The sequence below is a fragment of the Magnolia sinica genome, chromosome 1 (genome assembly GCF_029962835.1).
Source record: "Magnolia sinica isolate HGM2019 chromosome 1, MsV1, whole genome shotgun sequence".
NCBI classification, from domain to species: Eukaryota; Viridiplantae; Streptophyta; class Magnoliopsida; order Magnoliales; family Magnoliaceae; genus Magnolia; species Magnolia sinica.
In genome coordinates, this window is record NC_080573.1 from 127,744,138 (window position 1) to 127,815,052 (window position 70,915).

At 39.2% G+C, this 70,915-nt stretch overlaps 4 protein-coding genes across 4 annotated transcripts; all 4 read right to left on the reverse strand.

The window, feature by feature from the left end:
• Positions 1–450: 450 nt before the first annotated feature.
• LOC131249317 (uncharacterized) lies at positions 451–1,068 on the reverse strand. Its single transcript, XM_058250001.1, has one exon. It carries the CDS (start codon positions 982–984, stop codon positions 451–453), a length of 534 nt encoding a protein of 177 aa, XP_058105984.1. The 5' UTR covers positions 985–1,068.
• Positions 1,069–9,323: 8,255 nt separating this feature from the next.
• Positions 9,324–10,537, reverse strand: LOC131219092 (uncharacterized). Its single transcript, XM_058214118.1, has one exon. The coding sequence runs from the start codon at positions 10,444–10,446 to the stop codon at positions 9,877–9,879; it is 570 nt and encodes a 189-aa protein (XP_058070101.1). The 5' UTR covers positions 10,447–10,537; the 3' UTR covers positions 9,324–9,876.
• Positions 10,538–19,656: 9,119 nt separating this feature from the next.
• On the reverse strand, positions 19,657–20,335 carry LOC131258078 (lachrymatory-factor synthase). The gene has a single exon (XM_058259132.1). It carries the CDS (start codon positions 20,299–20,301, stop codon positions 19,807–19,809), a length of 495 nt encoding a protein of 164 aa, XP_058115115.1. The 5' UTR covers positions 20,302–20,335; the 3' UTR covers positions 19,657–19,806.
• A 9,620-nt stretch (positions 20,336–29,955) lies between these two features.
• LOC131249325 (uncharacterized) lies at positions 29,956–60,455 on the reverse strand. The gene is made up of 2 exons (XM_058250011.1): positions 60,294–60,455; positions 29,956–31,050 (listed from the first exon to the last, which is right to left on the reverse strand). The coding sequence occupies exons 1-2, from the start codon at positions 60,453–60,455 to the stop codon at positions 29,956–29,958; spliced, it is 1,257 nt and encodes a 418-aa protein (XP_058105994.1).
• Positions 60,456–70,915: the final 10,460 nt, after the last annotated feature.

Genomic DNA, 70,915 nt, shown 5'->3' on the forward strand with positions numbered 1-70,915 from the left:
CAATTCTATTGTTAGGCGCATGCAAATACATGGTGGAAAGGAAATGCCCCAATAAGCTACATTCAATAGAGGAAAGACCAAAGATTTGATGGCAAAGAAATTTGGGCTTAATAGATTTTTTGGTTATGATACATCCATGTGGGGCCCATTAGATCAATAGCTTGGATAAACCCAAAAGGGGCTTACACGTGGGGCCCATAAGATCAATAGTTTCTGTTTGCAAACAGGAAACTCTGAGGCAGCCTCTGTGAAGATTTGTACTACTTTGATTCATGCAATAGCATGCATATAATATAATATCATATTGGACATGGGATGAGTGTACGAGAGAGAGAGAGAGAGAGAGAGAGAGAGAGAGAGAGAGAGAGAGAGAGAGAGAGAAGAATAATAAATATAACTTGAGAGAGAGAGAGGAAGAAGAAGAAGGATAAATATAACTTGATCACAAAGTCAGTATTTTCGTGCTTCCACATGATCGTTACTGCCCGGCCTGTTGATCTGAAAGTTGATCCTTGGATTGCAGCTGTTGGTTCTAGCAATCTTTGATGTGGTCAGGCTCTTAGAATTCCTATATTGGGAACTTCTCCTTGCAATCTCCCTCATTGCACCAGCCAAGGAGAGATTTGGGTTGAGTCTTGCAGTTCTGTTGAACTTCTTACAAAAGTTCATGTGAGAATCCACAGCTTCTTCCATGGCTATCTTTGGAACTCTATTCATATGTTCTTTCACAGCTTCTGAGCATAGTCCACAAACCCATTTACCATAGTACAAGTCCTTGATTTGGCCAATGTAGGCAGGAGTGCAATCCTCAGAGAGCCCACAACACTCACATTCAGCCTTCTCAACATCATTAATTTGGACACTGAGGTTCATATTCTTAGTAATCTTCTCCACTTCAGGTGTGATGTCGGATATGGCCTGTCTCAGCCCTTGATCATTCTGTCCAACAATACAACAAAAGAAAAAATAAAAAATAAAAATCATTAGCTTACTAAGTAGACTAATGAGTATATTAAGCAAAGACAATAATACTACAATTAGCAATAACAACAACGATGACACCTATGACCCGCCAGACTTCCGGGCATCGCATTGGACGTGGAAAGAGTCAGGCGGCGCACACCAATCTGAAAATGTACAGTCCTCGATCATGCATTTCAAAACGGAGGGTGACCACATTCCCAGAATCCTTAAGAGGGTGGGAGATTGGTGTTCACCAACTCTCAAGTCTAAAATAAGATGTGTATGCACAATTTTAATAAGAACAACAACGAGGGTGCAACTTCAATGCGCATTGTGCACAAGAAGAATTCCGATCGTATCGCCCGCCCATTTACAGATATGGTTAGTGGAAATCTAGCAAGCACTTCAAAATGAGAATTTTCAAAATCCCATTTTGAAATGTGTGTTAAGATTCTAAACTCCATTATTGGATATTGGAAAATATCGTGCACACCAATTCGTCAAGCATACTGTTCGCATACAACCATTTTACTATAATAATAAAAATTAGGAGAAGAAGAAATACCATTGGTGGCAGGAAACTGGGTTGTCCTTCTCCGTACATTGGTTTGGATATTATGGTCATGGTCTATTTCTATGAAGTTTTCTTCATAAGAGGGTGGATTGTATGCTCTTTTATAGAGATTTCTGCAGCTACAGCTAAGAGGAGTTTAGGGTTTGAGGATGAGGAACCATTGGGCTGCTGAGGTTCTCCAAGAAATTCGTACGTTGAACGGAAGAAAGATAAGGTGTCTAGGGTTTGACTAGGCTTTTTCTGAGATGTTGACACTCTAGAGGCCCTTTTACAAAGCAAAATTTTAAAAAAAGGTCTATATATTTTGTTAGATAGAGCTGCTTGTGATTAGCTATTAAGATGTGCAAATTGCATCAATGGGCCCACCCAGTTGTCGTAACACAAGTATAGTGCTCAGGATGTGTGTGTGCTAAGATAAGGGTAAGATCATGTGTGTGATCTGCCTGGTTCATGGAACGAAGTCTATCCTACATGCTGTCTAGAAGTCATAGAATGTTATACCCGTCAATTTAATTTGCTCGTGACTTGCTCACGAGGGACAATAGGATAATCTAAGATTACTAGGGTTTGAACTGTTAGAGTAGATTAGGATAGTAAATTAAGATAATCTAAGATTTAGGACCTTAGACTATGATAGGATGATCCAAGATTAGGATCTTAGATGATGATAATCATAGATTAGCATCTTGGTGAGTTATGTATACTACTTTACATACTATTGTTGCTAATTCAATCAAATTGGACCACTCGTATGATCGATGGTATAGATTGAATTTTCATGTGTGGGTAAAATGTGCAAGTATGCCAGAGTCTACTTGACTCAAAGTTTGACTGAACCGCTGGTGTCCCCTTGCATTAAGTTGAATAGGTTGAAAACTAAGATCAAATTTCTAGGGCCCTTTCAACCACTAATGTTTGTGCTTTTATTTAGATGATTTGTGAAAGGGTAGGGGTTAGCTCTATTGAACGAGTTCATTTTACCTTGTGATAATACATGTAAGTATACGGACTTAAGAATTTGTTCTTTCACCAATACTTTAAGGTCAATGCATTTCTTAAAGGAATAAGGGTACACATACATATTAAAGAAGACAAAAAATTATTGATTTTATTAATATTTGAAAATGGTGCTCACTATAATAAAAAAGTTATTAGACAATCAAATGAATAAACGAAAGGAAAAAGATAAATACATAATACATCTATCAAAACAGACAATCGAGCCAAGTGTGATTAATTAAATAGAAACTTAGATGATCACAATCATACACTTAAAGTTGCAGAAACTTACTTATATTCCTAAGGTACTATAGCAGGAGCTGCTATGCAATAGCTATGTGAAACTAAGCTAAACTAGGATATACTAAGAAAGATAATTTAAAGAATATGTTGATATATTTGGCATAGAGTCCCGACCCTTTCTTTGATTGTTCATTTTATAAATTAATCAGGTGGTGAAACCCTTGCTGAGGTTTCCTTGTTGTTCCTGGATCCTTCGCTCTTATATTGCAGTTTAGGATATGAGAATCTCATTATAATAAAGAAGTGTATCTAAAGTTTTATATGATCATCATGTACCCATGTTATTAAAAGGAAAATTTTACGGGATAATTATATATAAAACTAGACATGCTTTATGGGATAGAGTGTACGGCAATTAAGAAACACGTTCAATATGGGATGTAAGATGCTAAAATGAGGATGATAAGATGGACAAGTGGCAAGACATAGAAGAATATAATTAGAAATAAATGCCCTTGAGGGTCATCACCATAAGAATAACGTGAGAGTAACATAATTATCTGGTTCGAGTGTGCTTCCGTTGAGTTGGTGCTCATGCGATCGAACACTGAATACACTACTATTAATACGCATGCATCTACATGTATGTGTATATATATACATGTATGATTATGTATTATTATACATCGATCAATGGACATGTGTGAGCTGCACTCATATGTAAACAAATCCATAGGTACACGTAAAATCCACACATACTCGTTTGCATCATGTATTTTGTACGTCTTCTGCATTCCTCAATGTCTAAAGATGTAACATGATTAGAGCATGGATGGCTGAATCAATGCATGGGCCATTTGAAATCTATATACGGGTTTTTGAAGTGAGTCACCTATCACAAAACCCCCCACCATATAGAATTAGGAGCAACCTCACCAAACCCAAAACTTCTAGCCAGAGCAGGACCTAAACATAAACAGCAGAAGTACTTCTGCATACATCAACGACAGTTGGAGAGGCTACCTTCAACTACCTTCCGGTCTAATGGTTGTGATCTAAGGATTCTAACATTGATGGTTCATATGCTGCAAGACCCAACACTCTATGGTCCGGATCACTCAACCATTATGGGTCCCACTTGTACAAACTGAGTCCTATCCTCGGGATGACATCTCCAAAACAAACACAAGCAATGGAGAGAGGATAGAAAGTGTTCAAGACGAATATGGAGCATCATACTTCTTTTTTTCCTATTGAAGTGAGGTTGCATATGAGTCGGATTTTGGCATTGAACTATACTTGGCTAGTTTCGTGGATTAGGTGTTAGCCTTACAGTGGGGCCAATATTAATGATGTGTTGTATATCCACGCCGTCCATCCGTTTTTCCATCCCATATTAGGAGGTTGTCCAAAAAATTATGAATATAAAAATCTCAAGTGGACCACACCACAGGAAACAGTGTTGATTGAAAGCATACCATTAAAAACTTTCTATGGTCCATGCTAATGTTTATTTTTCATCCACCCCGTTGATAAGGTCAACCGTACCTGTATGAAGGGAAAATATAAAGATCAGATTGATTTGAAAGCTTTTATGGGTAACAAAAAACTTTTATTGGTCATTCACCACTCTTTCCAATGGTGTGGCCCACCTGAGATTTATATCTTCTTAAATTTTTGGATCAAGTTTTAAAATGAGATGTAAAAACGGATGGACAGTATAGATATACAAAAAATCATCAAGGTGGGCCCCACGCGTTAAGGGTAACAACCACTAAGGTGTTACTCTAATCCGCTCCACTTGTTGTAGCTATAGTTGCCATAAATGGCAAAATGGGATGTGAGAGAGAGAGAGAGAGAGAGAGAGAGAGAGAGAGAGAGATAAAAACTTGAAAAAGTAAAAAAGAAAAACACATGCCATCCGTGTGAAGGGAAGAGAAGAAATGGAGGGACCACCACAACATGACCCAAAATGGTCCCCCATCTATTCCTTTTGATGGTAGAGATTACCCTATTCTTTCCTTAATTGGATGGTAGAAAAGTAGCCTTCCTCGTGATTTTTGAACAATATCCAAAGGAAGAAGAAGAAGATCTACGTTCCTAACAATTCAAAATCCACGTGAGCTAAGCATTCCAAAATCCGCAGCCTTCAATGTAGAGAAACCGGTCCAAGAAAATCTCATCAAGTGGACAGCTGTAACCCTTCAATGAATGACCCACAACCGATGGTTAAGATAAGAAACAAGGAAACGGTCCACATTAAACTGAAATAAGACCAAACACTGGATGACCAGGACACAGTCCAGAGAATTGTACGGTTGGGATCTCCCATCTGGGATACTTTTTGGCCCATGGGCCATCCACACAATCGTTCATAATATCAAGGGTTTGGATAGTTAAAACCATAGACACCAATGGTGCCAGCCCAAAACGTGAGCATCCCGAGTAAATTTTTAGTGAAAGCTAGGTTTTCAATTCGTCCAAGTTGGAGGATAGTTAAATGATTCAGACCATTGAAATGAAGGGTCTCATATGTTGGGGATCTATGGAAGCACACAGAGATGAATCAAGTAAAGTATTTCAATGATACAATCAAATCTAATCACAAACACTCTATATTTAATATAGAAAAACTCTTGTGGAAAAAATCACGGCACAAAGCCATAATAATGCAAGAGATAGATATTACTTAATTCGAACAAGTGTCGAATCTCCTCAAGCTATGCAGTTAAAACCCTTAGGAATGAATTTAAAAACAACCTAGAACACTTCTCTATATCTTCAAATTTCAATTACACACACACACACACACACACATATATATATATATAACCTCTATAGAGTCACAATCAAAATTGAAAACAAATCTCGCACTTACACAATTCTATGCATGCGCTTGATGACACCTTCGATGGTATCAACATGTTTATCAATAACATCGAGACATCACCGAAACATTCCAACAAGAAATCACCAAAACATTTCAACAAGAAATCATAATTTTTCGAATCTTTTCGATGGCATCGAGCACTTGTTTGATGGCATCGAGCAGTCTGTCAAAGATACGGACAAACTCTATTATACTCACAAATTTAAAACATCAACAACACAATATAAATGACCCATGCACCAAAAATACTATGGATTAAAATATTATTTGATTCAACGTGAACCGTTGGTGCATTTTATTGGGTCATTGGCTAGGGTGTTTGGAAATCACGCACGTTGGTTAATATTCCATGCATCGTAGTAATTGTAAACGTTGCATGCATGCATGGTTATGGAGCCCACTGTCTATACGATCATTATGTCCGTGTGATTTTGGTGCAATCTAGGCCCTCCAAATAGACAGCCAGGATGATATATATGATCATGCAGCTAGTTGGCCCCATCATGAAACCCTCAACTGCAAGAAAGGCAAAATCACATCAACGACAAAGATCATTCATACCAATGGGTCGATGGGGGTTCCATATCTGTCCCAATTATCAGTGTGGAAAGCCCATTTTTTAATACTTGGTTCGGGTACAGGGGTTGGGTCCATGTCAAATAAGCCAGATATCTGGTCGGGTCTATATGTGGAGATAGGATGAATTTGGGCCAGTCTACACCAAGAGGATCAGGAACTGACAGATGGATCGATACATATGGTTTCAATCATGGATTGATGACTCGGACAAGCTGGATGCTTGTTTGGTTGGACCGGATCTGGTTTTATGTCAAAGCTGCCTGAGCCCGACTTGCAATCCATTATCCTGTGGCCTGATCTAATCCGACCCATTTATTTGTAATCGGGTCAGACCGGACCAACCCCACCTGACCCGGTGCCACGGTACTCGGGTTTAAGAATTGAATATGGACTTCAAGGGCTAAGGTATGATCAAACCATCTATCAGATGCATCACTTCATGAAACCCTTGGGACTAAAAAATCAGCCTCATCAAAAACTTAGGCGGACCACAAAAAGAAGGGAACAATGTGGGAGGGTATGCCCAACCATGCTCTTCACCGGAGTCCACCTGAATTGCGAGACAGCCTGATTTTTTTTGCATGACCCTTCATCGAAACAAGATGAAGGGTCAGAATGGTCTGGATTGTACTAAAAAAAAAAAAAAACACGGTGGTTCCTAATCAAATCAAGGGTGGACGTTCCTTTGGTGTGGCCCACTTGTATCATGGATGGATCTTATTTTTGAGCCCTTGGCGTTTAATGAGGTAATACATGTGATGGACGGATTGGATGACGGTCACACATCACGTGAAAAATGTTCTGACAGGTTGGATAGGTGAATACCCATGACCTGTCCATCTATTATTGGGCCTGAATTCAAACCCAGGCGGCCCATAGCTTCCAAAAAGGGGCTGCTCTTAGTCGGTGACGTTATGATCTTGTTTGTGGCCCATCTATATTATTTTGTGGGCCTAAAAGTCATCTCAAAGCCCATCCAATCCTAGCTTTTGGCTGAGTTAAGTTGGAGCTGGACCAACCAGTAGAAGTCACTGTCAGACCCGTTCATGATATAAGAAGGTTATCAAGACAGTGGATTGTAGATACATGTATTGAACTGGCATTGGTTTTGAACTAGTGGTGCCGGGCCAGTTGAAAATTTTCCATTTAGCTCAGCTCGGGTCCAGTCCATTGAAGCATGCGGATTGGGTACTACCTCCACATGTTACTGGCTCTGCACAGACAGGGGTTCTGATGAGCCAACATGATGTATGGTTTTTATCCACACCGTCCATCCATTTTTCCATATCATTTTAGAGTATAGGATCAAACATGAGGTAGATCCTAGGCTCAAGTGAACCACGCAGTTGGGATTAAACGTTTACCGTTGAATACTTCTTGGGGGGCCACAGAAGTTTTGGATCAAGCTGATATTTGTGTTTTCCCTTCATCCAGACCTATGTGACCTTATGAACAGGTTGGATGGAAAATAAACATCACGGTGGGTCATAAGAAGGTTTACATGGTGGGCGTCATTATCAGCGCTGCTTCCTGTGGTGTGGTCCACTTGAAGCCTGATCTGTTTCATTTTTAGTATTATACCCTAAAATGATATGGAAAAATGGATGGAAAGTGTGGATAAAACCCATACATCACAGTGGGGCCCTCAGAGCCCCTGCCCGTGTCGAGCTCGGTACACTCCATTGACAGATCTAGTGGGTATCCAGCCCCCATCAAAATGGGTCCATGTGGCTATGGTAAGATGATCTGGACTCTGACAGCTCTGCCTATACTGGCAGGAACCATGCAATTAACACATTCAACTGTAGGAACTTTGTGAAAGATCCAAGTCGTTCAACATGGGAGCCTTGTTCTTAATATCCACTAGCCCAAAGATCAAGCTAGCAATGGCAGCTTAGAAGAAATAAATGGCAAAGCAAAGTAGATGAGGAACCACAAAACTTACATGGTTCGTCACCGTTTTTCTTTACTATGCAGAAAAGAAACAAGCACAAAGGAAGCCCACTTGCATGCAACGTGACGATATACCATTGAATAGAGCTTCATATTCCGTGTATATGGGACATAAACATCATGATATTGTAGCCTTGAACTCTAAGGGCACGTAAGTAACAACCAAAGTTGGGTTTCGATGAACTAATTTAGATAGATTTATTGGAATATGTCTATCTAAACACATTTATTATATATATATATATGTGTGTGTGTGTGTGTGTGTGTGGGAAAAGGTACTATGCGCTCGAGCTGATGGGAACGTCCCATGAGATCGAGCTGTGTGGGTCCCACCGTGATGCGTTTCGAACATCTACCCCATCAGTCAGATGCAACATTCCATCGTGGGCCTAGGTCTCAAAAATCAAGTCAATCCGTGATTTGTGTGGGCCACACCACGTACAGAAGTGGAGAGGGGCCGTGCACCATTAAAACATTCATAATAATTTTTTGGGCCTATCGAGATGTGGTTTGCAAATCGAGCCCATCCATTATGTGTGTCCCACTTGGATGAGGGTTCAGACCAAGTTTCAGCAGCATTCAAAACTCAGGTAGGCCCCACCAGCTTTTATATGTTTTTGGCATGTGTTCACATGATTTTAGATGGCATGGCCTACCTGAGTTCCGTATATGACTGATTTTTGGCATATCCCATAATTTAAAGGGGACCCATCAAATGTACGGTGTTGATGGTCGACACACATCACGGTGGGGCCCACACAGCTCGACCTCACGGGAGCTTATCGTGAGGTCGAGCGCATAGTACCTTTTCCACACACACACACACACACACACACACACATATATATATATATATATATATATATATATAATTTTATTATTTAATTTTATTATTTTGACAGTAGATACCACATCGTGTGTGAATATACTCTTCTATTATCTTGGTTGCTGATATTGGTGAGGATTAATGGACGATCATGGGCCACATCTATATTTGAAGTGGTACATTTATATAATTAGATGGCTTACTTGAAAATGCAAGGTGGTACATTTGGCATGTGTGTGGCATTTGGCGGTGTATTGGGGCATGATTTTGGACAATATTATCAATAAACACAATAATTGAAAATAGTCATTCATATTATATCATTCGAATTACATTATTCGGGAAATTAAAGTCCTTACAAATTACAAATAGGAAGTTGGTTAGGATCCAATAATGGGTTGGTGGGGGCCATTGTGATTGGTCTTCATAACCTCTGACAAGTAGCCCTCGTTACATTCATTTCCGTAGTCATTGTACGTCAAAGTGGAGCAAGGTCATAGTGATACCTGAGAGAGAGAGAGAGAGAGAGAGAGAGAGAAGATGAGTACGAGTCCTATAAGAGAGATAACCCTAACCCTAATGACAGCGCCACCCAAAAAAAAACCCAACAGGGAAAAAAAGGTATTGATTGCCAGGATAGTTAGTCATCCAACTAAAATACCCGTTGGAAAGGAGGAGAAATATGATTCTCCAAAAACCCTAATGGGCAAAATGTAGGAATGTTGATAACTCAACAAAAAATGACCCACAAGAGAAAGGGAGCAAATAAAGACCATTTCACCAAAATGACCCATGCACACCACCCTCCTAACAAGCACGTTCACACACACAGCCCTATGATCAGGCCAATCAACCAAGCGAAATCCGATCGCTCATTTCCCTCGTGATCGCCGGAATGCAACTCGAGCTCCTCGCAATCCCTCCCTTCATTGAACTCCCCCTATGATCTTTAGGGCTATTGGACTTAGCCCTAAATCCTCTCCCCTCCATCTGACTACTCTTCTTAAGTATCTTCCTCATAGCTTCAGCTTGATTCAAAACCGGGTAAGCCCTACCTATTCTATTAAACCTCACACATGCACTTATATGTGTACTCAAAGCTTCCTCTTCTACCCCACCATTCTTCTCTACCTCTTCCTTCACTGCCTCAGCACACAACCCACATATCCACTTCCCACGGAACTTGTCACGCACTCGCCGTATGTACTCTGGCGTGCACTCCTCGCACATGCCACAGCACTCACACTTAGCATCTTCCACCTCGGAGATGGGCGTGAGCTTCGTGTCCATCGCTTCTTTGCTCAGCTCATAGGAGAGGTCTGACACTGCTCTCTGGAGTCCTTGCATTGAGAGACCTGGAGGCTTGCGGAAGTCATTCCTAGTATAGGAATTAACAAGGGTTTCTCCGTTGGGCGCCATGAAACTTGGGAGATTGAAAGTGTTTGGAGTGTTTGGAGAGTAGAAAAACCTAATTGAAGGAGTTTAAGAACTTGTATATCTTTGTTAGTTAGTTAAGTTCCCTAGAGCTGAATTTATAGAAAATTTCTCACCTTCATGAGAACCCTTGATGCATATGTGTGTGGCCCACGGAAAGACCCGTGCCTACAATCAATGGTTGAAAAGAGAAGTCATGAATGCACTAGATTTTTCATGAAGTGGTTGAACCTGCTATCGATTTTGACATTATCATAAATAAATATTTAGCCATATTATTTTTATTTTTATAAATGGCACTTATTTAATTTCCACTCTCTTGCAACTGTCTGCATGCGCGCATACATGCACGTTCCTACAGTGGCCTCACATAATCTTGTGCCCCATGTGATCTTGGTGTGATTTTGTACGGTATATGCAGAAATTGTATAATATTGTTATTTCCGTTTTATCAACCTTCTACATACAACCCTTGTACATGTATTTAGAAGCGTGCATGGACTATACAAGCTGTGAATCTACTGTACAAGATCATTTCACGGGGCCCAAGATTACGTGGGGTCTAAATTATCTTCTCGGTATCTGCGTTCACGCACAGAAGCTTTAGGAGATCATATCGTGCATGGAATGCTTAGACATCAAATAGGAGGCTGGATCCACCACAAAACGTTGTGGCTTGGGCGTGATGTGTGGAGCCGGACGACATCTAATCTGTCTATCATTAGGCCAATCCAAAACTTAGTTGGACCACACCATGTAAAACTATAGCTAAAACCTCTAAAACCATATGGTGTGGCCCACCCATATGTTTTTTGAATGGCCTATTTTTTTTCCGTCCATTTGTCTTGGTGGGGCCGATCTTCTAAACGGAATTGATGGCATGCATAAACATGGCGGGTCCCACAAAATTTGAAAGTTTTTTAATGGTGGACGTCCCTTTTTGACTGTTCCATGTGGTGTGACCAACCTGAGGTTTAGATCAGCTTGATTTTTGGGCTCCAATTAGAACATGAGGGGGCGCGCATGATAGATGGATTAGATTCCATGCACACATCAAGCTGTTGGTTAAGGTCACTTACAAATGCCATTCCAAGAACTCAATAGTGTCTAAGATGGGTAACAATAGAGAACACTCTAGAAGTTTCTAGTGTATTTTCTTGTGTACTTCTACACATGCCAGCATCATGCATGCATGTGTATGTAAAATTGAAAAAATAAATAAAAGATTACAAGTAAGAAATGAGAAGAAAATTGCAGCCGCATGATATAGTAACCTTTTTTCAAAGAAATGATAGAATCACGGAGTTCTTCTACCAGCCTTGGAAAAACACGGGTCATCTTGATAAACAACAAACGAAAATTAGAGAAGAATGGAAAATACTCTCAAATTCGTGACCTATAATGTTCTAGGCTTCAATGAAACTTATAAAAAATGTTAAAGAGTTTATTGCAATCTAAACCCTAAACCATGAACACTTGAAAATATGAACCCTTGGTTCATTAAGTGGGCTGAGCTTGTATGTTGAATCAGACTAGTCCATTGGTTCTAATGGTGTGGCCCACCTGATGAGCAGACTAGCTTGGTTTTGTGCCAGGCGATGCTTATGGTGGGTCCCACCGTTTGCATGATATGGTTGGGATGTTAGTGGCAAGGATAGGCCTGCATGATAAGTTCTAATAAAGCTGGCTATCCGTGATTAGTTCTCGTAAGATGATAGTGTTTGGATGACTGGTGGGTGACTGGTCTTCTGGATAGATGCTCAAGTGCTCTCATGGCACAATAAGTTAGAGTGCTCCTAGTTGCATTTAGACATTTAGATAGTCCAATCAATAAATTCAGACCGTTCATTAGGTCCAACGCATATTTCATGGGCTATAATTCAAAATCACACTGATCTGACAAATATAAACCATTTGATAGATGGTATTTAATATGGACGGCTAAGAACACTTACACAAAATATGTTCAATCAATAATTTGATTCATCGATTCATTAAGATCCATCATGAATTGCTTCACAATCTAAAGAATCACTTCTGTCAGGCAATTGTAACCATCCCATCCATGGCTTAGAAAATGGATGGCTGCAAAAAATAAGGCCAAACCAAAGATGGATTGGATGATCCGATTAGCATGATTTTTATATGGTATCCTATGAAATGCATTCTGGATTTAATGGAAAGCCCAGATCAACTTATTGAGCTGTCCAACTGAACTGACACAACTAAAAGCACTATAACTTAAACAGATATGAGCAGTGGAGCATTTCTAAAATAAATAAATAAATAAATAAAAGTTAGTTTTATTCCTGAAAGGTTACAAAAGTGAAAATTCACAGGCAGGGCCATTCCATCCATGTTTGTCTAGCTTGTCAAAGCTTCTTTTCACGTACAAAGCTACTTTTCATGTCCATTGACATATTAGAGAAGGATGGCCAGATATTGACATGAAAGAAAAGGAGAGCCAGATACAAGTATCATGCTCCTCGACCACACAAGCGAGAAAAGGACACACGCAACTCCATCAACCGACGATAGAAAACATAGACGTGTGAGTGTATGTGGAGGTCTCCCGTGCAACTAGTTGGATGATAAATTGCATATATTCCAAGTCAAAATGCGTGATATGATGATCTAAACCATCCAACAGCTTGGCACCACCACGAAGAACACTCCACGAAAGAATCAGGTGGATCTGCTCGACATGTGGGCCACACCATATAAAACAAAGAAAAACGGTCAATCTAGTCCCTAAAAGGATCTCACAAAATGGATGAACCATTTGGATAGCACATACATCATGGTGGGGCCCATATAGATGATAGGGCCTACATAGCTTAACTTGATGATGTCAACACACCACCCAGGTTGCATACCACGCAACCGCTTCTCCAGAATTAACGGGACTTATCATGTATCAATTTGCAACTAGCAGTATGTATCCTAACAAATAAATACACCTTTTCTCTTTAACTAATGGTGAGATAAGAATGCAACTTGTATTGTCATAATACCAAAGCGGAAAAGAGGTGACTGTATTTTTTTTAAGTTTGAGTCGGTTTTAATAGGCGGTATGCAAAAAGCATCACAATGACAGCCAATTATTTTTGTGGCTATTTTTTTTATAATATAAATAATGAAAACGCATCTTTTTTAAAAATTAATTTTATTTTCAGAATTTTGCAGTTACCCAACTAATTTTTAACCATAAGTCGTGGTGGTGGTTTGGGTTTCATGATCTGATTTCCACCATCCAGTCTGAGTGTGTCAAGAAAGGATCGCCGTTGGTCAATAGCTTACATAAAAATGTAAGTCCAATTAACAATCTGAACCGTCCATTTAGTGTCCCACAAAGAACTACTTTGGATCACATTATCCCAACTCCCAAGGTTTGGAAAAAAAAAAAGGCTAACATTCGGATGGATGGATTCAACTGAACAGTGTGATTCTTTCTGGGCCGTCAATGTAGTGTAGGTGGACCCAAATGGACCAGATGGACTGACTCGAGGGTTCAAGAAATGGTCTTTTTCAAGGGAGGTTTGCCTTTTCTCACGGCAAGAGGCGTTACTTTAAAAAAGGTAAAGATTGTAGGCATGATTCAAGAGAAGAACAAAAGGCTTCTAACCTTTCCTTTTTTCTTTTTTCTTTTTTTTTTTAATTTTAATTTTTTTATTTTTACAATGACGTTTGGATCACGGGATATGATTCGCCAGAGCATCTCTACAGTCTATACATTGCACATTGATGGTGACAATGACAATCGGGGCTGTCCATCTAATGGGCCACATCATGCATGGCTTATGTTTGGAAAATAATACTTATTGGAAGATCCAACCTATTCGTCTTTCTTGACTTTTAGTTGTTGAATGTTTGAACACTAACCAGTTTTGTTTTCCAATGTTCATTGCCCAGTCATCAGATGACTTGAATCATCTGATCTAGGAGTGATTTTTTTATTATAAAAAAAACCATCTTGAGGAGGGAACCACGATGGCCGTCCCAAATGATAATTTACTCTGGCACTTGTGATATGAGAGGCTCTAACAGATTCTGGTTCTTGCGGATCTACGTCACGTGTGAATGCCATTCCTATCCATTCCTTCCAACATATGCATCCCATCATGTTTGAGTTGAATGCCAGACGCCAGCCTGAACAATAACTGATGTGGGCCACACCAAATGGAAAAATAGGAAACAATGGGGGGGAGACGACGCACATTATATAGACGTACTGTTGGGTTCATCATATTGTTCACATATCATCCAAGTACCCATTCATCAGGGACTCGGATACGGTACCCCTCCAGTACCCAGCTCGGTGCTGTTACTACTCGATAAAGCTCTGTGGGCCCCACCATGATGTGTGCGTTTTATCAACGCCCTCCATTCATTTTTTTCAGATCATTTCAGGGCATGAGCTAAAAAAATGAGGTGGATCCAAATCTCAGGTGGACCACACTATAAGAAAAAGTGCTGATTGAATGATAATTATTACGAGCTTCTGGTGGCCAGAACAGTTTGGATCAACTCCAGCCATCCAGGTCTGTGTAACCTAATCGACATGTTGGATGGCAAATAAATATTGACGTGGGCCTTAGAAATTTTTTAACGTAGGCGTTCAATTACCGTTGTTTCTTGTTGTGTGGTCCACCCGAGATTTGAATCTACCTCGTTATTGGGGCCTCCCTAAAATGAGCTGGCAAAATGGATGGACACCATGAATAAACACATACATCATGGTGGGGCCCACAGAGCTCTTCATGTACTGGAGGGGTCACCACCAAAGCGAGTCCATTTATTAGGTGCAACCCTCCAGCAGGATGGATGCAGATTGCATGGGGAGCCCAACACCACGGAGCTACTAGTGCAAGGACTATGTGGGGCCTATTGTAATGTATGGGTTTCATCCACACCATCCGTTGGTTTTACTAGCTCATTTTAAGGCATGAACCCAATTGAAGCATATCCAAAGCTCAAGTAAATGACACTACAGAAACAATAGGGATCATGATATCCACCATTGAAACCTGATGTAGAGCGGGTCCCAGACACTTTCATGTATAAGATGGACCAGAGAAGGTCTGATAGAGGTAGAAATCATCAAGACCGTCGGAACATTAAAACAGACATATCTCATAAACTGGAATAAGTTACTCGACATACCACATATGATTTTGGAGTAGTACGAGCTACTTTAGCCAACCAACCCGACTAGGCCTGCTTTCCCATGCCGAATTTCTGAGATTCCATTATATCGACGGTAGAATTCCATGTTTAGTTTCGTTTTTATTAAAACTAGTAAGTTTTAGTTTGATTATAACTCTTCATTCGTTAGGCTATAAGAGTTGTTTCCAACATGAAAAGTGCTTAGAATAATTAGAAGGGAGTTTTATTTATAGTTTGCTTTTGATTTATCTCTCATTGCTTGTATCCCTATTTAAAGGTTGTGAACTCATTTATTTCAGTCATCAATTAAATTTCGAATTTATTAGAATTTATTTCTGTTTTCTTGCTTTCTTTCCTCATGGATTCGAGAAATCTCTGTGAGAAGTCCAGAGAAGCTCTATAGATTCGGAGTAGTCATACTTGAGGAAGACGGTGATCGACCTCATCACGTTCATCCCTGCATCAAAACCTTCCCATGGTCCACAATTATGTTTGTTTGTCATCCAACCTATTAATCAGACAGATGTGGATGAAGGGAAAATGTAGCCCCAAAGAAGTTTGCAACAGTAAGTGTTCAAACCCCACAATTTCTTGTAGTATGGTCCACTTGAGCTTTAAGCATGCTTCAATTTGAGCTCATGCCCTAAACAAATCTGCAAAATGGATGGACGGTGCGGATAAAACACGTCAGGGTGAACCTACAAAGTCCATACACTACTAGCTCCACTATGCTGGGTTCACCATGCAATCCACGTTCCTTCCCACTCAACTCAAACATATGGTAATTACAATACAGGCTTGATTTTCCAAATTACACCATATTATTACTCACCCATGTGGAATTGTTGGCCCAAAAAATCATACGAATCTTGTAAATTTCATGTGTTTTAAATGCTCAAAATTTGTAAGCCCACCATAATGAATATGTAATATCTATCATGATCATCCATTCCACGAGCTCATTTTAGGCCATGAGTCCAAAAATAGATGAGTTTCGAGTTCAACTGTTGAAAGCTAATACCTTCTTAGGCTCACAATAATGCTTATTTGTTATCCAACCTGTTCATAAGGTCATACAGAAATAGATTAAGGGAAAAATATAAAAATGGGCTTGATCTAAAACTTCAGTAGCCGCAAAAAGTTATCAACGGCAGGTGTTTAATTCCCACTGTTTAGTGTGGTGTGGTTCACTTGAGAATTGGATCTACCTCATTTTTTGGGCTCATGCTTTAGAATGAGCCAGCGGAACCTAATGAACAGCATAGATATGACATTGCATCATGGTGGGCCCACAGTTTTTTCGCCCAAAATATTTTCCAACCCCCCACAGCATAGGTATTCCGGCCGAAGCCCAACCCAAACAAGCGCGTTTGACTGTAATTGGATTAGGCTCGACTGATCAAACCAAATTCCACGGCTGCTAAGGCAGTAAACGGGCCGGGCCTGGGGTAGGTCTCGGCCCGAATTTTGAACTGTTTCGGGCTGGGCTTTTGCGCCAGCTTTATTCAAAATTCTAATTTTTCAGGCCCGCCCGGCCCATTGACATTGGTTTCTGCATACGGAGAACTAGGACACTTGGGTAGGACCCAAATCAGGTAGATGCAAATCCTTGATTGGACCACTGTGTAATGTCAATTTCAGGTGAACTCCATCCATTTTTCATATGCGAGTATCCCACGTTATGAACGAACTTGAATGGTTTTGACACAGAGCATGTTCATAGCGGGCCCCACCCAATGAATGGCCGAGATCTCATGCCGAACTGAAGCGGTACATCAGCATGTGAAGGTAGGATGGTATGGCCATTCTGGCGAGCAGGTATAGTTGGTAGGCGTGGGCCCGCATGGCAATGGGTTGGCTTTAGGGCTGTCAACAGGCTGGGTCTGCGGTAATTCTCGGCCCGGATTTTGAACTGGTTCGGGCCGGGCTGTTGGTCCAGCTAATTTAAATCCTATTTTTTAGGCCCGAGCCCAGACCATTGACAACCTTAGTTGGCCTGGGCCGGGCCAGGGTAGGCCTTGACATGGGCCTAAAACTTAGGACCCTAGGCCAGTGCTTGGCCTGACCCAACATCAACCTAAAACAGCTAGGGCTGAAAGTCAGGCAGGTTCAACCAGACCGAACCGTGACCGACCTGATGGTTGGGCTCGGGCAGAATGTATTGGGTTGGGTCTCTGGCTTGGGCTATACAAACACCAACCTGATAAAACTTGGGTCGGCCCCAGGTTGCCCAACCCAACCTGAACTTGAACCCAAAACCGATCAATATATAGGTTATAAATTATAATTGAGTGTGGATCATCTGTGTGGAAGGCACATGAAATTCCAGTGCCGTCGGATCTCATTGGTCCACATCATTTCCAATGACTCGAGCTAACAAGATACGTGAGACTTCTCTCTCCCAAATAGATTGGGTGCTACACAACACGAATTTTAAAGGATTATTTGTCCTATATTTTAGCTTGTTTGTTTATAAAAAAAATGAACTTCTTTATGATAAATAACTACCATATATAATTAATAAAATCATAGGTACAAAAAATAAGATGTGTATTAAAATATAATAGATTAATGTAATAATGAAAATATTAGCATATATCCACCCGACCAACTTGACCGAGCCTGCTTGGGTTGAGCTTGGGTCGAGAATTCCTAACCCGAGGTTGGGTTGGGTTGGGTTGGGGTATAGGAACCTTGGGTTGGGCAATGGTTGAGCACCAACCCGACCCAACCATACCCTCCCAACCTTCAGCCCTAAAAACAGAACACCCAAGCCCAACTAAATACTTGGTTGGGCCGAGCTTGGCCGGAAAATTGATAAAATATCTAATTTTCACTTGAATGTTCATCGTCTACCTGTTAATCAAGCAGGCCACATGCATAAAGAAATAGACATTTCAGAGAAATGAATCCAATGGTCTACGTCCAAGATCTATGGGTTGCCCGGCCAAGGATTGAAATGGCATATTGGGAGGATGTAACACATGTTCATGTAAAGTCAGGCCGGGGCTAGCTCCGGCTAAAGTGATTCAAACCCCAAAATCAACCCAAAGGCAGGTAGGACTTGTCAGGCTGGGGCCCAGCCCAGACCATTGCCACCCTTATGAGGAAGGCAAGGGCAAGCTAAATGGGAAGTGAGTCGGGCTCACTTGGAAAATGTGGTGGGTTGGGCTCCGATTGAACCCTGGTTCGACTTGGCCAAGCCAAAATAAATTAACAAAATAAGTATAAATACATAGATATCTGTATGTTTGTATGGGTCACTAATTTTAGGGAACGCAGTCAGTCATACCTTTAGCCCCAGTTACAAAGTTGAGTTGTGGCCATGCCATGTTTATCGAGCCGAGCCCGCCGGGTTGGTTGGGCCTTGGCTTGTTGTTTTTTTAGTGGATCATGTTGGATCATAGGTAAATGAGCCGTGGATCTGGTTAGGTTAGAAGTTGCGTGTCTATTTATGGGGCGAGCCTGACCAAAACCAGACCCATCGACAACCTTAATACAGAGGTGACCAGGCACACATTCATCTTGCAAACACCACAAGTGCGCATCCGTGGGACCTACAACTATTTCACTACAACCCAGTAAGGGATTCTCTATAGAATAACTGCATTATAAAATATCTAAATAATTGATTATAATTTGAAATTATCTTAACCGTAGGAGATGGTCTCTGTCAATGGGCCAGGCCTGGGCAGGTCTCCGTCCTTATTTTGAACTGTTTCAGGCCGGACCAATTCAAAATCCCAAATATCCTACTGTGAGATCCTCCGTGCCTCTGTCAATGGGCCAGGCCTGGGTAGGTCTCGGTCCGGATTTTGAACTGTTGAAGGCCGGACCAATTCAAAATTCTGATTTTTTAGCTCGAGCCCGACCCTGACCCCGACTCCGACACAGTGACACCCCTACTACCCATCCCGGCTGCCTTTCAGCATCAACTCGAAGTCTCGAACCACAAAAATCATGGGCTTAATAATGACGGGTCATAGCACAAAAATAGCAAAGACAAACCAATCCCAACCGTACGATCAGTGGTCAACAAATGACCGTTGAATTCTAGATAGATTGTCGCATATGAAAATAAAGAGGGATTTTAGATCACATACATCTAAAAAGATAAGCATGAAAAAAAAAAAAAGGAAGAAAAGAAAAGAAAAAAAGAGGGGAGGGTCCGCACGAAAATCATACGCTAGTTTGAAGAGCATCTTCCATTCTCTGAGCTATGGCTTTCAGAGATTCCTCGACGTAGGTAACAAGGCCTTCTAGACTCCATCCCTGCATCGGATCCGCGATGAAGGACCACTCGATCGTACACCCTTCTCCACCGTCCGATTCTGTGGACACCTTGAAAGTCCCCACGTACCATCCAAACCCAACGTTGTTATCTATGACCTCGTAGCTTAAAGTCCGTCCGATTGGATCTATGCTGAGCAACTTCTCATTGGCCCAACTGACGGTCTCACCACCACCGTCCGATGGGACCGATGTGCCAGCGCAGTACCTTACACATCCAGGTTGCCCTGCTACACCGTCCACGATGCGACACGTGTCGATGCTAGGGAGCCATTTGTGTAAGCTAGAGAAGTCCTCTAAAAAGGGCCATACCTGATCAGCTGTTGCGCTTCTGACCTTCGCCCTCGCCTTCCCTTCCCACTTCGGCTCTTGATTGGGCTCCATGTGACGGACGGACGGCTGAGAGAGAGAGAGAGAAAGAAAGAAAGAGGGAGATGTGGTGTCTGTATTACCTTAAATACCCTCTTGTTACTTTCCTCAAGCACCCATGTCTTATTGAAATGACTGAATTACCCTTTTCATTGTGGTGTTCGAACCTATGGTCGCTACGTTGGAATCTCCCAATGGGCCGGGGTGGGTCAGCCAGACCCCTGCCGTTTACAAAATGGACTATGATTTCTGGCTCAAACCCAACCCGTAATACATTAGAATCTCCCGGTCTGACCCATTTAAATCCATCCGGCCTAAACATTGTAACTGGGTCAGGTTCGGTAGACCTGGACCAACCCGACATGATGGAACTCAAATTTTATGATTGACATGTGGGGCTAAAGGTATGCCCACCCCTGTCCAAGTATTAGATTAGGTTGGGCTGAGCTTTGGTTGCAAATCCAGGTTGGGTTGCATTGGGTGGCTTTGGTTGGGTCAAGGGTTCGACCCAACACACCCAAGTTGCACACTTAAGAACATTTTAGTCCTTTGCTAAGTTGACTATGTCATTTAAAAATTCAGAAATTCCAGAGCAATCTGGCTGTTGTTTTAATGCTTCTTTTTTATTTTTTTAAAAAGCATTATCTTTGATTCAACTAAGATTTGATAGATAAACAAAGAAGTGGATTTTATAGACTCGTCAAATATCAGATTGATCAAAACTTCGTAAGCTCTCAGGAAGTCTTTAATGACAAACATTCAACCCCAACTGTGTGGTCTACTTGAGCCTACGACCTTCCTTATCTTTGAACTCATGCCCTAAAATGATCTAGAAAAATGAATGGGCTGCATGAATAAACCCCATACATCTCGGTGGGCCCCTGCCTAGATCAAGTCCATCCAAGCAGGGGCATGACACAACCCGCTTTCGGTAAACAAGCACAAGGATGCACAAACATCTTCAAGCGGCAAACAATAACAAACCATGCATGCCAACATGAGCGTCTGTGATGGATCCTTGACGTTCATATGGTTTTACTAAAGATGCTTGCATTATAGGCTAAAATTTGTCACGGTTCACTCATCGGGTTAGCAACTCATGCATGAGTTGTATCCTGATGTAGAGATGTTGATTATTAATTTTGTTATAAGAGTGTGGTTGAAATGACCCACCTCAAGCACTTGAAATTGAATTTATGTGTTGTTTGATTGAACCACGCTTCATTTGATTTTACCTTTATAATTAGTGGTTTATGTTGGATATGATCTTAATACCATAAAATTTGTGATTTGAGACGTTACTTGCGATTTTTTATTATATCGCAGTTCTACGCAGTTAGTGATTTCTGGGTCATGATCCCATTATGCTTTGCTTTGTGACTTACCTTGAAAGCCCATGTATTATGGGTTACGAACCTTTGTTAGGTTCTAAACATGAAACTATACCTGCTGTTATGGAATTATGTGTAAACCAAATCTATGCTGTTCCTCTTAACTAATTATGGTATCGAGACATGGTAGCTCACTGAGTGTAAAAGGTCTCATAATAGATTGCGTGTAAACCGGACTAATAAGATGATGCCCTAATCCGGTATTTTATTGCATTAATGACACCATTGCATGTCACTTTGTTATTCCAGGTCAATTTCATGCGATTTTTGGATCGTATTACCGTTGTACATTCCTTTGTGATTTTCAAATCTGGTTACCGTTATACGTCCCTTTGTTATTTCCGGGTCATGTTACCATTGATGTCACTTTGTGATTTTTGGATCATGCTACCATTGCATGTTCCTTTGTTATTTCTGGATCATGTTACCATGTATGTCACTTTGTGATTTCCGGGATCATGATACCATTCCGTGGTTCATGCATCCACTCATGGATTTAATCAAGGTGTTATATTGAATCGATAATTGCAATTGTTTTGCTTGATTATTATAAACTATTCTTGAATATGAGATTGGATATGAAACCTTGGTGGGAATTCTTCACTAAGATAGACACTCACTCTTTATGTGTATATACACTAAACAAATGGATCTAGAATAGCAAGAGATGTGGATAAGGAACCATCGGAGGAGGCACCTCATTATAGCACCGCGGGACGCTTCCAAGTGAATCAATAATTGGCTCTCTTTCTATTAAACATTAACCTTTTTGGACCTTCATGTAATGTGATTGTAATAAGTCCCCACCTGGGAGGACTGGTGTGAATGTTGTGAACACTTGCTTTGATTCTCATTCCTTCAGCATATCTTACTTGCTCGATGCCTACCACATGGAATAAATGCAAATGTGGTTAATTTATTATATAAATTGTACAATTTTATAATTAAGATAACACCTAAAATTTTGGTGCACGAGTACCTAGGGGTGTACATGAACCGAGCTAGCTCGGTTAGCTCGCTCGACTCAACTTGAAAAAGCTCGATTCGACTCGGTTCGAAGCTGAGTTTGAGCCGAGTCGAGCTGATTTTTTGAGTTCGAAAATGAGTTTGAGCCGAGTTTGAGTTGGCCCCAGCTCGACTTGACTTGGATCGAACCCAACTCGAATCGAACTCGAATCAAACCACTTCGGTGACTCGGTTACTTTGATATTGATGTTGCTTACCAAGTGTTTAATGAAATGACTCAACGAAGTGTGGCTGGTGGCAAGGAAGGTATGTATATGAAACAAATACCCTTTTTTTCTTAGTTTTTATGTTTCTTAGAAAGAGTTTGATGAAATACCTGTAAAATCATTGCTGTTGTTTTACATACAGTGAGATTTTGAAGGTGCAGTCCATGTGTTTGTGAAAATGCTGCTGTAGGCAAACTTGGCTCGAACTTAGCTCGAACTGGCCCGAGCTGCTGATCGAACCGAGCCGAGCTAGCTAGTCAGGCTCGAGGACCGAGCCAAGCCGAGTTCGAGCTGGGGTCAGCTAGTGGCTGAGCTGAGTCGAGCTGAGGCCAGCTCAACTCGGTTCGACTCAATGTACACCCCTACGAGTACCATACTTAATCTACGAAATTTGTGGCGTTACACATATCTGCATTCGTGTAGCCTTTTAACACAGGCTTACCTCCTCTAAAGCATAAAGACGCATCGAATGAACCCTTTAGATATTTGAGAATTCATTTAACTGCTTCACAATGTTCTTTGCAAGGATTTGCAAGAAATTTACTAACAACACAAACTGTAACAACCCTAAATTTTGGTACATTATTAAAAAACTAAATTAAATATTTAAAGATTTTATTTTTAAATAAAAAATAAAAACAAGTCAATAATTGAGTTAGTAGCGAAATTCTTAGTTGAGAGAGAGGTTTAGGGATCAATTCTTGAAATGGTAATAATAAATTTTTTATTAAATATCATAAAAAAAAATTCAAATTCAAGATAAGGGAGGATGTGCTCATCCTATCTTATGAGAATTTTCTTTAAAAAGGGATACAGAATGTTTTTGCATTAAAAAAAAAAAGGAGATAGGAAGCCCTAAAGTAAAAGGAAGAGAAAATTCTAAGAAGGCTCGATCAGGTAAGTTTTAATCGTTAGATCTTTTTAACTTTTTATTATATTGTTAATTTCTTTTTGATCTATATAATGGATGGCGTGGATCATCCACACCATCATTGTATAGGTGTGTAGAGTCAATTTTAATAAAGTGAAGTTTTTATGATTTTGGTCTAATTAGTAATATTTTAGGAATAAATTAAATGGATGGAATCTGATTGTGGTAAGATAAATCTGTACGGATCATATGATCCTTAAGGCCAAAATATACAAGGGCCATAATTTTTAGATCAATCTAACAATCAGATAGGCCACATTAGTCAGATCTAAAAGTGTTTAATAAAGGAATTTTAGATTTTTTGCGCAAGTGTTGGTATCACTTGGCGTAGAAGGTCGAGATGGGTCATCGGTGTATGTGTGGTTAGATCCACACCATCTATCTAATGTGTAGAGACAAAACATGATAATACCTCAAGAATCTGAATGATCTGACCATCCGATAGACCACCCCGATCAAGTAATTATCATTCAATTTTATAATCTTAAAAAGGAGAAAAAATAAAATAGAAATTTTAATTATTTGATTATTTTGGATCTGGCCACCCAGGATGTTAATCAGATGTGGGCCCCACCATGTAATAAAAACATATGAATAATAATGTTGTTGATATAACTGATAGGATTTCTGAATTCAAACTAACATAATTACCCTGTGGATTCTACACTACCAAACTCAGGTGAGTAACCCAAGTTATCTCATAATTCATTAAAATTAAAATAAATCATTGTGATTGTTTGATTGATTTACTGGTTTGAATATTTTGATATGATAATTGTACGATAAATTTATATGTGAATATTTTAATCAAGATAACTATGCCAAATATGAAAAATATGCATTTACATATCATCCTTCATTCATTACATTGCATAATGCATGGTCGATCCTAAGAGCCCTCCCTAGAAGAAATGTCGATCCTGGTAGAGCGTTACCAGATGCGGGCTATGCCCAAGCCTACCGAAAGGTGGAAGCCTACCCAATGGGTGGATGCGGGTTGACGACCTCCAACCCAAGCAGATGGACGATCATCCCATCTGATGCATTCATATATCATTTTACATTCATATCATTGTACATGTATTTATGTATTATTTTAATTGCTATGATTATGAACCATGCTGGGTTATATCACTAAGCCTGGCCAGCTTACATTTTTATTAATGAAAAAACCGTACAGAGGAGCCATTAGCAGATGATGTGACGAAAGAACCGGAAGGATCTACTGTACCTGAACACGACCTGCCTGAAACATGGCCATACCTATCCAAGGATGAAGTGGTGGCATTAAAAAATTTTTAATTATATGTTTTATTTTGTTAGCATAGTTTAATTAACGAATAATGCATACTGACATTTATTTTGAGACTTTAAGCAATTATTTAGATTTATTTCTTTGTAATAATGTTAGCATGGAATAAATATCATTATATTATAATGGTATAATAAATGAATGATTTTAAGGTTTATTTTATTTTAAGAGTTGTCAAGATTTATATATGTTTAGTTGATTGGTGCTAAGTATTTGCATGTGTGATTGAGATTATGATGGACCTTATATTGAATATAATTATCATCTCTGATTAAACTGATTAATGAATTAAATTAGTACACTTTGTGTACGAGTTACGAACTGAAACTCGGGTTTGAGGGTGCACACTCTGTACCCGGATTTCGGGGCGTGACACAAACTGCACGTGCAATGTCAAGCTTCGTGCATACCTAGCATATATCAAACTTCCTGCTGCAGATATATAAGAAATTTTATTCATTTCTTATTTCTCTTTCTCAGTTGAGGAACTTTGCTCACTACTTAACTTGAAGTGACTTGCAAGTAGAGAATTGACATGTTTTGCCTTGTTCATATAGAACATTTCAAGTACTTTATTAATATACATTTCTTGTGATAACCAAAGCTTGCTAGCCTTCTTATCATAAGAGATTTTTATACCCAGAATTTGTTGTACGGGTCCAAAGTCATTTATCGTAAATAAGTTGCTTAACTCCTTTTTCAACTTGTCAATTTTACCAATATCTTGACCAACAATCAACAAATCATCAACATAAAGCAAAAATAATAATAAAATCACCATTAAAAAAATTTCTTAGTAAATACACAATGGTTTGAAGCTTTTCTCTTATACCCATGATCCATTATGAATGAATCAAACTTTTTGTATCACTATATTGGAGTATATTTCAACCCATATAAGTTCTTCTTCAATTTGCTAACCATGTGCTCATAGCCTTTGACTTCAAAACCTTCCGGTTGCTCCATGTATATTTCTTCCTCTAAATCATCTTAAAGGAATGCTTTTTTGACATCTAGTTGCTCAATCATGTTTCCCACCAAACCCAACACAACCTGGATGGATGACATCTTTACCACAAAAAAAAATAATAATAATAATCTCGTAAAAGTCAATGCCTTTCTTTTGCCCAAATCTTTTCACAACCAACCTTGTCTTGTACTTTAGTTATGAGTTCTTCTCTTTAGTCTTCAACCTGGATACCCGCTTATTTTTTAGTGCTTTCTTGTCCTTTAGTAGCTTCACTAAGTCATAACTGTGGTTCTTATGCAAAGAATCCATCTCTTTTTGCATAATTCTTATCCACTCTCCTTTATGTTCATCAATTTTGAGTTTCTTGATAGTTCTCTAGTTCACCCCATTGGTAAGCATTACATACTCACGAGGTGGGTACCTCTCGGATGGTTGGCTCGCTCTAGTGGACCTTCTTAACTGAGGCATAACTGGTGATTCTTGAGGGGGCTACTCCCCATATTCCTCTTGTTTAACATCACCACATCATCACCAACCATCTCTTCTCGGTCCTGCGCATCTCCCCCATCATCATGCACCATGGGAGGAGGGACTGGATCTAGACCAATAAGATCATCAACACTAGGTGGGAGATTTTCAAATTTCTCAAAATCCTCAATTGTTTGGTCTTAAAAAAAGACCACATCTCTACTTTTAATTACCTTCTTATCAACTAAATCCCATAACCTGTAGCCAAAATTTTCATCGCATAGTTCAAGAAGATACACTATTTTGCCTTGTCATCATGTTTGGACCACTCATCTTTGAAAACATGTACAAATGCTTGACAACCAAACACCTTTACGTGTTCATATGAAACATCTTTCCCCATCGTTATCCTTTCTATAACATCTCCATCTAGAAGAGTTGAAGGCGATAGATTAATTAAGCAACAAGTGGTTCACATAATCTCTCTCCCAAATAATCTTGGGAATTTGGCTTTTGAAAGCATGCACCTGATTATTTCTACAATAGTGCGATTCATCCTTTCTGCTACACTATTATGCTGTGGAGTCTTTAGAATGAATTTCTCATGTCAAATTTCATGGCCTTTGCAATACTGCTCAAATGGCCAAATATAATCACTATGTGCGTATACACTTCAACGATTTACTTATTTCCCTTTCCACCACGGCATAAAAATGCTTAAACACATCCAAGACTTGGTCTTTAGTCTTCAAGGCATATGCCCATACCTTTATAGAAACATCATCTATGAAAGCATAAAAGTAAGCATCACCGCCTACAAATTAATTTCAAAACATCTATTTTCTTTCGAAGATGATTTTTATGAAATGGAACTCTATGTTGTTTTCTAACCAAGCAATGAACACAACTATTTAAAGGTGTACGTTTTATATAATGACTGAGTTTCTTCTTGGCGAGGATTTGTAAGCCCTTCTCGCTCACGTGACCTAACTGCTTGCAATAGGAGAATTATCTCTTGTTGTATTCACCCTGGCCCTGTATAATTGTACTTATGTCCTGTATAAAGTGCAACACCTCTTGCCTCTTGCCACAACAAGAGAACCGTTTGTAAGCTTATATTGTTCGTCACAAAACTTATTGTTGAAGCCTTCTTCATCCAATTTTCCCTCAAAAATTAAACTAAGGTGAATATTGGGTACATGCTTCACATCCTTAAGAACCAACATGTAACCAACATTGGTCTCAACATGCACATCACCCATCCCCACAATTTTTGAAGAGTCACTATTACCTATCTTCACAACACTAAAGTCCCCTGACTTGTAAGATGTGGTGAAGTCTTTACGAAGATTAGCGTGATATGAAGCACCAATATCAACATCCCAACTATGTCTTGACATGTGAAATTGAGACATGATTATTCACAACCTGAAAAGATAATAATATCACCATCTAAAGTAATTGCAGTTGTGTTATTCTCTTCTTGCTTTTCCTTCCATTTTTCTTTCTTCTCCTACACCTATTTTGATAGTAGCCCAGCTTGCCGCAATTATAACAATCAACATCATTTCTTAATTGATTTGGATTTGCCTTTTGACTTCTCACGGTAGTGAGGTTTTTTACTTATGCTTTTCCCCTTATTTTTTGTGACGAGTGTTTTTTACTAAGTGGAACTCAATAATTTTCTTCTTATTTATTCATTCAACAAACTACTTGTTACTTGGTTCATTGTAATAACTCCATTTGGAGCGAAGTTACTTAGAAACACATTAAGATCTCCTAACTATCGGACAAAGAACTAAGAAGTAACAAAGCCCATAACTCATCATCTAATATCATTTTCATGGAAAAGAGCTGATTTACAATACTTTTGATTTCATTCAAATGCTACGCAATTAAGCTTCCTTATTTATATTTCAAACTCACAAGCTTCCTAATCAAGAAAACTTTATAACATGCGATCTTTCTCTCACACAATCCTTCCAATTTCTTCCAAAGCGATAGTGCCAAAATTTCTGTAGACACATAATGAAATACACTATCATCCAACCATTGTCAAATAAACTGAATGACTTTTCGATCTAGTTTCTTCCACTCTTCATTGATCATATCTTTTGGTTTGGTCAAAACACATTCAACAGGTGTGTACTAGTCCTTAAAATATAATAAATTTTCAATCTTGACTTTCCAAATCATCCAATTGTTTCCATCGACTTGTGCCTGCCTCCATAATTCATACATGAAATAATTATAACAAAATATGGATCTCTGGTACCACTTGTTGAAAAACTCTACACATTTTCCTTCTATATGCAAATCAATAGGATTAACAATATAAAATATATTTGGTGGATGACAATCACTTCTAACATAAAACAAGCAAATCATCAAACAAGTAGGATGCAAGAGGCTAAAATCTTTTACATGCAAAACCCTTCGATGTGAAGGAAAAACCATGAGACCTAGTCTAACACAGCACTATAATAGAAATAATGGAAGTACAATAATCAAGAAACCTCTCTTGAAAACTTAAATTACATCATCCATATGTGAATTACAAGCAACATGAAAGATATAAATTTCTCACCAACTAACGATTGTAGAAAACCTCTAACACAACTCTTGGAGAAGTCAATCGAAAAAACCAACATTGTGAATAGACCCTCGTGAACTAGATGCATAGATTTCGACTGTAGAAGACTCTCGATCTTCTTTTTCTACAAAACTCAAATTTTCTCCTCTCTTTCTCCCTTTTGCTCTACCTCTTTATGTAAAAAATAAAAATAATAATTAAAAAAAAAAAAAAAAAAAAAATCGTCTAGTACTTTCACTTTACTTGCTTATCCAAAAGACCAAAAATACCCCCATACATGTGGCATTAAAAGAACTACTTAAACTCACACATGTGAGTCCCAACTCCCACATGAGGAGAGACCCCAACAGACCGAGCCTCACCCAATTACAAGTATAAAGGTTCATGGATTTAAATGGGTTGGGCCAGGCCGCATTGTAATGCATTACGGGTTAGATTTGGGCGAGAATTCAGTCCATTTAAAAACGGCGCACGAAATGGGTAACCAATCATAAAATTATGGCCGTGAGATGCTATAGTGCGCAGTTAGCCTGTTTTTGTGCTATTGGTGGATCTTCATTGAGTCGTCCTTTACCTGTCTTACACTAAAGTTGCAGAGAATGCACATGCCAACACTAGCTCAACCTTAGTTTTTTTTTTTTTTTCTTTCCCCCTTGGAAAAATTCTACAGGATGAAACATCTAAGAAAATGGAAAATTCAAGCAAAAACAAATGACATTGTTATAACGTCTGCTTACAGACAAGAGCATTGCATTTACTTCAACTGATGCACTCAAATTTCTTTTGGGTTCTTGTCCTCATTTTCTTCTTCCTGGTGTGTCTTTAGATCCAGTTCCCCCTCTTTCTCTTGTGGAGGAGCCAAAGGAGTAGAAGAGGCAGAATCTCTGTGATCTCCTTCCGTTGTTTCTGATGTTGAGTTGGTTTCTCCATCACTACTTGTGCCAGTCTTTGAACCCTCAATGGCGTCGTCTCCTCCTTGGGTTTGAACTGTCTCTTTTTTTATAGTCTTGTCATTGGTTTGCTTCCCAGCGTCATTCTGTTTATTGGCCAAAGATGAATTTGAAAACTTACCCGATTCAGTCATTACAGTCCCGCCACGGTCCGTTGGACTTTCTGGGTCTGAAATTGTTTTTGGATCTGAACTCATCTCCTGATCAACGGTTTTTATCTCATTAAGTGTACCTTCTTTTGGAGCTCCATTCTCGTCCATGAATTCCTGGGTCTCATTTCTCATTTCACTCCGATCAACCGCAATGCTGCCCACGGTACCTCCATTAGTGTCTCTCTCTTCACCCCTATATTTATCTGAATCTTCGGCTTCATCTCCACTGTTCATTTTAATATCGGCATTGTCTTCATCATTGCTCTTTTCCTCCTTTTCATCATTTTTCTCTTCACTAATATCCTTATCCAAATCAAACCCTTCATCACCACCGTTCATTGGACCATCACCATTCTCTTCTTCGTCATCCTCATGTCGACCTTCTTGCTGCTTTTCACCTTCTCCTTCTTCGTGCCTAGTGGCATTTTCCTCCAACTCTTCATGTTCATCTCCACCCCCACCATCTTCCTCCCTCTCACCCGCATCTTCAAAATTCCTATTGTCAGTGTCCGTCTCGACCCCATTGTTGAAAACCAATTTCTCTTTACGACCCAAACGTGTTATTCCATTTCCCTTACTAAGCCTGGATACACTATTCTCATCATCATCATTGTTTGTATATGGCGATTGCTTGATCTGGTAAAGAAACCAGATGCCCACAGCCAAAAGCAAAGTTAACTGAAATGCGTGCTTGACTCTGAACCCTTTGGTTCTTGGGCTCCGACTAGCATGTTGCTGAAACATTACAATTCGATTCACGACTTCCTTGAAATGATAAAGACAACAAAATCAGAATCAACATAACTGACCTAAAATTAAAGAACAAGGAGCCAAGATAATGAAGAAACTAAGGGTGTGTTTGGATGCTCTATTAAATCGAATTGCTATTATTAGCCAAACTGGAATCATCTTCCAAAACATAGAAATTGAGGAATACTAGGAAGCATTGTTAGTTTTGCCATTGCACTCTTAATTAAACAACAGTTTGCAATTCGATTCAGTTATGCATCCAAACACATCCCAAGTTCGGAGCAAAATGGAATTGGAATACCAGGAAGTTTGGAGCAAAATGAAATCATCTTCCAAAACATACAAATTGAGGAATACTAGGAAGCATTGTTAGTTTTGCCATTGCACTCTTAATTAAACAACAGTTTGCAATTCGATTCAGTTATGCATCCAAACACATCCCAAGTTTGGAGCAAAATGGAATTGGAATACCAGGAAGTTTGGAGCAAAATGAAATCATCTTCCAAAACATACAAATTGAGGAATACTAGGAAGCATTGTTAGTTTTGCCATTGCACTCTTAATTAAACAACGGTTTGCAATTCAATTCAGTTATGCATCCAAACACATCCCAAGTTTGGAGCAAAATGGAAATGGAAAATGGCTCGATCTGGCTAAAAAATGGGTTTAGAGCATTCCAATCGAATTGAGTTGCAATTATTAGTCTAGGAAAGTGAAAATAGCCATATTGAGGATCTAGGACCAAATTACAATTCCCTCACTTTCAAGTTGGACTCGAAAAGAAATGTAATCGCATTTTGAGGGCTAGTTCCTCATTATGAACAGTAGGAAACATTGCTAGTTTTGCCATTTCCTCTCTTGATTAAACCTAAGGATTGCAATTTGATTCACTACTGCATCCAAACACAGCCTAAGTAGTGGATTAAAATAGAATTGATGACTCTTGCCTGGTTCAAAATGGGTTTAGAGCATTTCCCTCAGACTTGGAAAAGAAAAGAAACCATAAAGCACAAGCATCAAGAAATGCTAAAAGAACTTGTAGAGATTTTTTTGGCCATCCATTTGTTATGTAGACAGTAGACAGGCTCATTTTCTGTCAAGGTCATCTGCATGGTGGGACCCTTCTGGTGGACGGCTTGGATCTCACACATGTATGCTACTTGGAACATGAGCTCCCTTGTAGATGTGTGTGGGCTCAGCAAAACTCCCATATAAATGCACATGGTCACTGTATGTGCGGCAGGCACATAATGCAAACCGCCCAGATCCTCAACCCTGCTGTACACGGGTCATAATGCAAAAACACAGTCAACAGAAGGACATAGCTGTCTGATTGGTGGCCCTCAAATGGAAGGTTGAAAACGATCGAAGGTCCAAATTGAACAAACGAATCTCCATCAATCAGGAGTTAGGATCATCTGTTCAGTGTGATTGTGGGTTCTGACCCATCTGCAGGGGGGCCCAACAATTCGGCTGATCTGGATAAAACTACCTGTTTGTCAAGCTGGTCTGATGATCCAACTAACTCAGGTGAGTTGGCTGGTCAAGCAGAACCTAAATGAAATTCGAGTTCTGTCCTTATACACCAAAATGACTCTAAACAGGCTGATCTCGAGCGATAATCTCACAATTTCGTACTGCTACAAAAAATTAAAAGATCTAATGCTCTGCCATAAACAGAGTTTTCAAGTAACTAATGGCCTGTTTGGTTGCCACTTAAAACTGAGTTAATCCCATTTTAGTTATTTGTATTTACGTATTAGAGATCATATTTCTCTTTGGTGAGGTTAAAAATAATCTTGATAACCAACAATCATGATCTCTAATACATAATTAGAGACCGGAATCGTCTATAACAACCATTTCACAGAGTGTGTAAAACACCCAAGATTGTGAGGTCCACCATTTTCTATAAGCAAAATTCTCTGTCCATCAGGTTCTATCCTCGACGCTAGGACCTGTGAGTGGGATCCACAACTCTGGTGGGTCATACCAAAGGGAACAATGGGGATAGGATGCCAATCATAGAGATTCTTGTGAGGCCATCATGGTGTGTATCTTTCACCTGTTAATCAGGGGTAACTCATGAGGATGAAGTAATGATCCAAATATCAGGCAGGCCACAGTGTGAACTTAAAAGAGGTTTGAAGAGTAGTTTTACATTGTTCCCAATGGCATGGCCCATAAGAGCTTTTTATCGGGTTGATCATTTGTATGTACGATTTAAATAATAGTTCTCACCTGATGGATGGTGTGGATTTACATGTACAACATGGTGGACCCCACGGAGCTTGGGTCTATTGTACAGCTCTATAAAATAGGTGTTGTCGACTATTCAAGTCCTGTAATTACTATTAACTAAAATGAAATGAACTGATTTTTAAGGAAGTGCAAACAGAGCAAATCCTACGTGCCACTCACTTCCTCTGTTAAAACACCTCTAAAATCTATTTGTTTTAGTGCTAATCTCTAAACCTTCGAATCTTATCAAAGTTAGATGGAATTACTCATACTACGATTGTATCCCATCCATTCATCTGGCAGGACTAGTGTCCAATGGGTGATATCCCAAAATTCTCCCCTCTCGGAAAATCTTACCCAATATCCATGCCACTAAGTGGACAGGTAAATTCATGAGGTGAAGATTATTGAAGCATGGCCCATCTTCAATGGGCCCCAACAGAAGGTGGGATCCACATCACAGTGAATGAATAATCCTGAGCGTTGAACTGGCGGCTATTGAACGGATGGTATGGTCTGAATCCAACCGGCAATTATGCTCCATCAGAAGTTGGTCAGAGATTTGGACGGTTTAGATTGCAGTACAAGTATGCAATTGTGCGGTGTATGAGTAACAACCATTTTAAAAACAAAATCTCAATGAAAGATGCACGAAATCCACACACAAAAGCAGCAGCAGTTCTCAATACTTTCAGGCCAAAATTGAATTCAAAACTAACCGATCTCGACCGCGATCTAAAATTTCCGATTTTTAGACAAGATCGAAAGATATTAGAGTATTGGTGATTGATATAAACAAAGAAACATAGAAATTGCAAAACAGAGAGACCAGATTACCGTTTTCGGAGCTCTGAAAAAGCAGCGAACAGAGAAAGAACGAAGCGGGTCTCCAAATCGAACCGAGAACAGTTGACTTGTGGATCTTACGAGCTTCGATGTGATGAAATTGGAGAGGAATATCGAAAAAGGGAATATGATGATTTTCTAGAATCAAAATGCCCTTGCGATGAAAGTTATGAGAGATGGTTGAGAAATCGAAGTAGCGGTTATGTTTCAATCGTTTTTCCTAAAATACCCTTAATTTCTTCCCGTAATATCTAGAATTGCCACATGGAACGGACCGTATTTATATTTTTGGCGGAAAACGGTGGCGTAACTACGGAGAGTCAGGCCCCGCGGGACCTATAACTTCTATGGGGCAAACGATTTCACATGGATGAGATCCACACCGTTCATCAGGTGCGCCACCTATTAGGCCTTGATCACGAAAATCAAAATGATCCAAAACTCAGGTGAGCCTCAGCAAAGAAAAGAGTTTAAACTCATGCCTATAATCTATAAATTCACTTCGTCCCACCTAAGTTTCAGAAGATAGTGATTTTTGGTGTCAGATGAACGGATTGGATGACATAAATGATGCAGTGTTGGACCCACGCTCAACTAATGGTGGGCGATACATCACAACTCTTTTCCATGTTGTGGCCCACATGAGCCTTTTACGGGAATGATCTTTGTAAACCAATGTGAAAACGAATCAACGCACCTAATGGATGGGGTGGATTTCATGAACTTTGTCCCTGCGTGTTTAACGGTTAGTCGTGCACCTAGTATTAGGCTAGAGCTTTTGGTTCGTATAGCCTCGTTCAGAGCCCGTGTGTGTCAAACTTAAGATTTTGTAGTCCTAAAATTATTAATTTTTTATTTTTTGGAGGGCGTAAATTTTCCTCTACCTTAGTTGTCACTTGTACGCCTCTTGTTTTCGAAAGAGAAATTTTTTTTTTTTTTTTTAAAGGATGTGATTTCCACCAAAAATTGAAATTCGGCCCACCTCTTAACTAATTTGAATCGTCATACAACCGTGAACACATGAATGGAAATTTTCAGTTTTTTATTTGAAGATATCTGTGGTGCATAACTAGATTAATATTGTGCATTAATTTTGAATTGTTTCCTTCAACATAATTTATCTATGATGAGTTTTGCCCTTAAATTTAGACCGAGGACACGAAATTAAAACACTTTACATGACAAGTTAGATTTGCTTCACGATAACCCAGCAGGCCCCACATAAGATGTGGATGGGTTCAAAATGTGGGGCCCTTGCCACATAATGCTATTTGGTTGTTTTCTTTTTCCTTAGGTTTTTTTTTTTTTAATTCACGAGAGGAGAGGATGGTGTGAAAGGGAGGATGTCATTTTTTGGTTCCTTCTTCTATCATTCTTCCTTCCTTATTTCCTTTATAGTTATTTTTTGGATGTTTTTATTGCATATTAATGGTAGGAATGTGTGAAAGGGATGAGGGTATAGAAAAATGCTATAATTGATGGATTTTTTTAATAATGGAAGGATGTTGTAATTGTTGAATTTTATAATGGATGAATGTTATAATAAATGATTGTTGTAATAGATAAATTTTTATAATGAAAGAAGGTTGAAATAGAAGTATATTGTAATAAATGAATACTGTATGATGGATCATTGATATTTACTATGGACCACCCATATTCACAGTGGATCATCGATATTTCACCGATATTCGATGTAGATCGTCGATATTCACTGTGGATCACTAATATTCTTACTGTGGATCGCAAATACTCACTATGGGGTACCAACAGATGAAAATGATCGTAACTCCCTTGTTACATGTTCGATTTTGGCGATCTTATGTGTAAGTGCTATAGTTTCTATCCCTCTTTGTTGTCAAATTTGTAGTGCCAAAATCACTATTATACTCTGTTATATATAACTTGCATAAGTGAAGCTTTCTTAAGGATCAACATTCATTAACAAGCTAAGCTCACAACAAGCAAAGCTCTCAAGTACAAGACTCAAGATCTTGAATGAAAGAACTGCTCACAAGACTCAAGCTGAAACTCAAGCTGAACTCAAGACTCAAGTTGAAAGTCAAGCTGATCTCAAGACTCAAGTTGAAACTCAAGCTGAACTCAAGACTCAAGCTGAAACTCAAGCCACTTTCAAGATTGAGTTACATGAAGAGTTCAACTACATCAAGACTTCAAGACTGATACTTCAAGGTCACTTGTTCCTAATGCTTCAATGTCCATACTTCATGATTGAGGTTTGTTTGACCATAGGTTGACCTTAGAAGTAGGTCATTTCGGATACATAAGCCGAATGTTATTTTACATGTGATTGGTCTGTTCTTCGACTAGTCCTAGGGCTTCTTCGACTAGTCCTAGACTTGCTTCGACCAGTCTAAGAAATTCCTCGACTAGTCGTAAGTTTGTTACAAATTAGGATAAAATCTAGCCTTCGACTAGTCCTGGAGTCTGCTCGACCGATCGTAGGAACAATGTCAACTGCACTACCAGTCGTACAATCTACGACTCGAAGTCCAAAGAACCTTTGCAGGACCTACGACTAGTCGAAGGACCTACGACCCGTCGTAGGTGACCTACGACTCGTAGAACGGTCCGAGCATATCCCACCGGATTTTTCAAATATTGATAGAGCTTCGACTAGTCGAAGAGCACTCTGGAAGCCGAAGACCCGATCTTCTCACCTATAAATAGTGCACGAATCTCGAAGAAATCATCGATTTAATTAAAGTATTCAAGTCAATCTTCGTCGAACTTCCGAGAGATAATTCGTGCTCCATCTAAGCTAAGTGTGCTTATTTAATATTCTCTTTCCTTAGCTTTATTTTAATTGATTTTGTTTCTTATATTCCAATCGATTTGATAAAGAGGAATTATTATTCCCTTTCTTTGGAATCAAAATCAATTAAGGCAAGCCCTATTTGGTTTAATTTAAAATCTATTAGAATTAGAACCATTGTAATCAAGGTCTTGGACATTGAACTTGGACATTCAATCATCTACTTTGATTTGGTTCTACCGGCCGCTACAACGAAGGAGATTTTCGTATTTTACATATTGTAAATTCCTTTCTATTATTTTGGTTTCTTTCAAGATTTGCAGAAAAATCTTGTTATATTGGTTATCTGAGGAAAGCCAGGAAAACTCAGAAGTGGAGTTTTTTAATTGTGTAAGCCCACATACAAAGACACAATTGTAAGGGTTTTGGGTGAACCTGGGAAAACCTATTTTTAGTGAACGCTAATATTCCCTGTGTGAGGATATTAGGAGTGGAGTAGCTTTTTGTGTGGCTGTTGTATAACAGTTGGTGAACACACAGGCGAACCACTATAATCCCTTGAGTTGTGGTTGATTGTTTTATTCTTCTAATTTTTTATTCTTTTTGTGGGATGTATGTATGGTGGTGAATGTTGTAATTATTTCAAGCTTTGTGAGAATGTTGTAATAGCTTAGAATTTACTTTCTGCTATTCCTTTATAAGCTTGATTTTCAATTTCATTTGAAAGTTGTTCCAGCAAGGTTGCCCTGCCATTTTTATGGTGTATGGCTGTCCCTAGAACAATACATTTTTAATTACAAGTTATTTCATTTCAGTTTGTATTAATTCTGTATTCCTCTTCGATTTGAGACTTGATACAAAGACCTTTCTAGAAATAAGGTTGTCCTACCATAAACTCTGTTTTTGGTGTAAGGTTGTCCTTAGAATAACGTTTGTATCAACTTCTCAAGATCTGAATTTTGAGGTTGTTTTACTTTCCTGCATTGTTATTTAATTTGGCTATCATTTTCTTTATTATTCACGTTATAAGTTTTTATTTGGCATTGTCCTATTCACCTCCCTCTAGGACATATAGCTTGGCCTTTTCAAGTGGTATCGAGCCTAATAGCTCGTTTTTTTATATTAATTTCTGAGCTAACGATTTAAGCTATTTAAGATGTCAAATTTTGATAGCCTTTCATCACTAGGCCTCCACCCTTTGATGGCTCCAACTATGCTTATTGGAAAGCCGTAATGAGGATCTTCCTCAAATCAATGGATGAAAATGTGTGGCAAGCCACGGTGAACCGAATGGAATCCTCCTATCATGGAAGTTACTGGGGTTGATGGTTCAAAATCTATGAAAACTACACCATATTACCAATGGACCACCCTTCAGAAAAGTGAGAGTAGTGCAAATGCTAAAGCACTAAATGCAATTACTTGCGCACTATCACCGGATGAGTTCAAAAGAATCATTTCTTGTGATACTGCAAAGCAAGCTTGGGATATATTAGAAATGACATACGAGGGTACTACAATTGTCAAAAAATCTAAAGTCCAACTCCTCATAACCAGATTTGAAGAAATTCATATGGAGGAAAATGAAATGTTTATGGACTTCTACACTAGATTGAATGACATTGTAAACTCAATGTGGGGTCTTGGCGATAAAATCCCAGAAAGTAAAGTGTGTGCAAAAATACTACGCTCACTTCCTGAACGGTTCAATTCTAAAGTAACCGCAATCCAGGAACTTCGTGATACGGATAATATGAGGGTTGAAGAACTAGTTGGTTCTCTACAAACCTACGAGTTAAACTTTAAAGCTCCTAAAGGTAAATCTATCGTACTAAAATCTTCTAAATGTAATTCAGAAGAAAATTCTGATTCAGAAGATGATATGGCTCTTTTAGCTAAAAAATTTTACAAAATTTTCAAAAGCAAGAAAAGAGTTAATTTTCAAAAATCAAATGATAAAAAGAAGTTTAGACCCAAATCTAGAAAATCTTTGAAAGATAGTCAATGTTACAACTGTCAAGAATATGGGCACTTAGCAAATAGATGTCCTAAAAGGGACAAACCCAAGAAGAATGGTATGTTGGCTACATGGGATGAATCATCTGATCCTGAAGGTTCTTCTGAATCAGAAAATTCTGAAACTGAGTCGGGCAATGAGATTAAAGCTCTTATGACTCTAGCCAAATTCACATTTTCAGATAATGACTCTACAAGTGAAGAAAATCTGAATAGTGAATGTGAAAATGAAGATGATCTTCAAGACGCTTACAATGCCCTATATAAGGAAAGTTGTAAAATTACTGTCAAACTTAAACTTCAAAAAGAAAAGTTTACTAAACTCAAAAATTATTTTGATTCACTTGTCTTAGAAAAATCACAAATTTCAGATAGTTTTGAAAAATCAAAATGTGATTTGGAATTCAAAAACTCACTAATTGTTGATTTAAAATCTGAAATTGATAATCTTAAAACTGAAGTATCTTCTCTTCTAAGTTTAAAGGACACATGGAAATATGCCCAAGGTGATACAAAGTTAGAAAAACTTTTATCCGGATCAAGAAAATGTGGCGATCGATCCGGGTTGGGCTATGATAAAAATCTACCTCCTAAACAAAAGTATACTCCTCCTATGTTTGTTAAAGGAGAGTCCTCAAACTCAAAAGGGAAAAGTACTTATCAAGATTTTTCTAAAAATTCAAAAACTTTTCAAAAACCTAGAAACAGCCATGTCAACTTTAATCAGAATCGAAATCCACTAGCTGAAAAGATAGTTGATTTACTCAAGGAGCTATTAAAATCTAACTCTATAGGTCATTCCTACAAGTATACACAAATGAAGACCAACTATGTTCCTAAACCCAAAACAGTTATGAAATGGGTTCCTAAAGTCACCTGCTTGGTTGCTCACACTGCGTTCAAAGCAACAAGTCATTCAAAGTGGTACCTAGACAGTGGATGCTCCAAGCATATGACAGGTGACAAAGCCTTATTCACCGATCTGAAAGATATGACTGATGGTTCAGTCACATTTGGTGATGGTAGCAACTGCAAGATTATAGGCCAAGGTACGGTTCAACTTTTTAATCTTCCGGTGTTTAAAAATATTTTATACGTTGAAGGTTTAAAACATAACTTGCTTAGTATATCACAAATATGTGATAATAACCATAATGTTCGGTTTTCTAATCAAAGCTGTGAAATACTAAACAATAAGGGTTCTGTAATATTAACTGGACATAGAACATCTGAAAATTGCTATATTATTAGTGAATCCAGCTCATCTAATCAAACATGTTACATGGTCCATACAGACGAGACTGACTTATGGCACAAACGTCTTGGACATGTACATTATCGAAAGCTATATCGATTGAGCAAACGAGAACTTGTAAGAGGTTTACCCAAACTTCAGAAATTAGATAAAATATGTGGTGAGTGTCAGATAGGCAAACAAACAAAGAACTCACACAAAAAGGTGAATTCAAATACCACATCAAGACCACTCGAACTTCTCCACATGGACCTGATAGGACCTACCAGAACGGAAAGTCGTGGTGGTAAAAAGTATATCTTGGTAATAGTTGATGACTTTACCAGATTCACTTGGGTAGTCTTCTTAAGAAATAAATCTGAAACCCTTGAAGAAGTAAGAAAAGTTCTCAAAAGGATTCAAACTGAAAAATCCTCTCAAATCAGTAAAATTCGTAGTGATCATGGATCTGAATTTGAGAATAGCAATTTTGAGAAGTTTTGTACCGACCAAGGAATATTACATGAATTCTCTGCTCCCAAAACTCCACAACAAAATGGAATTGTAGAAAGAAAGAATAGGGTGCTTCAAGAAATGGCTAACGTCATGTTGAATAGCATGAAGCTCTCTAAAAATCTTTAGGCTGAAGCAGTCAACACAGCTTGCTATATTATTAACCGAGTCTACACTAGAAAAGATAATAATAAAACGGCTTACGAATTGTGGTTCAATAAAAAGCCTACTGTTAAATACTTTCTAGTTTTTGGCAGCAAGTGCTATATTTTACGTGATCGTGAAAATTTGAAAAAGTTCGATACGAAGAGTGATGATGGTATTTTTCTAGGATATTCTTTAAACAGTCGAGCTTATAGAGTTCTGAACAAAAGGATTGGTGTGATTCAAGAATCCATTAATGTTGTCATTGATGATCACTTAAACACACCAATCTCTAATTCAGATAATGATGAAGTACTAATCATTGATAAACCCGATACTTCATCGAATCAGACTGATTCTGAGTTAAGGACTGTTAAAGATCATCCAACCACAAATTCTTGGAAACCCTCTCACCGGTGTTCGCACCCGTAGACAACTTGAGGATATATGTAATTATGTATGTTTTACATCTCAAATTGAATCATCTAACGTAAAAGAAGCTCTGACTGATGAAAACTAGATTGTTGCGATGCAAGATGAACTCAACCAATTCGTAAGAAATGATGTTTGGTATCTCGTACCAAGACCTAAAGATAAACACATCATTGGAACAAAATGAATTTTCAAAAATAAGTCTGATGAATGTGGAAATATAATTAGAAACAAGGCTAGACTGGTGGTACAAGGTTATACTCAAATTGAAGGGATTGATTTCGATGAAACCTTTGCACCAGTAGCACGTCTTGAATCTATCAGACTATTTATATCCATTGCATGTTTTAGAAATATAAAGATCTATCAGATGGATGTGAAAAGTGCTTTTCTAAATGACGATTTACATGAAGAAGTCTATGTTGAACAGCCAATGAGATTTGAAGATTCCAAAAATATTGATCATGTATATCGGCTTAAAAAGGCACTTTATGGATTAAAACAAGCACCTAGGGCATGGTATGAGAAACTAACAAAATTTCTTTTAACTCATAATTTTCAAATGGGATCTGTTGATAAAACTCTGTTTGTTAAGAAACATAATGATCATATCCTAATGGTACAGATTTATGTTGATGATATCATTTATGGATCAACTTGTACTGACTTGACTACTGAAGATTTGATGAAATCACAGTTCGAAATGAGCATGGTTGGGGAATTGACTTATTTCCTTGGATTGCAAGTAAAGCAACAACCTGAAGGAATATTCATTTCTCAATCTAAGTATGCCTTGAATCTAATCAAAAGATTTGGATTTGAGAATGGCAAGAATTTTGATACTCCTATAAGTACTACCCTGAAACTATCAAAAGACTCTAATGGTAAAAATGTTGACTCAAAACTTTATCGGAGTATGATTGGTAGTTTGTTATATTTAATGCTAGTAGACCGATATTTCTCTAAGTGTTGGTATTTGCGCAAGATATCAATCGATCCAAAAGAATCTCACTTGATTTCTCCAGCGAATTATTAGATATGTCGCAAATACTGTAAATTTGGTCTCCGGTATCCTCATGAAACCAATGTTCAATTAGTTGGGTACTCGGACTGGGCCGGTAATCTAGATGATAGAAAATCAACCGGTGGTATTTATTTTTCATTGGAAATTGTCTAGTTTCCTCGTTTAGTAAGAAACAAAATTCTATTTCACTTTCAACAGCTGAAGATATCGCAGCTGGTAATACATGTACACAACTTGTTTGGATGCAACGAATGCTAAGTGATTATGGAATTAAACAGATTCTATGTTATTACATTGTGATAATTCCAGTGCGATAAAAATGCCAAATAAAACTTATAACAGCATTCTCGTACTAAGCATATTGACATTAGATTTCATTATATAAGGGAATTAGTAGAAGAAAAAGTTATATCTCTAGAATATATTCCTACTGAAGATCAACGTGCTGATATTTTCACAAAACCTCTTGATAAAAGCAGGTTCAAAAAGATGAAATTTGATCTTGGCATGTGCATTTTAATTTGATAATTTATGCCTTCTTGTATTATAGTGTATATATTTGCTAAATTGAATTCTAATTTTTGTATAATTTGCAAGATATATGAATTAGTGTATATACATTTTTGAGGAACTGGATTCTGACTCAGCTAATGATCCAGATTTTATACCATCTGATGTTGATGCACGTCTGAGTGCATTAGAAGGTAGAGTTGAGGATATAAATGTTAAGTTGGAAAACATGTCTGTTGCTCATGATTTGCAATTCAAGTACATGCGCAAATATCTTAGGCGCTTGAACAAAGGCATGCACCAACTTGATCCTTCTATTCCTGCTCCATCTTCAAGTTCTAGTTCTGACTAGTCTCTATGAGACTTTTTGTATGTAATAACTTTCTTACTTAGCACTTGGCTGATTTTGATTTGGATTCTATCTATGTTTAATGCTGGATATTTGTTCTTGATGTAATATTTATGCTGGATATATATGATGCTATCTTGTGTTCCTCTTATTCTCTTACTTCCTCATGTTTCTCTCATGACTTCCTTTCTTTAGTTCTCCTTTGTCATATTGTGACAAAAAAGGGGAGAATGGTTTGTTCTTAATGTGATTGTGAAGGGAGTAGCAGTGGTTATGTTACCCAGGGGGAGTTAGGGGGAATATATGTTTGATCTTGAATATATGTTTGATCGTGTTGAATGATAATGGTTGAATGTTGAAACTGGTTGAATGTTGAATATTGAATATTGATTTGCAGGTGTTAACCAGTTGTTTTACTTTTGTTTATTATGGTTATGTGTTTTGTCACTAATTTGACAAAGGGGGAGATTGTAAGTGCTATAGTTTCTATCCCTCTTTGTTGTCAAATTTGTAGTGCCAAAATCACTATTATACTCTGTTATATATAACTTGCATGAGTGAAGCTTTCTCAAGGATCAACATTCATTAACAAGCTAAGCTCACAACAAGCAAAGCTCTCAAGTACAAGACTCAAGATCTTGAATGAAAGAACTGCTCACAAGACTCAAGCTGAAACTCAAGCTGAACTCAAGACTCAAGTTGAAAGTCAAGCTGATCTCAAGACTCAAGTTGAAACTCAAGCTGAACTCAAGACTCAAGCTGAAACTCAAGCCACTTTCAAGTGAGTTACATGAAGAGTTCAACTACATCAAGACTTCAAGACTGATACTTCAAGGTCACTTGTTCCTAATGCTTCAATGTCCATACTTCATGATTGAGGTTTGTTTGACTATAGGTTGACCTTAGAAGTAGGTCATTTCGGATACATAGGCCGAATGTTATTTTACATGTGATTGGTCTATTCTTCGACTAGTCCTAGGGCTTCTTCGACTAGTCCTAGACTTGCTTCGACCAGTCTAAGAAATTCCTCGACTAGTCGTAAGTTTGTTACAAATTCCGGATAAAATCTGTTAGCCTTCGACTAGTCACGGAATGCATTCGACCGATCGTAGGAGCAGTGTTTGCATCTTCGACCGATCGTACAATCTACGACTCGAAGTCCAATGTTTCAGGTTCTTCGACCGTCGAAGGAAACCTACGACCGGTCGTAGGTGACCTACGACCAATCGTAGGAGAGCTACGACTAGTCGTAGAACAGTCTAGCATATCCCGCCGGATTTTCAAATATCTTATTAGAGCTTCGACTAGTCGAAGAGCACTCTAGACGTCGAAGACCCGATCTTCTCACCTATAAATAGTGCACGAATCTCGAAGAAATCATCGATTTAATTAAAGTATTCAAGCCAATCTTCGTCGAACTTCCGAGAGATAATTGTGCTCCATCTAAGCTAAGTGTGCTTATTTAATATTCTCTTTCCTTAGCTTTATTTTAATTGATTTTGTTTCTTATATTCCAATCGATTTGATAAAGAGGAATTATTATTCCCTTTCTTTGGAATCAAAATCAATTAAGGCAAGCCCTATTTGGTTTAATTTAAAATCTATTAGAATTAGAACCATTGTAATCAAGTCTTGGACATTGAACTTGGACATTCAATCATCTACTTTGATTTGGTTCTACCGGCCGCTACAACAAAGGAGATTTTCGTATTTTACATATTGTAAATTCCTTTCTATTATTTTGGTTTCTTTCAAGATTTGCGAAAAATCTTGTTATTTTGGTTATCCGAGGAAAGCCAGGAAACTCCGAAGTGGGGTTTTTTAATTGTGTAAGCCCACATACAAAGACACAATTGTAAGGGTTTTGGGTGAACTGGGAAAACCTATTTTTAGTGAACGCTAATATCCCCGTGTGAGGATATTAGGAGTGGAGTAGCATTTTGTGTGGCTGTTGTATAACAGTTGGTGAACACACAGGCGAACCACTATAATCCCTTGAGTTGTGGTTGATTGTTTTATTCTTCTAATTTTTTATTCTTTTTGTGGGATATATGTATGGTGGTGAATGTTGTAATTATTTCAAGCTTTGTGAGAATGTTGTAATAGCTTAGAATTTACTTTCTGCTATTCCTTTATAAGCTTGATTTTCAATTTCATTTGAAAGTTGTTCCAGCAAGGTTGCCCTGCCATTTTTATGGTGTATGGCTGTCCCTAGAACAATACATTTTTAATTACAAGTTATTTCAATTCAGTTTATATTTATTATTGTATTCCTCTTCGATTTGAGACTTGATACAAAGACCTTTCTAGAAATAAGGTTGTCCTACCATAAACTCTGTTTTTGGTGTAAGGTTGTCCTTAGAATAACGTTTGTATCAACTTCTCAAGATCTGAATTTTGAGGTTGTTTTACTTTCCTGCATTATTATTTAATTTGGCTATCATTTTCTTTATTATTCCGCTGTTATAAGTTTTTATTTGGCATTGTCCTATTCACCCCCCCTCTAGGACATATAGCTTGGCCTTTTCATTATGTTTGTTGAAAAAATAATTTGATGAACTTTCAAATGAATTTGAAATCATTTTACTTAGACATCATATAATTTCTCAGAATTGGGCTTCAAATTTATCATTTACTATAAATAATTGATATTCACTATGGCCTAGTTTTGAGCCCACAATGAATGATAAATTTTGGGACAACTTTTAGGAAAACAAATGGTGTTCAAATAAGATGATTTTAAATTCATTTGAAAGTTCATCAAATTATCTTTCTAATAAGCATATGATCACTCCAATTAAACATGTAATAGAGGAGTTATGACAATTTTCATGAATTTTATGCCCCATAATGAATATATACGATCTATAGTGAAAATATATGCGATCGATAATGAGAATATTGGCGATCCACAGTAAATATCAACAGTGCACAATAAATATAGGTAATCCACAAATATCGACAATCCATAATGTAAATATCAATGATTTATTATACAGCATTCATTATTTACAACATACTTCCATCTCAATATTCTTCCATTATAAAAATTTATCCATTACAACATTTATCACACTCATCCATTAAAATATTTATCCATTACAACATTTTTTTATTACGGCATTGTTCCACATTCTTCTCCATTTCATAAACTCCCGTCATTTATACCCAATACAAAAAAAAAAAAAATAATAACAATAAAAGAAACCAAAGAATGAAGAAGTAAGGGAACCAAAAAAACATTATCCTCCATTTCACAACCTCCTCTCTACCATGAAAAAAACTAAGGGATAAAGAAATGACCAAATAGTTCTCGTGTGGCAGGCACCATGTTTTAAACCCATCTACATCTTATGTGGGGCTCGTGGGTTGTCGTGAAGTAAATTTAACCTATTCACATGTAAGAAATTTTAATTTTATGTCATCAGTATAAGTTTGAGGGATACGCTAGCACATAGAATGGTAAAAACAGCAACCAACACACTTGACAATGGGAACTGCTCAATCTGTGAAGAAATAACGACCCATATTCAGGTGAGCTGTGTGGCCCATCCATTTTGTGGACGTTGGATGATCGGTCTTACATGTATAGAGAAAATAGATGAATGGATTGGACGGCAGATACATGCGACGATGGAACCACGCACAATTTGGAGTTCTCAACTGATCTGTTTTGAATCTGCCTGATTTTTGGAAACGGATTGGCTACTCCCCCTGCCACCAACATGGTGGTTGGTGGTCGGTACTCTGTGGGCCCCACCATGATGTATGTGTTTCATCCATTCCGTTCATCCATTTTTAAAGATCATTTAAGGGCTTGATCCCAAAAATGAGAGATATATAAATCTCAGGTGTACCACACCACGAGAAAACAACAGTGATTGGATATCCACCATTAAAATCATCCCAAGGCCCATTGTACTATTTATTTGACATCTAATTTGTTGATTAGGTCATACAGGCCTAGATGAAGGGAAAAAACAAATATCAGCTTGATCCAAAATTTTTATGGCCCCCAGAAGGTTTTTAATGGTTGACGCACATTCAACATTGTTTCCTGTAATGTGGTCCACTTGAGATTGGTATATAACTCATTTTTGGTCTCATTCCATAAAATGATATGTAAAAATATATGGACGGCAGGGATGAAACACATACATCATGGTGGGTCCCATAGAGCACCGACCACCAGCCATTGGCCGGTGGCAGGGAAAGTAGCCAATCCGTTTCCTTGATTTTTGGGTATTGCTACAATCGTAGAACGTAATTTTCTGCAATCCGTAAGGACTAGGGGTGTACATCGGGCCGAACTGAGTCGAACTGGGCTCAACCCGGCCCGACCCGATCACCAGCCAAACCCAACCCGAACCCAGCCCGGCCTAGTCATCGGGCCAACATGTCTAGCCCGAACTCGGCCCGGTCAACAATCACGCCAATTTCGGACCTTACAGCAAGTTCATGGGTTGGGCGGCGTTCTCACTTCTCTGTCTTAAATGGTTAAGGTAAGGATTTATATATATATATATATATATATATATATATATATATATATATATATATATATATATATATATAGCCGAGTCGGGCCAAGTCAGGTTTCGGACTGAGTCGAGCCGAACTAGGACCTGTTCGAACTCGGCCCGAACTCAGTTTCCAGCTGAAGAAAATGGCCCGTCCCGAACCGAACTTAGTTCCGGGTCAAGCCGAGTCGAGCGAGTTAACCGAAATAGCCCGATTCCTGTACAACCTTAGTAAGGACTCTTTGGATGTATTGCAATAGGATGCTTGGGAACTTTATCCTTTGAATCCTTGGCCACTTTGCAATGATCCAAACCGTTTATATGATAGCCCGCACCTTAGAATGAGGGTAGTAAAAAACATAAGGACTATTTAGCCTTTTTTTTAGTCTATAGTTTATAACTTATATGGACGGTCTCCTTGAACACGTAATGATCAAAGGGTTGAAATATTTTGATCTGAGTTTTTTTTTAATATGGCCATTAACGCTGAAACACATCATATAAACGGTTTGGATCATTGAATAGGACCCAGATCCAATGGTCAAAGTCTGAACGGATCCTATTGCAATTAGGGGTGTACATGAACCGAGCTAGCTCGGTTAGCTCGTTCGACTCAACTCGAAAAACCTCGATTCGACTCGGTTCGAAGCTGAGTTCAAGCTGAGTCGAGCTGATTTTTTGAGCTCGAAAATGCGTTTGAGCCGAGTTTGAGCAGGCCCCAGTTTGACTCAACTCAGATCGAATCCAGCTCGAATCCAACTCGAATCGAACTCAGATCGAACCAGTTTGGTAACTCAGTTTGCCATTGATGTTGCTCACCAACTGTTTGATAAAATGACTCAACGAGATATGGCAAGTGGCAAGGAAGGTTTGGTTGGTGGCAAGGAAGGTTTGTACATTAAATAAATACTCTTTTTTTTTTTATGGCACTTAAAAGGTATTTGATAAATTACCTGTAAAACCATTGCCTTAGTTTGTAAAACAATGGGTTTTTTAAATTACCGTTCAGTATACAGGGAAATGCCTCAATGGCGAACTGGGCCTGAGCTGGCCTCAGCTGGCCCGAGCTGTGACCGAACAGAGCCAAGCTGGCCAGTCAGGTCAACTAGTGTGTTCGACTCAATGTACACCCCTGATGGCAATAATGTCAATAATAAATGCACCGGTACATGTCCGTTCCTACAACCTCGGCCGGAGCCTTGTAAGTTGTAACAGGACCTGCGCGAGTGATATAGAGAAGGGGCCTCGCCTAACACATGCGAGTATGAAATGCATGTATAAAATCTGCTCTGTTCATTAAGTCGGTTGACAGATAAAATGGTTCGAAGCACGAAAAGGTATGGTAATTCATATGGTGGGTCATATTTTCCTTGACAAAATGGAGAAAAAACAGGACTCTACACGTGTAACTTATCTGATTATTAAACCGCCCTGATTTTTCTCTTAGGGAATTTTCATTGTGAATCCTATCAGATGAATAGATCAGATATATCACATGTGTGATTCATTGTCATACGTGAAGCGAAGTCCGCTCAAATCTCAATCGCGCGCTTCTCTTTATGGAAATCTGGAGCGTAAATTATCATTATTCGGCGGAAACGAAAGCTAAGAAGCCCCTTCCTTCGTTCGGCAAAAGCTTATTGCAGTTGCTCGAGGTCGAGTGTACTTACAGTTTTGAAACCGCGCTCGCCTTACACGAGCGCATAATGCACATGTGCGAAGGATCCGAGCCATTCATCAGGAGCTAGCAACAATTTAAATGTATAATGAGAGAAAAAACCCTAAAGCAAGTGTACATTTAAGAGAAATTGACCGATGGTTCACATTACATGTATATATGTCTCATTTTAGTTTCATGCAATCTACGACTACATCGAGGATTGCCTCGAAAAGCCCGTCCAATGTTACATACGTGCGAACCATATACGTGAGTGATGCGAGTGTACTCGAGCAAGTGCAATTAACATTTCCATCTCTCCCGATATGGTGCAGGCATCACAGCTACTAGCCTAACCGTTACGCGGTCTAAGGCGACATCCACTGAATCTCGGGAATTTGCAAAGAGGCTTTAATTGAAATACGCCCCCAACGGACGATAGTTGACCCAAGCTCTTTGGGGCCCACCATGTTCTATCTGTGAAATCCACTCTATCAATGGGTGATACACATCCTGTTCATCGTACACACAAAGTATCAGTCTGATAAAACTGAGATGATCCACACCAATGGAGATGATGTAAAATTGCGCTTCAAATCACTAGGTTCACGCATTGTGGCCGACCTGATTTGGTGTGGCCTAGATGTGTTGTGGATCAGGATGATTCTTGGTCTTACCGTCCAGCACCGAGGAGCACACCTGATGGATGGAGTAGATTTCACATATACTGTTCAGATTTGTGATTTTTTGAAAAAAAATAAAATATTTCAAAATTTCAGGATTATGACTTTTTGAGAATCTCGAATGGGCGTGTGCTTTTATACGGCATCATTGTGTAGTATTTTTATTTGGAACTTTGGAGATTATGAGGCCCAAGAATATTGGAATACACATACGCTTGGTGTAGGACAGTGTGACTGTAGTGTCACTACTGTGGTGATGTGTTGGACACTCTGGGCCAACTCTGTTGTATGTGCTTTATATTCATATAATTCATTCAAATTTTTTTCTAAATTTTTTTTATACCATGAAGCCAAAAATGAAACAAGTCCAAACTCTAAGGGCCTATTTGGCCGGACCCATCCCACGGTATTAGGTGGGATGGGATTCAAAAAACATCATTATTACCCATGGCAGGGACTGTTCCTTGTTGCCATGGGATAATCTTAATTCCCCTTTTTGTTTGTAATACGGTGGTACATTGAAAGGATATACCTACCATCATTTAAAACTATTGACAATAACACACATGTTTTATATCTAAACCGTTCATTTGTTTTGTAACCTCATTTTATGGCATGGGCCTAAAAATGAGGCAGATCCAAAACTTATGTGGCCCCGAAGAAGTTTTCAACAGTAAGTATTCAATCCTCATTGCTTTCTATGGTGGGGTCCACTTGAGCTTTAGATCTACCTGATTTTTTTGCCCATGCTCTAAAATGATCTCGAAAAATGGGTGGACGGTGTGGATATAGTCCACACATTATGGTGGGACCTACACAACTTGCTAACATTGAGTGATATTAGCACGGACCGATACGATTCCATCTAGCCTACTTCCAAGCTTTTCCACTCTTCCCAAACATGAAGTGGAATTGGCACAGGACCAGATGCAATTCCATCCCACCTAAGCCCATCTAATCCAGCCGGCCAAACAGGCCCTAATAGACCATACCATGGGAAACAATAGCGTTTGAAGGCTCAGAGGCATAAATTTCTCGAGGAGGACAAAAATATATCATAGTGGACCTACATTGCCCAGTGCACCACCATACCACCTATGGAGATGGGAAGCAGATTGGCTAGTGTACCGCACACCACCGACCTAACTGGTGTGGTACTTGTCGTGCGAGCGCTGACACTCATCAAAGTTTTGCGAACAGTTCAAAGGAGATCAACGTTACATGGCCCCACAATGATGCATTTACTATATCCACACCCTTCATCCATTTGGCAAGATCTAATTCCAAAAATGACTCATATCCAAAGTTCAAGTGGACCACACTACAAATAATAATGGGGACAATTATTCTCACGGTTAAAATTACATTCGTAGGGCCCACCATAACGCTTATTTTCCATTGAATCTGTTCTTGTTCCAGGTTCAATGATACCCAAGCCATGTTAAGAAACATTTGTTGAATGGGTGTTTGTGCATGAGGGTGAATATTTTAATGGCTCATATTCATATCCAGGATTCAAAGGTCAGGATTATTAATGGCACGGATTTTAAAACAACTAAAAGATGAAATATTCAAATCTTGTATTTTGTTTAATTTCCAAACCAAAAATCACATATGAATGGCACGGATCCAGTCTTTATGTGCCACGTGTGCATCATTGTCATGGAGGCAAGGTACTTCCCATGCCTGCAAAGGCACCTGATACGGTCCAGATAAACAATAAAAAGGAACTATATTTACGCGGAGCTAAATGTGGGATGTACCGTACGTCATCGGCATTATTGCAGACGCTGCATATATGGACGAGATTGGAACCGTTCCTTCATTAGCTCCAGTACTGAAAGGGGTGGGTCATAAACGAAGATGAAAAATAAAATAAAATTATGGACCATCCTAACCCTTTAATATATGGGTACAAGTAGACATCAACAGATAAAAGTTAGGACCGGATCAAATTCAGTGATCAAGTATCGTCTCTTGAAAAAGGACGGCTGAAAGAAAAATAGCCAAAATTCCAAGCTTCAAAACTGATTTCCCATGATTGGATGACCAGGATCATCTCATATGTGTGATTTTTGCGTCAGCCCGACGAGCCCAACAAGATTTGGGCCGGGCTTGGACCTACTACGACTAGCCCCAAAGTGGGCTCGGGTCGAATTTGGGCTTAGGTCATTTTTGGGTCACCCTAGAGAAGATTATATGGGTCCTACTCATCAAAAAACCCAAATTTTGCCCTTATAAAGGATTTTCCCATGTGGGGCCCACGATTCATAGCTAAACTTTTGATCACTGATCCGATGTACCCCACCGTACAGAAGGGATGCCCCGACTCCTCGGCATTTGGACGGTCCTTACACTAAGGACCATCAATTCAACGGTTTCGATCACTGAATCATGGGCGTTACATGCACAGAATCAGGCGCCTCAGTAAAATATTGGACCATTGCCAATCAGCAGATCTGCAGATCGCCTCAGCGACTACTACAGTATAGGATGATCCATACCGTTTGTGTAGAAGGTCCAGCTGCATGGGCCATATAGAAAAAGCCTCATTGATCAGAAGCCCCACAATCCATGCGAAGCTATAGTGAACATGTATGGGACTTTATAGATGAACGGTCTAGATCATTACGTTGTGGGACATAGCTTGAGTGAGGGCTGGATCATTACAACAAAAATCCCTTGAAACTTAAATAGGCAGTTCCACACCGGACTCTTAGACATAGATTGAGTCTGAGCTTAAGAACCAGGCTTAAATTTTAGGATTTGGCCCAGCCCACTGGCCTAATATTTCAGTCCAAGCTCAGCATGTAAGCATGGTGTGCCAGTATTTAATAATGTATTGATCCACGCCATCTATCATTTTTATCATCTAATTTTAGTGAAAAATCCCAAAAATGAGTAAGATTGGAAGTTCATGTGAACCACACTGCAGGAAACAAGGTGGTTAATGACGCTGACCATTCAAAATTGAAATGTTTCTAGGGCCATATCATCCAACCTGTTCATAAGATCACACTAACATGTATAAATGGTATATGCAAATAGAAGCTTGATATAACATTTCAGTGGCCCCCAAAATATTTTCAACGTCGGATGTTCAATTCCTACCATTTCCTTTGCTGTGGTACAATGGAACGTTAGATCTCCCTCATTTTTTGTTAGATCTCCCTCATTTTTTGTCTCATACCCTAAAATGAGCTGATTGAACGGATGAACGAAATAGATAAAATACATACATCAAGGTGGGCCTACAACTTTTACATATGGAAATTATACAAATATTTAGGAATTAAGAAGCTTTGCAAACAAGCGCTCTGTAAACATCAACCTTGGGGCTGTTCTGTAAATACATGGGTAAATAATCATTACTCATTTACCTTTAAAAAAGAGTACAAGTATTAATCTTCTCTACTTAGAAGATGCAGACTGTTGGATGATTAGGATCAAAACCATCAATGGTTGAGATTATTTATTGGGTTGTAAGGTTTCTTGAACAAATAATGAGGAGAGAGGATCCAAAGTTAAAGGCTTTTACCAGTGAACTACGGTGTATGATATGCGGTCGAATGTTCATCCTGTGGGCCCTGCTACGAAAGGGCCATGCCCCCATAGAACATCGTAGCCTTTTAGGCTCCATTCAGAATCTAATGGCTCGGGCCGGGCTCGGGCTTGGTTCATCATGACAAGGTCTTGTGGCCAGCTCATCTGACTCAAGATGGCAGTGACACGTGTTGGTCCAATCGTGGATGCGCGTATCCAAAGCGTCCCACCAATCAAGCAATCCTAACCGTCCAATGAGTGGCCATCAGCCATATGGCTAAAAGGTGGACAACAAAACAGCATACGCAGTTTTGAGAAATTGTAAGCATGGTTAGTGTTAGGGCTTAAAGTCGGGTTGGGTCATGTTAGTGCCCAACTCTAACCCAACCCTAGGTTCCTACACCTTAATCCTAACTCAATCCAACCCAACCTCGAGTTGGGAATTCTCAGCCCAAGCCCAACCCAAGCGGGCTTAGTCGGGTTGGCTGGGCGGATACATGTTAATATTTTTGTTATTACATTAGTCTATCTTGTTTCAATACACGTCTTATATTTTTATATGTATGATTTTATTAATTATATTTGTAATTATTTATTATAAAGAACTTTATTTTTTCTAAATAACAAAGCTAAAATATAAGACAATCACTCTTTTAAAAGTCATGTTGTGTAGCACGCAATCTATTTGGGAGAGAGAAATCCAGCGTGTCTTGTTCGCTTGAGTAATCATAAATAACATGGACCGATAAGACCCGATGACAATAGAATTTCTTGTGCCCTCAACACAGATGATCCACACTCAATTATATATCAATTGGGTTCGAGTTGGGTCAGGCAACCCAAGACCTTAACCCAAGCCTGACCCAGGTTTTATCGGGTTGGTGTTTGTATAGTCCAAGCCCAAAACCGAACCCAATACATCCTGCCCGAGCCCAACCAAATGTCGGGTCAGTCATGGGTCCGTCGGGTTGAACCCGCCGGACTTTCAGCCCTAGTTAGCGTCTAGATTCCTCTTCTTGAAACCGCCACGGTAAGCAATAAAAAATCGGAGGTGGGGTATGCGGAGACACGTGTGACGAATATAGTTCAGGAATTCCCAATATTAAGTGATATAGTTGGGAATTACAAAAGGTGTGAAACTACAGAGTATCAAGTGGCGACTGAAGCAGTTGGCAATTAGGAACTGTAGCCCTAAAATCTCACACCCGTCAAACGAGACGTTAGACGTCCATTTCATGTACTCCTGCTGTCCAGGAAAGGAGACATGGCCCTAATCATGTATACCATTTTGTCACATGACCCTTTGATGTTAGTGGGCCACGATGGCCCACCTGGCTTCTGGTTGTCGTCTGTAGCTCACCACGGATGGGCTTGAACTGGGTTGATTGTATTCACAACAGATAAATGGGCTGGGTCTAGACCCGTTATTTGATTTTTACGTTGAGACCTGGCTAAGGTGGGACCCGGCCATACAGGCCCATTTCTATCTGCGAACGTGCTTTGGGTTTTGAGAAAAATGGCAATGCTCCTCCGTGCAGATGGACGGCTTGTATGGCGGATCATGTATGATTGTCAATCTGAATAGTCCAATTTGTGGGACCTGATGTAATGGGCGCATGCAGAAATGACAGAGAACAATGATCGTAGCTGTTAAATCGATGACAGCTAAATGGACAGTTTTTAAACAAGTTTCTTTCCAAGGCTTGGTTTGGTTTGAATTTTTATTCAAATCAAGTCAGGCCAAGCTTTTTCAAACTAATTCAAGCCAAGCTTTCGAACTAGTTGAGTTTGTGTCGGGCCTAATTTCCACGAGTTCTGTAACGGTGAGCATGCGTACTTTGGTTAACTCCTGTATAAGAAATGACAGGTGCACTTGCGAGAGTATGTTTTCAAATTCCGACTGCTCACTGGTAAAACGTGGTAGCTGTATACGTGCGGAATACCTAAAACGTGTAGACCCCAACCAGGCTGGTCAATTCATCTGGTGGACCACAAAAACATATTAGGTGTGGATGTTTGATCAATTTCCTATGACCGTCCGATTCCAGTGTACACGTTCGGCGCCCAAATGATTAACCGACCAGTCCGATTCTTCCCCAAAGAAATCTCTGATAATGGATCTAATTGAAGAAAGGCTTGGATCTTACACACGTGTGTTCCATGCTAGCATGTTTGAGCAGCCAATAATATAATAAAAGTGCAGCCGCTTCATTGAACATAACACTAGATCAGGGCCGCCAGGTCATTGAAGCCGAAGCGGATTGTGCTGTGACCTAACACCACGGATATCTCTAGTGATCGGACACAATTTATAAGGTCACACGGACCTAGATGAAGGATATTTATAAGGTCACACGGACCAAGATGAAGGAAATGCACAAATATCAGCTTGATAGGTGTTCAATCCCTACGTTTTTTTCTATGGTATTGTAGACCTGAGCATAGGATATACTCCAATTCTGAACTCATGCCTTAAAATAAGAGAAAAAACAGATGAATGACATGGATCGATAAAATACATGCATCACGTTGGGCTCCATAGAGTCCGGTCACTAGGAATATCCATTGAGGTCACCACCCAATTCATTCCTGTTACACCAGACCTGGATTGCCAGGTCATGACCCAGCTGCCACAGATGTCTAGATCACCACGTGGCAGGATTTGATTTGGGTATATTTAACAAGAAAGAATGTTTGAAAGTTATTAAGTCCTATTACTCTATGGCTCATATATAACAATAGTATATGGCCCAATCAAATTCCATCCATGAGGAAAGGGTCACCATGCACACTGCATCAGGCATGAGAATACATGAGATACATAACCTCCTTGGAAGAACAAACTCTCTCTCTCTCTCTCATGGAGTAGTGATAGCTGTTGTCTTTAAAAGGTTATTAAGAGGATTGCTATACTTTTCAAAAATGATAGTGACACGAGAATCACAGCTTCTTCATATGGTCATTTAGTTAGAGAGAGAGAGAGGACCACCAATAATGAAGGTTGCAAATATCTAAATAATAGAGAATTTGTCAAAGGAAAGACATGATTGGGGAACTCCTTTCCTTCCACCTTCTTACTATTATTCCGATTTTCCTATCTTAATCACTGTTCATTCTCGGGACCCTTTCCTCTCTCTCTTACTTGAATTGTGTCAACTTACCTGTAGATCGTCAAATTGATGGGCCCAATATTTTTTTCTAGCCATAAAACTGCAGGGATCAAACCTTCTTAACCACCTATTTTACCCATCCAATTTGGACTAATAATATTTTTTAAGTCCTTATGATGGGACTGGCTTTGCAGATCATTTCAGGCTTGGTCCTAGAAAATGAAGTAAATCTAAATCTTAAGTGAGCCACGCAAGAAACAATGGTTATTCAATAACGCTTGCCATTAAAAACTTCCTAGGGTTCACCCTGATGTTTATCTTCCACCAATATGTTTATAAGGTCACACAATCTTCAATGAAGGGAAAACACAAATATCAGTTTCATCCAAAACTTTTGTGGCCCACGAGAAGTTTTTAATGGTTAATCACCTATTTCTTATTGTGTGGTATACCTAAAATTTGGCTCTCCTTTATTTTTAGGACCATGCCTTAAAATGAGTTAGCAAAACAGATGGACGGCATCAATATACAATGCATAGATCATGGTGGGCCCCACAATCATATCCTAACAGAACTCACGACCTGATTGAAGTCAGTCCACATTTGATGGCCACCAAATGGCATAATTAGGATAATCCAATTAGTATGATCTTAGGATGATGGTCCATCCCAAGTGTGGATCTTAAAATTGACAGTATGGATTACCGTGCATGAATAGCACCTTTAGCACTTGGTGGCGACTGCATATGGAGTTCTATATATTTGATGTGAGGGATTATCAGATCATTAAAATATAAAAAAGAAGACAAGCTTTATGTGCTTTGTTGCCTCTCAATGCACGACCATGCCCTAAAAGTCTCTCGGACGGTAATATCCTACCCACTAATCTTGTCGCGATCTCAGTTGAATATGGACCGTTGATGTCCTTCTCTTATTAGCCATCTAACTGTAGACCATTAAACAAAATGTTGAGGTTATCCTGTTGAAGAAATTTATGGCCAGTTTAGTCCATCGCCAACAGGCCCACATGCTGAGATTGTCGGATGATTTGAAACTGTTTGCATTCTCGTTGCCACCATAGATATACAACTGTACATGATACTGTTTCACCTCCCATCTTAAGTTCCTAACCTTTTTATTATTAGAATTGAAGGCTGGCCATTGATTTTTTAACCCACTTTGATCTAAACTAGGTTGAGTGAATGTTTTCAATTTATGGAGAATCAGGTGACATCAATCGATTGACAACTTTGAGCGATTGATTAAATCATTTTGGAATTAAATGGATTGTTCATGGGATAGTTTTGAACCATGCTCAAGCAATCAATGGATAATATTCGAATAAATTCTTTTTACTTTTTAGATAGTTTTGGATTAATACAATCATGGGAGCTTTTGTCTGCTCAATCGTTCAAAGGGTGCTCCATCAGGATCAATCGTTCAACACTGAGATCAATGGCACATCCAAAACTGCACTAGTACACAATTTGTTTCTTATTCCAATTGTGATGTTATTTATACGAGGCATTCTGAAGGATTTTAGAGAAGAAAATATTTTTTGAAGATTTGAAAGGAATTCTCATCATTGTTAATGCATTATCTTTTGTAATATAATATAATAATGAATTGTTTAATTATCACTCTGCGATATGGTTTTTTTAAATATAAATGGTTTTCCACATAAAATTCGTATATTCTCTATTTATTTTGTTTACATTTTATTTTGTCTTATTTGATTGGATTCAAATTTACTTTCGCGCGTAACAAATTCATTACTGGCACTGATGGCCAAAATTAATCGATTAGCCCAAGTTTCTGACGGTGGCACCATCTTGGGTGTTCCGATCATTTGACCACTCAGCATGTGGGTCCCACTGGGGGTGACAGGGGAAAAAAAACCAGGGACTGTGCTCGTCGGACTATTGTGGAGGGCCTTGCCTACAACTAACCAATACCACGTGTGGGAGAATGTGCCCGTCCATACTGAATCACAATACTTTCATCGTATATCATAAAAATGGGCCCAATTCAAAACTTACTGGTGGCGTAAAATCATCCCTAAAAACTCTAAATTCACGTGATATGGTACACATAAGTCTTTGAATTTCCTGATTTTTAGGGAATCTATTCGTCCTAGTGGGGCATGTCAGATGAGTGGAGCAGATGGCATGTACAAAACAAGGCGGACCCAGGACAATTTGAACATTTCAACAGCGGGACTTCTCATCACAACTTTTCCCCGTGCGTCAGTCTTGAATCGGACTGATTTTTAGGCCCCGGTCCAAACACAAGGTGATGCACCTTATGGACGGTGTGGATTATCTCATCCAAATGAAGCCCTCGTACACGTCAGCCACTAGTCCCTACATGAAGCCAGTTACACCCAAATGCAGAGGCGGATTGCCCGATGACCGGTTAGTTACCCAACTCTGTGGGGCCCACCATAATGTATGTGTTTTGGCTGCACGGTCCATATCTTTTGCCAGATATTTTAGCGCATGAGCCTAAATAAAAAGCAGATAGAAAGCCCAAGTGGACCACACCACAGGAATCCTACGGTTGAAAACTTCTTGTTTCTTTTAATCCGGTGCACTTGACTTGATCTTTGGATTTACCTATTTTTTGGGCTTATGCCCTTAAAATGATATGGCATAACGGATGGATAGCACATGTAAAACAAAAGTTTCGTATCAAGCTTATTTTTATGTGGTCTCTTCATCCGAGTATTTGTGACCTTATCAACAAGTTGGATGACAAATAAACATTCCGGTGGCCCCTAAGATGTTTTTAATGGTGGAGATTCAATCACGATTGTTTCTTGTGGTATGCTCCACCTAAGATTTGGATATGCTTCATTTTTTGGATAATGACTTAAGGACGTGTTTGAATTCATGTTTTGGTTGTATTGTATTGTATTAGGTACTGTTTACGTATACATTGGGCAGGCGATATTCAGAATACATCTAGCGGAGACGTGCCACTAACCAATGCTTGGATAGGACGGTATTACTTTAGCATGTATACAATTTCATGTCAGATACACGATGTATATACGTGCGTGTAGTGGGGCTCACTTACTGTTCCATTGAATGATCTGAGCCGTTCATTCACTTCAAAGGGTGGACATTACCCTTGCCTAGGTGTCCTTTTATTTCTATACAAACTATTGCAGAATCTCAACCGTTAAACATGAAATGGACGGCGGAGTAAACATCCTCATGGGTCATGCTGATTTCACTGCAAAAGTACTCCCTTCCGAATGGTTTTTTGTCCTAAATCCAATGGATGGAGTGGATTTTCCAAAAAGCCTCAATAAGTGGGCTACCAAACTTCACAGGGTCGACATACGTCGACTCTATTACGAAACAGAGGTTCCGTCTTTTCGTTGTGGGCCACCATCATGCAGTGAAATGTGGATCTGAACCGTTTATCAAGTAGAGGGAGAAAAATCCATAAAAAACATGTTAACCTTTCATGGTCATGTACTTCCTCATGATCGCTACAATGATCAAAAGAAGATCGTTCGGCTGTTGTTTCAGCTTGATTGTCTCAATGGGCCACATCATCGGATAATCAAAGCTCACCATTCATGGTTTAAATCTCGAGAGGAAGATGATGGACGGTGTGGATTTGTCAAAAGACGACTATACTGGGCATTACCAGCAATACAGTGAAAGAAGAAAATGCTTTCTTCCTGTTTATGTCTGACTGAACGTCCGGCCGGTTGCACGGTACAATCCCATCGATGATGCAAAGTGATTCTCGGGCATAATCGCGCCCATTGAATGCGTCGCCCTCCGTTCGTTTCCAAACGAGGGACATATCCCATCAACTCGGCCCACTAATATGATATTATATATTTGAAACCGTGAATCCAAACACGCCCTAAAATGAGCTGTCAAAATGGATAGACAGTGTGGACATAAGATATATACATCACGGTAGGCCCCACGGTTAGGGATCCACCCTCCCCCAAATGCAGGTGGGTAAAGGAAAATGCATAGAAACTGCTTCTACCACATGATTATGAATTTATAAAAGATGGTTCTAAATTCTAATAAAGTAGAAGAGAGAGAGATGGTGCTTTCTCCTCACACCTAAAAAGCAAAAGTAAGTTCGTACCAAACCCAATACAATCAGTTCCAATAACATCTACCTTTTTTTTTGTTACGAAAAAGCTGCTCCCCATGCATTCTTTATTCAATATTTTCACATGTAACGTCAGTTGCATTTTGATGTGGACGACTTTACTTTTATTCACTTTTAGTCAAGTGTTCATGGTCATGCATGTTGCTCTATGATCGACTTTCAATGGTAGGGATGCTCTTCCAGGTGCCCCACTTGGGGAGATGGATGGGTGGCTTCTCTTGTGTCTGCATCGCACATATACGAATGATCTGGGCCGTTTAGGATGAGTTCATATTTTCGATCATGACGTGGACCAAAATTGAGCTTGTTTACTTTTTTGAGAAAAATGGATGGTTAGAAAATAATTGCCGATGTCTCATGTTCGATGTACACGTGGACATATCCGTCTTGGTTATTTTCGTCTAGAGCATGGTCTCAGTGGTTCCTACCAAATGAAAGGTCCGGATCTTGTACACGTTTGCTTTGTTGCCATGTTTGCTGTGAAGCATTGTCCCTCTCATGCAATCAGATGCATTTTGTATTCCTTGCAGTGAGAGAAATCCATCCGTGGGACTAAAAAAATGGGAGGTTGAGATTTTGGAAAACCTAACACCCACGTGAGGGGTCACGTGCCGGGTGTGAGATTTGTGCCCTAGTGCGTCGCACCATGTTTTGCAAATGATGGGTTTTGGGTGCCCTCATGCCTTAACCAATAAAGGGAAGGCCCTTTCGAAGGGATGATTTTGGGCCTGGTCCGGCCAGATATAGGACGTAGATTACAAGCCCAGGCCCATTAGGACAGCGAAAGAAAGAGCTATGATATGATCGGTCTACATATGGATATAGCCATGTTCTATCCATGCCATGCATCACATTTGTAGAAGATCATATCCATGAAAAAGGTGGACCACACCGGGATAATAACCTGGTACGAAAATCAGCTCTATCCACTAATTGGGTGGGACACACAACTTTTATGCTGAGTCCTTCATTGGGCGTCCATATATTTTTACTGGGCCCAGCCAATGAGTCCTTCATGGTGGGTCCCACCTTTTGCATGGATCAGATATTTTAAACACGTCATGTTTGCAGGAAAGAAAAGAATGTAGGGCCAGGAGATCATCTCCTGGCTAGGCCCGTTGATGGCCCTGTATCATATTATTTCTCAAGCACAAGAAACAAATGCACCTTCGAGCGAGGAGATCTCAGAGGCCCTGAATCCCACGGTTCTACTTGGCAGGGTAAAAGGAGGATCTGAACCGTCCATCCTGTCTGCTTTACCTTATCTGGACCCAATTCAAAATCACACCAATCAGTTGATCCCATTCACTTGTTGTATGCCAATTGTATATTGGTAGGTAGATTTCATGGAAGTGGTTGATATGGCCACACGTATTCCACAAATGTGAGTTCCCGTACGGTTAATCTGTATTGGGCCGCTCATGATGTGTTCATGCCATCCAACCTACTATTCCGCAACTCAGGTGGGCCGCACCACGTGAATTTAGTGGTTTTAGGCGTGACTTTACATTGTATCCAATGGTGTGGCCGACATGAATTTTTTTAATATTAGTCTGATTTTTGGGTTGCACGGTGAAAATAACGTGTCGTTCCTGATGCATGGTTTGGATTTCACACACACATATCATGGTGAGGCCCACAGAAGCTCGACCTTCTCTGCACAAGTAGAATACGTACTTACGCTCCCTTTTGGGTACCCATATTCAGGAAAGCAACTTGAGGTGGGGGAGGGAGTCATTTGATACTGTGGTAGAGGATCATGACCTATACACAGACACCTTGAAATTACCGAAAATCTGTCATCAATTTAAAATCAGATTGATTGAGCAAAACCTTTTTTTAAAAAAATAACTCATATGGTTGAGCGACTTTAAGTTTTAAGACATGAATAATGGGCATTTTCTGGTTGAATTTGTACCATTGAATGTTTTTTAATTTTATTTTGTCCGTACACTAGATGTCCCTGATCAGCAATTTAAGAAACCAAATCAGTGTAACCATCTAAATTACGTGGATGACAAGCATGCAAACTTTTCACGCATTAGTATCAAACATTACTCTCCGCCAGTGTAACAAAATTCTTTCCAGGGAGGTTCACGGTTCACCTACTCGTAGAAAGTTCGACTCATGCTACGTACAAAACAAGTTGCTTTTTCTACCAACTTCCTACAGTTCGTCCTTTCTCTAATTAACGATGGACAGCTACCAAGTACCTATTTCTTCCTTTCTCTAATGAAAGACAGCTAACAACGAGTACCTAGAAATTGTGGTCCAGGAGACAAAATGGGCCCGCTAGCTCACTCAACCATTTAATAATTGGGCTACATTGCGTCCACTACCTTTATAAGGAAATGTGCACTTCTCAACTGTAGGATATGTTCAAATATAAGACCTTCTGTTCTAATATCATGTTAAATAATCACTTTATCTAAAAGCTCGTGTCATTTAATAATAGTGTATCAATGTACATCAGTGGACTTCTTCTTTTTTTCACACACACACTCACGCAGTAGTGGGATTTCACCGCCTATGGGTACTCAAACCCTTGACCTGGTGTTGAAACTCTTGTGAGTCTACCATCAGGGCAAGAGTACTAAGGACCCATGTACATCAAGGGACTTTATTAGAGGCCTAGCTCTCTAAACTTGACCCAATGTTCGGGCTAGAACCAGTGCCCCGAACTGAACTAGCCCAGCCAATGTTGAATGACCGATATGTTGGTCTTGTGTAATGGTTAAATTGTCCACTCTTATAGAGTGTTCAATTTAAAAAGACATGTATACATATGTAGTATAAAGACATTTGCTGGATTTAGTATTATGTTTCAATGCTCCAAGCTATTTATATTTTCTTGTATTAAACTCATCAGTAAAATAATTAATCAACCCTCTTATCATTTAGCTTTTTTAGTTGTTATGGGGCTGACCTGTCCCGGGCCAAGCTTAGGGTGTGTGGTGTTGTTCACCACTGATATGGGCTCATATTGCACCATATCAGCCTCTGTCAAGCTGTTTTAGGACTATACAATCCTGCCATTCATCGATGATATTGATGTGTGCTAGACGATACATAATGATTTCAGATGCAGTTTAAACCAAGTTCAAAAACCTGAAAACTCAGACTCACACAATCTCCAGCTGGGTCAACAATTTTTTATAATATGATTAATATTATCAAATAGATAAGGATGTTAATAAATATTTTTAAGCTAGCAAATAAAATCAACAAAATCCTCTTTGCTGTAGTGGTAATGGATTGGTTATCCTGCAGAGGATTGGTGTTTGAAGTCGTCACCCCTACATATTATGTTTTATTAAAAAATTGATGCTTTAACTGTATGAATGACTCAGCTGAGTCATTGTGAGTCGTGTTGAGTTGATGGAATTTATAGTCGATTCCACAGGTCTTTTAAAAACCTGACTCGGTCAGAAATCTCAGGGAGTGGAGTTAACTCAGTTGAATTTCAAGGCCATTTAGTGAGTTATAGATCTTAAAGACCAGCAAGGGCCCTTGAGATTTACCCGAGCGCTAGGTCTGAGATTAAATCTAGGCCCTGCTTAATGAGGAATGTCCTAACTGGGCTTGTCATGCCAATTGAATTATGAATAAGTTGGCTACCGTTATATGTGGCAAAAAAAACAGACCCACATGGTAGAAGTAACTTAGGCATGCTTCGTAGCATACTTACGTTCACAAGTAATAACATAAAGTTTTTTTTTCTGTATTAGAATAAGAGAAAACAAGAGTATACGGCTTACCTCTTTCGATCCCTCTTCAATCTTGTAAGAAATCTTTCATCAAGAAAATATATACCTAAGGAAGATGCCCTCACCCTCTGCATATGTTCCTCTTATTTAGACAATACAATCCATTAAGAGATAATTGCTTAAAGCATTTCCTAATTAGGTAATGCATAGACGGGTATAATCTCCTGACTTAATATGATAGAATAGTCATTGCTTACAGACTATACGATAAGAGGAGGTGATTCAAAGTCACTTATAAGCAGTTTCCATTTACTAAACAAGTGCAACATATTTGTTTCATCAATTATGAAGGTAATGTAAAGAAAATATGCAACGATTAAAAATATTTTATTAGTCTTTGATGCAGGGAAGGACGTGAAGTCGAGCACTATCTTCCCCAAGGGGATGACTATTTTGAATCCATGGAACTTCTTTAGGCTCCTCACAGAGACTTCTCGAATCCACGAGGAAAAAAAAAAGAAAATAGAATACAAATTTTAAAAAATTCAAAATTGATTAATAAATGAAATAAACGAGTTTACAACCTTTAAATAGGATAATAAGTTGTGGAAGAAGTTTCGAAATTAAACTACATCTAAAATTCCTAAATTTTGTAACTTACTATAAATAATAAACTTACTATTTATAAACGGTCATGATGTCTAATAATATGCAAGGTTTTCGACCAAAAATAGTAAGTATCTTATTTGGCCGAACATGACGTTCTCCTAACTTTTCTAAGCACTTTTCATGTTGGGCGCAACTCCTAAAGGCCAATGGATGAAAAGTTATACTCAAACTAAAACTTACCATAAATAGTAAAAATGAAATTAAAACAGGATTTCGACCGTCGATCTAATAGTATTTTGCAAATTCGGCATGGGCAACCTATCATAACAAGGTTGGGTGGATAAAGTACCTCGTCCTACCTAAAAATCATATTTGGTACGTCCAATAGCTCGTTCTGCTTTGCAAGATATGTCTATTTTAATTTCTTACTATCTGGATCGCTTCTATTGTTGATCAGGCCTTTTCTGATCCATCTTGACCATGAAACTATCTGTGACCCGCTCTACATCAGTCTTCTAATAACATTTGTATTTAACCACCGATTCTTACAATTAATTTATCACTAGAAAAATCGTAATGATAATATTTATATATTAATATAATCATTACCAAAATACCATGACATTAATATTTAGATTTGAGATTTTCATAATAAATATATTTAAAAAACAATGATTACAAACTTCTACATGTGTACTTGAACACATAATCATTTAAATGATGATTTTCATGTTCGGTTCCACAATGATAAAATTATAAATGATGACACGTTTCCCTTGCATTATCCAAAAGATGGGCCAAACAAATAAGTTTAACAACACTTGGTAGATTTTAGATCATGCGGGGCTAATCCCAATCATTTATTTGGTGGGACTTAGTTTATTTGCGGAGAAATCTGGATTGAACTAATCTCATTCATCTCATCATTTTATTCACTGGAGTTTTCTATATGACCACCTATATTTTAGGTTATTATTGAATAAATGCATACTTTCAAAATATTTAAACTAAAACACTTAAGGTTTGCATCGTTAGACATGGAAGTGCTTGTTCTCATATACCAATATTAGGGTTATATCAATTTTATGAATTATATTTTTTAAAATAATAAATTATCCTCCTTCAATCACTACTGTTTTTTGTGGTGTGTCCATTAGAGACTTTGATCTCCCTAATTTTTGGGCTCATGCTTTAAAATAATCTTGAAATAATCTTGAAAATTGAATGGATGGCATGGATAAAAATATACATCATAGACGGCCCACAGTGCACTGCCACTAGCGACGTGGGAAGCCAATTGCGTGGTGTACCACGCACCACCAACCTCCGTGATATGATGTGTTGACTTCATCACATTATGCGGACCCCACCATGATGTATGTGTTATATCCAGACCGGCTATTCATTCGGCAAGATCATTTTAGGACACCCCTAAAAATGAGGCCAATACAAATCTCAAGTGGACCACACTATGGAAAGCAATGGAGACAATGATGCCTATCGTCGAAACCTTTATAGGGCCTACTATGTTGTTTATTTGCCATTCAATCTATTTATAAGGTCAAAACGTCCTTGTTGAATGAAAAAAATCAAATACTAGTTTGATCGAAGACCTTTGTAGCCACCAGGAAGTTTGGACTGGTAGTAGTTCACTCTCCACTGCTTTTTGTGGGGTGGTTTCACTTGGGGTTTGGATATGCTTCCTTTCTCATGCACTAAAATGATTGGCAAAATGAATGGATAGTTTTGATATAATACAGGGGGCTATATAACTTGGTCACGGGTATGTGGCACACCCGCAATCCGGGATGGGGATTTCATGTTTGCAGGAACCTTCTGCTATAGGATGCTATGTGGGGCCACCGTGATGTTTATGTGAAATCAACCCCATCCATCCATTTTGAGAGCTCATTTTATCTCAGAAATCAAAAATGAAGTGGATTCAAAACTCAACTGGGCCACATGCTAGGAAACTGCAGGGATTCCCTAGTGGGGGTGGCTAACATTGGAGTGTGTTCCGACAGTGTTGCGTGTAGAGCTGTACACGAGTAGAGTATACTCGTTAATTCGCTCGACTCGACTCGGGAAAACCCAACTTGACTCGGCTCGAAATGAGTTAGAGCCAGGTACGAGCGGATTTTTGGTACTCGGAATCATTTCGAGCCGAGCACGAGCTTGACCCTGCTCGACTCGAGTAATATTCGAAATTGACTCAACTCGCTACTCGACTACGGGTATATATATACTCAAAAAAATAATAATAATAATAACCCTAAGCTACTCGCCCACCCGCCCATCCCTTTCCCAGTGCTCCTACCCTCTTTTAGCCTGTTCAAAAAAAAAAAAAAAACCCCTCAACGCCCTTCCTTCCCAGCGCCCCTACCCTCTCTCAGCCCATCCCTGCGCTCGTTCGGTGTCCACCCAGTGCTGGTCATGCCTGCCACTCGTCCCTGCCCTGCCCGGTGCCCCTATCTGGTAACGTTGCTCGTCCCTGCCACTCATCCCTGCCCTGCACGCACGGACTTGAACTCAACTTGGCTCGATATCTGCTCGAACTCGAACAAGCAGAGCACGAGCTGGGCATCCAAGCTCGAAGCCTGAGCCGAGCCGAGTACGAGCTAAGACTCAAGCAGTGCGAGCTCAACACGAGCTAGGCAATACTCGACTCGACTCAACTCATGTACAACTCTAGTTGTGTGTAAACTGAGAGAAGATACCTCGTTTCAACACTGAGGTCATAGTATCGATTCCCTAGTGGGGGTGGCTAACATTGGACTATATGTGTTGTGTATACTAACAAGCTAACCAAAAAAAAAAAAACTGCAGGGATTCAATGAGCAGTGGGTATTTACTGATCCCATGTGAACATTTGTATGGCCACCAAATTTTGTATCAGGTTAAAGGTTTTGTGTTTTCTCTTCATCTCATTGTGAATGACCTTATAAGCAATTTGGATAGCAAGAAAATATCAAGGTGGAGCCTTTTTGTTTTTTTTTTGGTTAGCTTGTTAGTATACCCCACTGTCAAATTACACTTTCCTGTTAGCCACCCCCACTAGGGATCGATACCAAGACCTCAGTGTTGAAACGGGTATCTTTCACTCGGTCTACTACTTGAGCAGTGGATCAGGATAAAGTGGGGCCTAGGAAGGTTTCAACTGTAAGCATATCTTTCTTTAAATCTTCCTCCCGTGTGGCCCACTTAGGTTACTCATTTTTGGGTTCTGGTCCTAAAATGAGATCACAAAACGGATGAACGGGGTGGATTTCCCACAAACATCACAGTGGCCCCACTTAGCATCCTAGGCAGGTATTTCCTGGAAAAGCTTTAGCAATATGAAATCCGGTGTAGTTTTCGTGGATTGGTGTATCCTTAACTTTGGGCCACTGTGATGTATGTTTTTTACATCCAAATCGTCCATCCATTTTGACAGCTCATTTTAGGACATAATCTCAAAAATGAAAGCAGATTCAAATCTTATACGGACCACATCACAAGAAACAATCATTATTGAATCCACACCGTTAAAAAACTTCATGGGTCTACTGGAATGTTTATTTTACATCCAACCTGTTGATAAGGTCACTAAGATCAGGATGAAGAGACCATACAAATATCAGCTTGATACAAAACTTTTGTTCTCACGGGAAGTTTTTTAATAGCTGATTACCACTATTTCTTGTACTATGGCCCACTTGAGAGTTACATGCTTCAAGTTTTTACATCATGTCCTAAGATGAGTTTTCAAAATGGGTGAATGGCACGGATATAAGTCATATACATCGAGATGGGCCCTACAGTCAGGGATCCCACCCACCTTCATGGCCCCTGTAGTACGAGTGGGTGTGTGACTCTGTTTCAATCCCACGTTGTCGGTGATCTCATCACAATCCCACGTTTCTTAAGACAATCCACAGACAACACCATTATTACCTTTAAATCCCATCCAATCCACCATGATCCGTTCAAATTTGCTTGGGGCGTGTTTGGTTCGTGGCATTGGATTGGGATGGGAAGGCTTAATCCCCAGATTGGCCGGGCGTGCCAAACATACTGGATATAGCAATCCAGGGATATAGTAATCCCATAGACCTCAAGACAATCCACTGAAAATACCAACATTACCTAGAAATCCACGCCATCCACCCTAATACCATTCAATCCCTTCCAATCCACCCGGTCAAACGGGCCCTTAAGATAGAGGGATTGAGTGCTCACGTGGAATGAGCGGGTGTGGGAGTGTGTGGGGGTGTGTAAAAAATAGAAAAAAGACATGAACAAAGGAAATACAGGAAATCATCTTGATCCGGACTTCCATGGCCCTCATGTTTTTTAATGGTAGGTATTCCATCAGCATTGCTTGTTGCAGAGTCCTTTAGCTCAAATCTTAATCAATTTTTAACTCATGACCTGAAATGAGATTGCAAAATGGATGCAAGGTATTGGTGGCGCGCGCGTGCAGATGCATATGGGTAATTTTTTTACTACAGACGTGGCCTTCCATGCACTTTTCTTTTGTTGACCCTAACAAAACTGACTTATGAATCTAGACCTCTGATTAAACGAACAGCTCAATAAAAATGAAAACACTCTTACTCTCTTTTTCTTTTTTTCTTTTTTTTTTTCTTTTTTTTTTTATTTAACTTGTTACTGAGCACTCATGTCAGTACACACACTCCACTTTTAGCCACACCCACTAGGGAACAATACCAAGACCTCAAGTGTTGAAACAAGGTATCTCCACTCAGTATATCAATTGGGATATGGATTAAGGTGTGAAAAAAGTTAAGTGTATGAAAATACCCCTACTTTTTTAGCCACTTTTACCTAAAAATTAAGATAAAAATTAGAAGTATGTTAGTCCAAAACCCTTTTTATTACCTAAAAAATTTACTTCCATTATATAAGTTTTCCGACGTTAAGGAAAAAAAAATCATAAAAAGTAAGCATCTAGGGTGCTCTCTCTCTCTCTCTCTCCCTCTCTCTCTATAAAAGGTGGGTCTGGTAGAATCTTACATATGTATGCTCCTTGGGTATAATAGTATAAATAAATAAAAATGTATTGACAAACTGATCATTTAGATATGTTAATAACATAACTCTGTTGAACGTTAGCCAAGATTAATGCCGCGTTTTTGTTTTTTTTTTTGTCTTTTCTATAAATGTTTTGTAAGCACACGTTTCTTTTTGTGTTTTTTACGCACGCACTCGAACCTTTGACCTCGAGTTGAAACTCTTGTGGACCGTAGGTGAGGTCTAGGGCACAGGAGACGAGTGCTGGGCTAGATCACCTAGTGTGGCCGTATGATGCCCCAAGGCCCAAGCATCTTCTTCTTAATACGATGTTCTTAGCCACCGAACTTGTTGCCGACCAGTGGACGGTGAGGAAGAGTTTCCAAGTCTATTTTTATTTAAAGAAATCTTGGAATTGGGGTGAGAATCTTCTTGGAGGGAAAGATCCATCCATAGTCAGGCCCAACATACCAATGGCGTAGATCACGAAGAACGATGGGCCTTACTTTATATAAATGTCATCGATGGTCTTAACGAGTATACTTTTTATATCATCATGCGGACTACAAAATCTCTCCCTCCCACGAGAAATGAAAGCGCAAGTAGCCGCCCAGTTGCAGGCTTTTGCGGCTGAGATCAAGCTGATCATTACCGTACACGTTACCAAATTATGCGGTGCGGGCCCCACCTTCCAATTTCCTTTGCCACGTTGCAGAGTAGGTGCCGCCATTCATTCCCCCACACTATTACGAGCTGGCCCTCGCTTTGCTAATATGACGAAACTGTCCCTCCTTCAGTCATTCT

Excerpts from the sequence above, each read along its gene's own strand:
- LOC131249317 (XM_058250001.1), bottom strand. The coding sequence starts at position 984 with ATGATTTTTATTTTTTATTTTTTCTTTTGTTGTATTGTTGGACAGAAT.
- LOC131219092 (XM_058214118.1), bottom strand. The coding sequence starts at position 10,446 with ATGGCGCCCAACGGAGAAACCCTTGTTAATTCCTATACTAGGAATGAC.
- LOC131258078 (XM_058259132.1), bottom strand. The coding sequence starts at position 20,301 with ATGGAGCCCAATCAAGAGCCGAAGTGGGAAGGGAAGGCGAGGGCGAAG.
- LOC131249325 (XM_058250011.1), bottom strand. The coding sequence starts at position 60,455 with ATGTCCCTCGTTTGGAAACGAACGGAGGGCGACGCATTCAATGGGCGC. Across the intron at positions 31,051-60,293 it reads CTTCTTTCACTGTATTGCTG|GAAGTCGTGAATCGAATTGT; the intron begins GTAATGCCCAGT and ends TATCATTTCAAG.